The following is a 71,240-nucleotide window of genomic DNA, read 5'->3' as shown; positions in this document are numbered from 1 at the left end:
GGGCGTGGCCAGGGTGCGGCCCGCGCGGCCCACCCGTGTGGTGGCCCCCTGGCTCTCCTCCGACTCTCCTTCGGTGTTCTGGATGCTTCCGGGAAAAATAGGATGTTTGGCGTTGATTTCGTCCAATTCCGAGAATATTGCCCGAACAGCCTTTCTGGAACCAAAAACAGCAGAAAACAGGAACTGGCACTGTGGCATCTTGTTAATAGGTTAGTTCCGGAAAACGCATGAAATCATCATAAAGTGCGAGCAAAACATGTAAGTATTGTCATAAAACAAGCATGGAACATCAGAAATTATGGATACGTTGGAGACGTATCACTGCTCAAAGAAATTATGCTACTACTGAAAAAGAATTGTTAGCTGTAGTCTTTGCTTGTGATAAGTTTAGATCTTATATTGTTGATTCAAAAGTTACTATACATACTGATCATGCTGCAATTAGATACCTTATGCAAAAGAAAGATGCTAAGCCAAGGCTTATTAGATGGGTACTTCTGTTGCAAGAATTTGATTTACATATTGTAGATAGGAAAGGTGCTGATAATCCTGTTGCTGATAATTTGTCTAGATTGGAAAATATTGCTTATGATCCTGTTCCTGTTAATGATAGTTTTCCGAATGAACAATTGGCTGTAATAAAGGTGAGCTCGCGAGACAGTCCTTGGTATGCTGATTATGCTAACTTTATTGTTTCCAAGTACTTGCCTCCAACCTTTTTAGCCCAGCAAAGGAGGAAATTCTTTTATGACTTGAGGCATTATTTTTGGGATGACCCACACTTATATAAAGAAGGAGTGGATGGTATTCTGCGAAGATGCGTTCCCGAATATGAACAACAAGAGATATTGAGTAAATATCATGGTAGTGCTTATGGAGGACATCACGCCGGAGAAAGAACTGCGCAAAAGGTTCTACAATCAGGTTTTTATTGGCCAACTCTCTTCAAAGATGCAAGGAAGTTTATCTTATCCTGTGATGAATGCCAAAGGGTTGGTAATATCTCCAGACGCAATGAAATGCCTATGAATTATACTCTCGTTATTGAACCGTTTGATTGTTGGGGATTTGACTTCATGGGACCTTTTCCCTCTTCAGAAGGTAACACTCATATACTTGTTGCTGTTGATTATGTTACTAAATGGGTGGAAGCCATACCTACAAAAAGTGCTGATGGTGAGACTTCTTTAAGAATTCTTTTAGATATTATTTTTCCTAGATTTGGAGTTCCTAGATATATTATGACTGATGGAGGTTCTCATTTTATTCATGGTGGTTTTAGAAAAACTCTTGCTAAATATGGTATTAATTATAGAATTGCTTCCGCTTATCATCCTCAAACTAGTGGGCAAGTAGAACTATCAAATAGAGAAATTAAATCTATCTTGCAAAAGACTGTTAATAAAACTAGAAAGAATTGGGCTAGTAAATTGAAGGAAGCACTATGGGCTTATAGAACTGCTTATAAAAATCCCATGGGAATGTCACCTTATAAAATGGTTTATGGAAAAGCTTGTCATTTACCTTTAGAACTAGAGCACAAAGCTTATTGGGCTGTTAGAGAACTAAATAAAGATCCTAAACTAGCCGGTAAGAAGAGGTTGCTACAATTGAGTTCTCTAGATGAATGGAGAAGTGAAGCTTATGAAAATGCTGAACTCTTTAAAGAGAAAGTTAAAAAATCCTATTGTATCGGTCTCGTCTCAGATTCTTTTCAAGGAAATTACTCTCGAAATGGGAAGGACCATATGTTGTTGAGAAGGTGTATCATTCAGGAGCAATTAAAATTAGCTCTCTCCAAGGCAATGCCACGCAAGTGGTGAATGGACAAAGACTCAAGCATTATATCTCAGGTGATTCTTATAATGTAGATGTTGATGTTATTCGAGTGGAAACACCGGAGGCTTTCATCAAATGTCAAATTGACAGTCCACCAGAACTTGACTTTGAATAGGTAACAGTACTGGTAATATAAAGTTCGCAATTTACTTTTCGAACAATGTTTTGCTGTTTTTGGAAAATATGAAAAATTACGAGATCGAAACGGAGTGGAGGAGACGCACGAGGGCGTGCCCCCATAGGCCGGCGCGGCCAGGCCTTGGCCCGCGCCGCCCTATGAGCTGGCCGCCTCGTCGCCTCTTTCCGACTCTGGTTCGACCTGGTACTTTCCTTGTGCCGTAAAAATTCCTGCTATATAATCCCCCGGACCCCTGGAGGTTCGTATATCGTTTTCTCGACGTGTTTTGTTTCGAGCTGTTTCTGCCAGGATCTATTTTCAATCTAGGAGCACCATGGCCTCCAACAACAAGGGCAAGGGGCTTTCGGAGGAAGAAGTGAAGAGGGTGTCGTCAAAACAAGAGCAACAAGCCGTTGGGAGTAAGCAAATCTTGGTGGGATCTGTTGACACTCGACGTTCTTTTTCTCATAACTTGCAGGGAACCTTACCACCTGCTCTTAGCCTTGACTCTTTCCCTGTGTTGGAAGAAGCTCTACGGGCTACCGATGAATTTTGTGATCAATACCGTGCTCTAAGAAGAGAAGTGGAGATACTTCAGGAGGAGAATTACCGACTCCGTAGAATGCTGGAATATTACTCGATTCCCATCATAAAGCCGGCACCGCCAACTTCGGATAACAATGAATCTCTTCGAGTCCTAATGCAGAATTGCCAAACTGAGAAACTGAAGCTGAAGGAGATCTGTAAGAAGCGCGGGAGGAATTCATCACCACCATCGCCGAAGGAGTAATTCATCATCGGTATTGGCATCCCCTTGGTTTGTTCCAAGCTTGGGGGAGTGCCGCGGTATCACATCATCACTATCTTTTACTTTTTACTGTCAAGTAGTGTCATATCATGAGTAGGGAAGTTATCATATAAGATGGGTTGCAGTGTGGAAGTATCTCTCCTTTAGTTGGTTGTCTATGTATCCCTTGGTGTGAGTTATCGTTAGGGAATATTAATGAGAAGTCTTATCATTTACATATTGCACATCTTATTTTAGTTTGCAATCTCTATTATATGATTGATCTTGTTACTAGTATTGGTATCACTTTGGGAGCATTGAATAAATCTATTTGGTTTTGGCAAACTTAGCATTGGTCAATAGCAACAATACTTTGAGGTTTAAGTAAAAAAGAGAAATACATGTAGATATGTTGTTTCATTATCTTTCTTTCTTGTTAGCTCATAGCTTATTATTCTGAAGTTAAAATTGTTTGTGCTTACAAGGAAGATGCATGATTGTTTCCATCACATGTATATTTGTTTGTTTCCCTCGACTCTTATGCTTGCTAATTAACCTTGCTAGCCAAAGACCTGTACTGAGAGGGAATACTTCTCGTGCATTCAAACCTTAACCCAAACCTATGCCATTTGTGTCCACCATAACTACCTACAACATGGTATTTCCTGCCATTCCAAGTAAATACTTCGTGTGCTACCTTTAAATAATTCAAAATTTATCATCTCTTATTTGTGTCAATGTTTTATAGCTCATGAGGAAGTATGTGGTGTTTTATCTTTCAATCTTGTTGGGCAACTTTCACCAATGGACTAGTGGCTTCATCCGCTTATCCAATAATTTTGCAAAAAGAGCTGGCAATGGGATTCCCAGTCCCAAATTAATTAACCTAAATAGACACTCCTGCATGGTATGTGATTGTTGGACGGCACCCGAAGGATTCGGTTAGCCATGGCTTGAGAAAGCAAAGGAGGGGAGGAGTGTCATCATAATAAAACTAAAATAAAAAGGCACTCCTTCATGGTATGAGATTGTTGGCAGGCACCCGAGGATTCGGTTAGCCATGGTTTGTGAAAGCAAAGGTTGGAAGGAGTGCCAACCCAAAATAAAGCTTAATGGGAGCCGCTCTTCGAGAGTTTGTCTGGCAAGGGGGTTAGAGTACCCGCTACCAGTCGTTGACAACAACAAACACCTCTCAAAATGTTACTTTTACTCTCTTTATATGATTTCAAAACTGAAAAAGCTCTAGCACATGATTTAATCCCTGCTTCCCTCTGCGAAGGGCCTGTCTTTTACTTTATGTTGAGTCAGTACACCTATTTCCCTCCATCTCAAGCAAGCATTTGAGTTGTTGTGATCAAACCATTATATTGTGATTTGCTTCATCATGCCTTTTACTCTTCCTTGTTTAGTACAAGTTTTATCTGAATGAATATAGCTTTGAAAGTTATCAATGATTATGAGGAGATTATTATGATTGAGTATGCAAGTTGTGGCATATAAACTTTAACATGAGAGCGCTGCTCGATAGATAAGTATAACCTGTTAATTGTTCTCTGACCAAGAACGAAGTTTGCCATCACCAACTATGATTTCCTATGCACCTTTATTTGTGATTACCTTATACTTGTTCAAGTTGAATTATATGAGGAAGTTGTTTACTAGAATGTCTTGTGTGAATGAATATGATGCTTCTTGTCTGTATTTTATTTATCGACTCTTCACTCCATAAACATGTGGTCCTGTTTACCGAGTTCAGTTTTGCTTGGGGACAAGCGAAGTCTAAGCTTGGGGGGTTGATACGTCCAATTTGCATCACTATTTTATATCATAATTTGCTGTTATTCATTGATATATTTCATATTTGGAGATGATACTTATGTTATTTCATCTATTTTGCATGTTTCATGATTATGGGAGGATCACGCACCGGAGTCAGGATTCTGCTGAAAAAAGCGCCGTCAGAATGCAATATTTCGGAAGATCAACAATTGACGAAAGTTATATGAAAAATCCTATTTTCTCCAGAATATGACGAGAGCCAGAAGGAGGAGCCGAGGAGGGCCACCATGGGCCCCCCTCACAGGCCGGCGCGTGCCCTGCCCTGGCCGCGCCGCCTTGTGAGGAGGGGGCCCACAGCCCCCTCTGGCCTCCTCTCCTTCGCGTATTTCTTCGTCCCGAAAACCTAAGCTCAGGGGGGTAAGTCGCGAAGAGTCATAGCCGCCTCTACGGGGCGGAGAACACGAGAGAGAAAAGAGCTCTCCGGCAGGCTGAGATCCGTCGGGGAAATTCCCTCCCGGAGGGGGAAATCGACGCCATCGTCACCGTCATCGAGCTGGACATCATCTCCATCACCATCATCATCATCTCCATCATCATCACCGCCGTATCCACCGCTGCACATCATCACCGCTGTAACAATTTGGGTTTGATCTTGATTGTTTGATAGGGGAAACTCTCCCGGTGTTGATTTCTACTTGTTATTGATGCTATTGAGTGAAACCATTGAACCAAGGTTTATGTTCAGATTGTTATTCATCATCATATCACCTCTGATCATGTTCCATATGATGTCTCGTGAGTAGTTTGTTTAGTTCTTGAGGACATGGGTGAAGTCTAAATGTTAGTAGTGAAGTATGGTTGAGTAATATTCAATGTTATGATATTTAAGTTGTGGTGTTATTCTTATAGTGGTGTCGTGTGAACGTCGACTACACGACACTTCACCATTATGGGCCTAGGGGAATGCATCTTGTACTCGTTTGCCAATTGCGGGGTTGCCGGAGTGACATAAACCTGAACCCCCGTTGGTATATCGATGCAGGAGGGATAGCAGGATCTCAGAGTTTAAGGCTGTGGTTATATTTATCTTAATTACTTTCTTGTAGTTGCGGATGCTTGCAAGGGGTATAATCACAAGTATGTATTAGTCCTAGGAAGGGTGGTACATTAGCATAGGTTCACCCACACAACACTTATCAAAACAATGAAGATTAATTAGCCGTATGTAGCGAAAGCACTAGACTAAAATCCCGTGTGTCCTCGAGAACGTTTGGTCATTATAAGTAAAAAAACCGGCTTGTCCTTTGTGCTAAAAAGGATTGGGCCACTCGCTGCAATTATTACTCTCGCACTTTACTTACTCGTACTTTATTCATCTGTTACATCAAAACCCCCTGAATACTTGTCTGTGAGCATTTACAGTGAATCCTTCATCAAAACTGCTTGTCAACACCTTCTGCTCCTCGTTGGGATCGACATTCTTACTTATCGAAGATACTACGATACACCCCCTATACTTGTGGGTCATCAGGGGATTCTCTAATTTACGTACCCCACAGAAAAAACTTTAATGCATGTGCAAATCATGGTCGTGACGGGGGGGGGGGGGGGGGGTTGTCATGTTTTCAAGGAGGTAAGCATGTGGTAACAATTTGGGATCTTCACATCGCCCCCATCATTATCCTTCGTGCCGAGTTTCCTTCTACGTCTCCGTATTCGACCGGCCACCGCTGCCCATAGAGTTGGGCAAAGTTTTCCCTCGTCATTTTCTCACAAACAAAGACACCGAGAGAACCGCCCACTTGAGCCAATGTATGTCGAGGAGGAAGAAGGGAAGCTCATGGTGATCTAGGAAGAATCTACTTTGATGCCATATGAGAAGGTTTTGGATACGGTACCCCTTAGGGCAGGCGTGGTGTCATACATACATTTGACAGAGTTACAATAATGAGACAACCAATGCATACTCCCTTCATTCCAAATTAATTGACCAAATTTCGCCTAGATACATATGTAGGTTGACGCGTTTTAGTGTGCCTATGTAGATCAAGTTGAGTTAATTAATTTAGAACCGATGTCATGTCTCTATGGAAAAAGAAGAAGTGATGGAAGAAGCGATCGAAAAAGAACCGCCACAGATGGATGTCGGGGCGGATTCCAAGATGCCCTTCGCAGAGCGTCACGAAGTTTGAGAGGAGGAGATAAGAGTTGGGACAAATGTTATGTGGTTGGAGGCCATATGTGTTGAGGACGGAGAGGAAGAACTCGGAGCAGGGAAGGTGTAGCGACCTCACCTTTTAAGGTGCCGATCTCTGTGTGTATCTGTGCTAGTCCCTGGATCAATCGCTAGCACACACAGTACAAGATGTAATACCAAGATACAAAAGTCTTTATTACATCGTATGATCCAGTGATTACATAAAGATTTACAAATTGCATAGCACAATGCTAGCGTATCATCAGAGTTCTACAACGAATAAACTTAGACATCATGGAGTCCTTCGTCTTCATGTGCCACAGGCGAGCATGTTGAGGATAGACTCGTAACCCTAATCATCGTGTCTTACTCGTCTATCAAAATATCTGCAACAGGTAAAGTTACAGCCAAAAACATTTGGTCAATACTTTGAATGTATTGGCAAGATGACACTTTGGTGGACACAAATGGCGCCTAATATCTACATGCATATTTGGCTGGTGGAGTTTATGCTCATTTGCAGAAAGCCAATTTTTCCCTATCTTTTGCAAATAGTTTTTCATCATCTCATTATATTTTATCACACAAAACCCTTTGTTCACCCACCAAATTTTAAATTAGGAAATTGGGATGAGGAGATTCTCGATCAGTTTCAAAGTCTTGATGCTCAGAATTGTCCGTAACCGGGGACACGGCTAAGTACTTAGTTTGACACTCTCGAGAGGTTTGTGTACTTTACCCACAAGACTCGGCTATTCCTTCATCCATACTACTTAGGTGTGGCATGGAAGATAGAAAGACGAGACAAGACTTTTCAGAAACAATCCCTCAGACCAGCACGAACGCGCTCCGTCCTACAACACTACCACCCTCTCGTTCGCCCGGGCTGAGTTCTTGCAACTTAGTTGGTCAAGGCAGAGCCCATATTGCCATGTGGCTACACTAGAAGCTTCTAAACATTGAACGTCTCCAATCTCTTTGTTCCTGGGCGGCAATCCCCACCTATGTCTGCACTCCGCTGACTGATCTTACCAATCCGCCCAGGTGGTTCATTAACTTAGTTGTTTTTCACCACACCAAAACATAAATTTTCCAACACACACACACACACATGTATCATGAGATCCCTCCCACGTATCTATTCAGCATGACTAAGCATTCTACACTTACGTTGTTTCTTCTAACAGGAAAAACAGGGGTACCCTAAATAGGACAAAGAAAAGCATAGAACCTACTCATGCATACTACTGAAAGAAAATAAATACTACATGCATAGTAAAACATTGGGACATTTATGAATTGGTGTGTCACTTGCCTTTGCTTGGTAGTAGATGAATGTTCACTTCTCTCAACAAAAAAAAAACGCTTAGCTCTCCGTACAAGCTATAAAATAAAGGTAACACAACATAAACATACACTCTAAACAATAGAATCAAGCAAAGCAAACAAATGTGAAGGTTTGTTATTCATTTTAGGTATCGCATGTCTCTATGTCAGTAACGGTATGGTACGAGGCTGGCTTGCAAAGATATAAATTTGATAGATTGAATGGATAGAGTCAAATACTTAGAAATGGATCATCTAAAATATGAGAAAGAATTTATAGGCTACAAAAGCATGAATAATTGGGACATGTGTGATCTTGATCTTGGAACATGAAAAGAATATAGAAATAGTTTTGGTAGATGGGTATGGTCATAAGGATCACTTTGGCAAAATGAAATATGCCCAAAAGAATTATAAAATTTAAGTATAACAAAAATACTCGATATCCCTCATTTGAGATTCGAATATTTTACATTTGTCAAACTTGAAACTAAGGAGTGCCTTGGGTTCTATATTTCCTAACGATTCCAGGGATATCAAATGTATCGAATTTCGCTAGGTGGAAAATCAAGATTTTTTTTTTACAAGTTCGCACCATTTTGTGTTCAAAGTGACCAACAAGCAGATATTGGATAGGCTGTATTTGAAACGAATGTACATGGAAACGACATCAAAGAAAAGAATAGGCTAAGATATTAGGTGCATCAGATTTGCAGGATCGGTGTAGCAAACCAGTTAAGATATTAATCTTAGGAAACTAAGAGTCGTGTCCGGCTAAGAACTTCTGTGCACGTATGAATCTAGGCATAGTAGAGAGGGGATGTGTTTCTTTTTGAAGTGTACGAGTTCAACTTGATGGTGGAATATATTCAGGCATATTAATTGTATTGCATAGATCGATCATGCATACTATATAGTACATGTGAGTCCAATCGTTTCAGCTAACAGGCAGTTTCAGCTAACAAAAGTATACCTATTGGTTCAGCTAACACAACGGAATGGGATCAACAATACAAGTAAAGGATGTACACGTGAGAATGACTATACCATTGATCGATTCAGATGTCCGGGACGGCAGCAGTACCACAAAAATCGTTGGAAGCTTCAAAGAAGTGGCTGTCGGAGTCAAGGAAGTAGCAGAAAATGAAGTGTGCGTTGTGGTGAGTTTATGGGTGCAGGTCCTTGACGATGCTCCTTGCAGCGTCGTCGTACGGACAATCGAAAGTCAGCCTCGGTCGTCGTCGTGGAAGATCGTCCGGCTGCGAATCGAGCGAAAGGAATGCATAAGAATATGCATATGGTCTACAGAAAATTTAAGACGGAAGAAACAGGGCCTGAGTCCCTTGGCATCCGGCGAAAACAGCGACGCCATCGCTGTGGCTGGCGGAGCAACGGCGACGCGACCAACCTCTACTATATGATGCAAAACCATGTCCGGAAGGTACTATTTCACGAGCACAGACTCATGGTAGAGAGAATCTACGAGATGAACACCAAAGACGTCGGAATCTGGCGATGAACTCGATTTTTGTGGCTAAGAATGGCATGGCCGATATCGGTTGTACAGAGCTCATCTGCAGAAAGCGTACGAACAAAAGTGAAGGAGAGAGACTAGGAACACACGGTGGACATCTTCATCTGCATTAGTATGGACCGAGGAGGGAGATCGAAGGGTGTATGTCAACGGATGGCATTGAGGGCGCCGGTTTCGTTTGTGCAATTAAGATAATAAAATGGAGAAATAATTCACTGAATGTGGTGGCTATTCAATTTGGAGTAACTTTTGTATTGAAGTCAAGAGAAAACGGCCATACAATTGATTGGGAAATCGAAGATGGAGAGGAGATGCCATGACTGCAATGTATAGCCTACGTGCTCATGCGAGCGTGAGGAGGAAGATGAGCGGGTCGCTCGTATAGTCGTATGGGCTGATTCGGTCGCTAGGCTTAGATGGGCCGTGTTGGGTCGTTTTTCTTTTTAATATTTTTTTCCTTTTCTATTTCTATTTTCAATTAGTTATCTTTACTATTAAATTGCAATAGGTGACCGCCTGGTGTCACAATATATTCTAGGGCTTGAGACGTACGAAAAGGGAACCAAAAGGAAACGGTGATGGATATCTGATACGGTATTCCAATTGTAATGGCAATGGTGGGAATTTTTTTTACTTTAATCTAATGGTTATAGATTTCTAGCCTATCAAACATTGATTCTGTTTTCTTGCCTGAAAACCACCAGTACAGCATAGTTAAACTCCCGATTTGATTCAAAACTGTATCAAATCTTTTGGGAAAAACTTGCATACAGTATAAGTTCAAATCTAAAAACAAAATGAACACTTTGGCTTGCTTTAAATTTTTTAATTTTTTTTTAAATATGAACATAACCAAAAGGCTATAAGACACCTTTATGTATATTTTTCAAAATAGGATTTTATTTCCTAGCTAAAATCTTTTAAAATTCAAATACTTTTAAACAAAATATAGAGTATTGTTTACAATACTTTGAAACCAAACTGTTTATGAAATTATTATTTTAGAAAATTACTTTTAAATACTACTCGAATGTTTTATATCCTTGTAAATTTTAAACCAAAACAATCAAACAAACACTTGCTTTATTTTATTTTCACATTCCAAAATTTATAAAATTTTGGGATGTGACAGACTACCACCCTTAAAAGAATCTCGTCCCCGAGATTTGAAGAGGCTAGAAAGAAAATAGGTTTGGCATATGGCGAGGTGGGCTACCACCCTAAAAAAAAACTTTTGTAGCTAGTCTTAGGTTTTGGGTTTAGGCTAAGCTCATCTTGGGTATGTCGTGGCACATCCGAGGACATGACTTGACACCAGATCATCTTTTTGAAAACATCTATAGTTTCCGAGTTAATATACTATAGGTGGTTGTTTACTCACATAAAGTGAACAACATATCTCTTCAAAGTGACTTGAGTAGGCTTTTCCTCATGGTTGGGCTTCTAATCCATATAGGATGATTGTTAAACTACTTTTGGTACTAATGAGTCACTCTTTGGGTCAAACAGGAGACCAAGATGAGGGGACTTCACGACATCCTTCATCTTACTTCTTGTTGGTGTCTTCGACAACCTTATTCTACTCTTCAACTAGTGGTTGTATCTTCAATATCGTTGTAGTCCTACGCTTGGCAGCACTTTCCATACTATAAGGGTATAATATTTCTCCACCCTAAGGTTCAGGCTTATCAGCGACGTCTCTCTTGTAGGTATGTCTCTCTAGATTTACCATTCCTTGTAACAAGAGCAAACAATATGAGTAGTCGTCATGGGGGCCAATCCATGTCGCACCCAATCATTACCTTGTTTTCAGTTTGGTATATCTTGTATTCTAACTCTTGGTCAGCCTCACAAATTTGACAAAACTTCCATGTAATAATTGAATCAATGTTTCAATCCATTATTGAACTATTTTGAAAACGTTTCTATCGATCCTTAACTACGGTTTTGCGTATCTCACACTATATCCTTCTTCACCTTGATAGGAAACATCAGGGTTGGTTTCACTACTGTTGTCTTCATGGCAAGTTGCCGAGAAAACATTCTCTGCGTTGGGTATATATGAGAATAGATAGAAAGGTTCTAAAGAAGGTTCCTACCCAAAAATAGCAGACAAAGGCAATTCATCTTACAGACAGAAACTAACAAGGATCAAGCAACATGGTTCAAACACAAACAAACTAGTATGGTCATACCACAATTTGGTAAGATCATTACTTTCTTATGCTATCGTTGGTTCAATAAAAGAGAACTAATGGTGGTCTGATCTATTTTTGTTTTGGATGTTTCAAGTTTCTATTCTACTCCTTCCGTGTATCTTCGTATATTGTGTAGTCTGCATTGAAGTATTTCTTCAAGTTCTTCATTGGTCTTCTATAAAACCCATCTTGTTGAGTCAAAGAACATCACATGAATCATCACTCTTCATGCTTCAGGGACATGGTCATCATTTGTCTTTTCTTAATGGTTTTCAGGAGGTAGTCCATCTAAAGAAAAGAGGAAAACATTTTTGAAGAGGAGTAGATAAGAATACAAGAGGTTCAAAATCAAAACATCTCTTTAACTGAAATAGGATTAGACAAATTTTTCATCCTAGGGTCTTCCTATTTCTAATCCAAACCTAGGGTCACGAACCTATGGTCAACACAATGCTCTGATACCATCTGTAGCGACCTCACCTTTTAAGGTGCCGATCTCTGTGTGTATCTGTGCTAGTCCCTGGATCAATCGCTAGCACACACAGTACAAGATGTAATACCAAGATACAAAAGTCTTTATTACATCGTATGATCCAGTGATTACATAAAGATTTACAAATTGCATAGCACAATGCTAGCGTATCATCAGAGTTCTACAACGAATAAACTTAGACATCATGGAGTCCTTCGTCTTCATGTGCCACAGGCGAGCATGTTGAGGATAGACTCGTAACCCTAATCATCGTGTCTTACTCGTCTATCAAAATATCTGCAACAGGTAAAGTTACAGCCAAAAACATTTGGTCAATACTTTGAATGTATTGGCAAGATGACACTTTGGTGGACACAAATGGCGCCTAATATCTACATGCATATTTGGCTGGTGGAGTTTATGCTCATTTGCAGAAAGCCAATTTTTCCCTATCTTTTGCAAATAGTTTTTCATCATCTCATTATATTTTATCACACAAAACCCTTTGTTCACCCACCAAATTTTAAATTAGGAAATTGGGATGAGGAGATTCTCGATCAGTTTCAAAGTCTTGATGCTCAGAATTGTCCGTAACCGGGGACACGGCTAAGTACTTAGTTTTGACACTCTCGAGAGGTTTGTGTACTTTACCCACAAGACTCGGCTATTCCTTCATCCATACTACTTAGGTGTGGCATGGAAGATAGAAAGACGAGACAAGACTTTTCAGAAACAATCCCTCAGACCAGCACGAACGCGCTCCGTCCTACAACACTACCACCCTCTGTTCGCCTGGCTGAGTTCTTGCAACTTAGTTGGTCAAGGCAGAGCCCATATTGCCATGTGGCTACACTAGAAGCTTCTAAACATTGAACGTCTCCAATCTCTTTGTTCCTGGGCGGCAATCCCCACCTATGTCTGCACTCCGCTGACTGATCTTACCAATCCGCCCAGGTGGTTCATTAACTTAGTTGTTTTTCACCACACCAAAACATAAATTTTCCAACACACACACACACATGTATCATGAGATCCCTCCCACGTATCTATTCAGCATGACTAAGCATTCTACACTTACGTTGTTTCTTCTAACAGGAAAAACAGGGGTACCCTAAATAGGACAAAGAAAAGCATAGAACCTACTCATGCATACTACTGAAAGAAAATAAATACTACATGCATAGTAAAACATTGGGACATTTATGAATTGGTGTGTCACTTGCCTTTGCTTGGTAGTAGATGAATGTTCACTTCTCTCAACAAAAAAAAAACGCTTAGCTCTCCGTACAAGCTATAAAATAAAGGTAACACAACATAAACATACACTCTAAACAATAGAATCAAGCAAAGCAAACAAATGTGAAGGTTTGTTATTCATTTTAGGTATCGCATGTCTCTATGTCAGTAACGGTATGGTACGAGGCTGGCTTGCAAAGATATAAATTTGATAGATTGAATGGATAGAGTCAAATACTTAGAAATAGATCATCTAAGATATGAGAAAGAATTTATAGGCTACAAAAGCATGAATAATTGGGACATGTGTGATCTTGGAACATGAAAAGAATATAGAAATAGTTTTGGTAGATGGGTATGGTCATAAGGATCACTTTGGCAAAATGAAATATGCCCAAAAGAATTATAAAATTTAAGTATAACAAAAATACTCGATATCCCTCATTTGAGATTCGAATATTTTACATTTGTCAAACTTGAAACTAAGGAGTGCCTTGGGTTCTATATTTCCTAACGATTCCAGGGATATCAAATGTATCGAATTTCGCTAGGTGGAAAATCAAGATTTTTTTTTTACAAGTTCGCACCATTTTCTGTTCAAAGTGACCAACAAGCAGATATTGGATAGGCTGTATTTGAAACGAATGTACATGGAAACGACATCAAAGAAAAGAATAGGCTAAGATATTAGGTGCATCAGATTTGCAGGATCGGTGTAGCAAACCAGTTAAGATATTAATCTTAGGAAACTAAGAGTCGTGTCCGGCTAAGAACTTCTGTGCACGTATGAATCTAGGCATAGTAGAGAGGGGATGTGTTTCTTTTTGAAGTGTACGAGTTCAACTTGATGGTGGAATATATTCAGGCATATTAATTGTATTGCATAGATCGATCATGCATACTATATAGTACATGTGAGTCCAATCGTTTCAGCTAACAGGCAGTTTCAGCTAACAAAAGTATACCTATTGGTTCAGCTAACACAACGGAATGGGATCAACAATACAAGTAAAGGATGTACACGTGAGAATGACTATACCATTGATCGATTCAGATGTCCGGGACGGCAGCAGTACCACAAAAATCGTTGGAAGCTTCAAAGAAGTGGCTGTCGGAGTCAAGGAAGTAGCAGAAAATGAAGTGTGCGTTGTGGTGAGTTTATGGGTGCAGGTCCTTGACGATGCTCCTTGCAGCGTCGTCGTACGGACAATCGAAAGTCAGCCTCGGTCGTCGTCGTGGAAGATCGTCCGGCTGCGAATCGAGCGAAAGGAATGCATAAGAATATGCATATGGTCTACAGAAAATTTAAGATGGAAGAAACAGGGCCTGAGTCCCTTGGCATCCGGCGAAAACAGCGACGCCATCGCTGTGGCTGGCGGAGCAACGGCGACGCGACCAACCTCTACTATATGATGCAAAACCATGTCCGGAAGGTACTATTTCACGAGCACAGACTCATGGTAGAGAGAATCTACGAGATGAACACCAAAGACGTCGGAATCTGGCGATGAACTCGATTTTTGTGGCTAAGAATGGCATGGCCGATATCGGTTGTACAGAGCTCATCTGCAGAAAGCGTACGAACAAAAGTGAAGGAGAGAGACTAGGAACACACGGTGGACATCTTCATCTGCATTAGTATGGACCGAGGAGGGAGATCGAAGGGTGTATGTCAACGGATGGCATTGAGGGCGCCGGTTTCGTTTGTGCAATTAAGATAATAAAATGGAGAAATAATTCACTGAATGTGGTGGCTATTCAATTTGGAGTAACTTTTGTATTGAAGTCAAGAGAAAACGGCCATACAATTGATTGGGAAATCGAAGATGGAGAGGAGATGCCATGACTGCAATGTATAGCCTACGTGCTCATGCGAGCGTGAGGAGGAAGATGAGCGGATCGCTCGTATAGTCGTATGGGCTGATTCGGTCGCTAGGCTTAGATGGGCCGTGTTGGGTCGTTTTTCTTTTTAATATTTTTTTCCTTTTCTATTTCTATTTTCAATTAGTTATCTTTACTATTAAATTGCAATAGGTGACCGCCTGGTGTCACAATATATTCTAGGGCTTGAGACGTACGAAAAGGGAACCAAAAGGAAACGGTGATGGATATCTGATACGGTATTCCAATTGTAATGGCAATGGTGGGAATTTTTTTTACTTTAATCTAATGGTTATAGATTTCTAGCCTATCAAACATTGATTCTGTTTTCTTGCCTGAAAACCACCAGTACAGCATAGTTAAACTCCCGATTTGATTCAAAACTGTATCAAATCTTTTGGGAAAAACTTGCATACAGTATAAGTTCAAATCTAAAAACAAAATGAACACTTTGGCTTGCTTTAAACTTTTTAATTTTTTTTTAAATATGAACATAACCAAAAGGCTATAAGACACCTTTATGTATATTTTTCAAAATAGGATTTTATTTCCTAGCTAAAATCTTTTAAAATTCAAATACTTTTAAACAAAATATAGAGTATTGTTTACAATACTTTGAAACCAAACTGTTTATGAAATTATTATTTTAGAAAATTACTTTTAAATACTACTCGAATGTTTTATATCCTTGTAAATTTTAAACCAAAACAATCAAACAAACACTTGCTTTATTTTATTTTCACATTCCAAAATTTATAAAATTTTGGGATGTGACAGAAGGGATAGGCCGCGCTCCACCCAAGCCTTGGTGAGGACACGTTCATCGGGTTGCGGCTTGGGGGTGATGGAGTCCTTCATAAAGCTACAGTCCGGAGCAATTAGGCCCTCCTTCTGGAAAGCCCTGAGCTCCGAATCAGTTACTTCACACGGCCACCATTGACCCTTTTCACCCTCACGATTCTGGGCTTTGGATCCCTTCTTTTGTTCCGCTTCCAGCACTTTTGCGGCCATCCTTGTTTGTCCTTCAAGCTCTTCTTGGATTTCCTGAAGGGTTGGGATCCGGCCTAAGGCGTTGCTGGAAGAGGCGGAGAAAGGTTGAGATAGCCTAGTATTGGAAATGTGCGGTGGTAGGAAAGCTAAAGGTTCCGGAAAACTTGGTTCCGGTGAGCTTGGTTCTGGATTACTCGGAGAACTACCAGTGCACTTAGGTGAATTAATGGACATATTTTCGGCTGCATGCATATGGTGAAATAGTTTGAGTAGCCGGAACTAAACTAGCTAAGCTAGGTCTTCTTCTACGGGTCCGGTGGACTTACCGGAAATGGCGTGGCGGTTCCCCGTTATGCCGGCGAGGTCGAGGTCGTCGGACTTGACGCGCAGAGCTCCGGCTGACCACGAATCAGCGGCGGATGAAGTTTCCCGAACAACCGTGTGTGGCTCGGTTCGAAGGAGGCTTTAGAGCGGCGGCGGATGAAGCTCTATGCGGAGAAGCTCGCAGGAGATGAGATCTGTGGGGCGGCGCTGTCTCGAGGTAGAAGATGAAGTGTGAATGCGGTGAAAAGAATGAAACTTACCAGACGCGAGGGGTATTTATAGGCCCTGCACGGAGATTCGTGAGTCGGATCCAACGGTGGGAATGGAACGGTCGCACCATTGGATGATCGCCACATGTCTTAGGTCAAAACGGTGAAATCGACGCAGTAGTAACCTAACTACTCACCACCAAAATTTCCGGCTGAAGATTCGCATCTACGAAAATTTAGCGCGGGAAAAGCGGAGGATTATGCGCGGTGCGGGCGGAAAATCTGCTAAGTTACCATTAGAGAAGAACGAATGATTTCCGGTTGATTGAAGTCGGAAACGAGGAAGTTTTGGAAGCTCTTTAAGATTATCTTCGGATCCGGACAAAGCTAGACGGAGGAATGATGAATCTCAGAGAACTTCGGGGGCTACTATTGTGGGTATACTTTATGGGTATATCAACGACGTGGTCTAGATCCGGCAAGCCCGGGTGGCCCACAGATGGTGATGGTGGCATATGGCCCATCGGGCGGTCCAGTTGCTGTTGATAGAAGATGGATGAAGTCCAGCCCAGGAACAGGAGCCGGATCTCAACCGACCTATGCGGAAGTCGGATCCGTGAAGGCCCATGAAGTATCCAGATCCACTACGGCAAGTAAGGAAAGGTGGATCCTTGACGTGCACGGCAATGTAATATTCCGTAGTTAGGCTTCTTGTATTCCGGCTAGGACTCTCCGTGTAAACCCTAGATCTGAGCGCCTTTATAAGCCGGATCCCGGGAGCCCTAGAGGCACAACCACAACTCATTGTAACAACATGAAAGTGCCCAGATAATTTCAGACAAGCAACAGTAGGCCCTGTCTTCGAGCAATTGTTCTGAAACTGGGTAAATCGCGTACCACCGTCCCGAGGACTCTCCGCCCAATGGCCCCTACTTCTTCTCCCCTCGTGAGGATCCCTCCTCCGAGGTACCGTTGAATAGGCAACGACAGGAACATCATAAAAAACTCGGCAGAAAATATATCTGACGAAAGAGCAATAGATGCATTTCTTGCGGGGATCCGAAGAAGAGACTTAATCGAGGATTTGGGTAGGTCCAACCCGAGAACATTAGCAAATCTCATGGAGATAGCGAATCGCTGGGCGGATGGCGAAGACGCTGTTCAAAATAAATAGCACAGGTCACCCGAGGAAGATCGCAACAGAAACAACAACCAAAATAGGAGACGATTCTCTCGTCAGTTCTCAGATTACGATGGTCCCAGCCAAGTGGTAGCTGGCTTCCGAGGAAACAGTGGAGGAAATCATCGGGACGATTATCAGAGAAGCAACGAGCAGCGCAATGATCATAGAGATGCGCCAAGCTCCAACAGGCAAAATAATCGACCAAGGTTCCAGAGGCCATACAATATATCACCGGAAGATCTTCTGAACGGGCCATGCCAGATGCACTTTTACCTCGATAGTGAAGGGAAAAGACAGTCAGGTCATCTTCAGAAGGACTACTGAACTTTCCAAGCTTTGCCCATTTAACTGGTACCTGATCTGTCAGATGAACCAGCCCCATTTACCATTATCCCTGCACAAAATATGAATGTTCTAGTTGAAGTGTTATGATAACTCGAAGAATTTATGGATTTACTTTGCAGCGGAGATTTTACTCGACTCTACGATTCAAGCAAAATCTCGGGGGCTACTGACATAGGCATCTCGAATGGGCCTGCCGAATAAAGTACCCGAGGACGACCCGAAGATTATGAAGTCCGGAAGCCCAACTAGGTGTCGATATGGAAAGTAGAGATAGATTAGGAACAAAAGACTTGTATCAATACGGGAAGGACTCAAATCAGTCTCCCGGACTTTGTAACTTGTACGATACGAAAACCTCGGCTCCACCTCCTATGTAAAGGGGAGCCGAGGGAGAAAGAAGGGATCGAATCATTGTTAAACACAAACCCTAGTTTTCGTAGTTGAGCACCTGTTTCGGCTGAACCTTCAAGATCTACTTTCCCTCTACTTTCCGCGAAACCCTAGTATACAACTTGTAGGCATTGACAAGTTAAACCCTTGTCAATTGGTGCCGTCTGTGGGAATTGGAGGCGACAAGGAGCTGATCTCGATGTCATCGTCAACATCGACAACATCTTCAGTAGCAAGCAACGCGATGGACGGAGGTAAACATGTCAAACCTGATCTCGTCGATTTTGTTCCTCACACTCCCGCCCGTTTGCATGCATACGACGATCTGGAGGAGTCGACAGAGATGACGTTCGGGAGATTCCACTTTCTCGTCGGGAAAGAAGGATCGCACCGTTTTTCGGCACCGATTTTTTCGGAGCCGTCAACGGCCGATTCCGACCTTTCGGAATCATCAACATCAATCATCGAGTTGGGCGATGATGAGTTTTCATCGTCAAGCTTCATCAAGCCCGCCATCGGTTGAGAACTCGCCGATATGTTCGGCAACATGTCTTTCAGGTCGTTCACGGACTCTGGTCTGAGAAGCGACTCGGAAAGCATCGACAACTTCGACTTCATCGACAGATCCACTTCTATTCGGGAGGTCTTCGCCGATCTATCATACGGTGAGTCAAGTCTGTGTGATCGGTGAGTCAAGTCACCCAGAAGAGGCGTCAGAGGCTTTCGATGATCTGGGCAATCCATACATCGATCCCGCTAATCTTACGCGAGGAACCAGAAACAAATACGTCGGCTCCACACCTCGCGAAAAAGTGCAGCTTTCGCAAGCATCTTGGGATAGAGCTGGAAGAGCCATGAATGGCACAGACCCTTTTCAGATGGGTTGGTTGAAAGAATAACCGCTTTGGATGAATAATATGGGTTTACTTAAATTCATATACATGGGAAAACTTCAAGATAGAATTGGCAAATCTTTCACTTTTAGCCCTGGCCATCATATGCTTTTTTTGTGAAGAAATGAAGGTAAAGCATCACTGACTTGGTGTTTACAAGGTTTGAGAGAAAGAAATTTTTGCACATTAGTGTGAAGGATAACCTTGATCCTGATTAATGAAAATCAACTCTTAGAAAGGATATTGGGACTTGTGAAAAAAATTAAGTATGATCTTTAACCTAATTGTTGCAGAGTTTTAAATCCTAACATAGTCTTTGACTCACATCAACATTTACATAAGACCATTCCATATCAAAGATGCTTGGGATTCAACCACATAGGCTTACACATTATTATAGTACGTATAATAATCCACGAACTAAAATGCATATTTATTTTTCATTGTTATCCTGAGTAATTAAGTTTCTTTAGTTGTTTTGCAAATGCGGGGCTGCAATGTTTGACAACCACGAAATCTCCTTTTTTGTCAACGACCACACGCTCAAGGATGGAACGTCGGGTGGGTCACCAGAAAACATATCTAAACACCAGTTTGGACTATAGATTTTCTATTTACTCTAAAATTAGAATTATAGTTAGATTTTGTTAGCACCAAATTGTAATTGTATACATTGTGTGTATCTGAACCTTACATGTGTATGTGAAGTGAAGACACACAAATCTATTGACGGTTGCTGCATCTCCCCATTAATCAAGATGAATTGGCAACCTTACAAAACGTGTACTTTCTGCACTACGAAAGAAATATTTGAGGCTAACATTTTCTTGATTAATCACCATGATATTTTTTTGGTTGAATCCCCTGGTTTATTTTATGCATTATATGCATGCAAGAAAAAAACTCTGACCTAGAAATATTCATTACCATTCTTAATAGATTTATGGTATGGCCAATATTAGTTCTATTTTTAATAACATTTTTAAAGACTAATCAATTAATTTATTTTCCTTGACCTTCATGCACTGTTAGTACATTAGTGTGAATGAGGAGGGTAGGGATATACATATATGAAAATCTCAACAAGCCTATTATCTGCCCCATGGACTTGGATATTCCTCATCAGTTGAGTAGAAATATTAGTTAACATGCTCCACAAAATTTCTACGAGATATATGAAGATATCATGAAATACGAGTGAACACACTCCCCAAAATATCTATAAGGTACATGCAGATATTATCCACATCTGTGAATGCCAGAAATGTGGACACCTTTTTTTTTTTTTGAGGTAAAACAGTGGGAAAGGATCCCACTGAAATGTGGACACCTTATTTCCTAGGATGGTACATCCCACATTTGTAGCCCATAATCACCCAGTTATGAAGTTGGTTACATGGTAGCCTAGATTTGACAGTTTTGTAAGATTGCATGTATTTGCCGGTTTAGCGCTGACGAAGATGAAGTAGAAAAAAATCAATCAAAGTTATTTTGCATTTGCATTTGTAGTTTAACAAGAAAGACATCTACACCGCTTGACGAACATAAATGAAGAAGAGCATACGAGATGAACACATGAAATGGAGGGACTTGTACACTAAATGAACATGTAACCGAACAGGAGATGTTGGTCTCCAACGGGACATCACCTGATCACCACTCAATGGTGCTTCCGGGAGATCGATGCAGACGAAACCAACCTCTCTTTAGAGTTTGGACCATGAAAAAGTTTGCGGGAATATTTTATATGTAAAACTTTTTAGTCAAATTTTGTCGAGCTTCGATAAAATACAATGGATAATTAACTCCTACAGAAAGGATTTTATCCAAAGAACGCGGCTAGTTCTCGATCGATCTAGAACGGTCATCTAATTTCATGTGCAATTCACGTGCAAGTGGGAAGAAAGATGTGCAATTGTGTATCCATGTGTAATTCTGCATGGAAACTTACTGAGCTCACCGATGAGTCCTGCGGGGCCGGAAGAGCATTGGCGATGATCCTCTCTTGCTTGATGTAGAGCATGGCCTCGGCCATGGTAGTCGGCAGCCTCACATGCGCATTGGCGTTCACCTGCATCTGAAAGGCAAGTGTGGCGGCCACCTGCTGCTTTTGCTTCAACTTCAAATTGGCACGCCGGCCTCGTCGCTTGGCGGCCTGGACGGACTTCTCCTCCCGCGACAATAGCTTTTTCGGCACCTTCGCCTTCTTATCGTCGTCGGCTGAGGTGGTGCGCTTTGAGCCTGCCATGGGAGTGGTCTCGTCAATGGCAGGTGTGATCGATGCGGCGGTTTCTCAGCTTGCAAGGCGGCGACGTTGTTCGTGGCTAGGTAGGGTCTTTGCCTCTACCTGAATAGGATTTTTGGAAGTGGCGGGAGTGGAAGTGGTTGTTGTGCCACTGGCAGGCAGGTCGTGTAGGGCTCACCGGAGGAAGCGCGCTAACTCCTCATCACTTCAAATATGACATCCATATTATAACACGCATTTCGATCCCATATTGTGTGTGGGTGTGGAGGAAGGGCTCAACCAAACGCATATGGATGTCATATTTGGATTCCTCTCATTTTTCTGATTGTTTTAGACATATTATTTGTCAAATTCCGATTTACAGATTTAAAGATATTAATTATTCCATATCAAATAGAAAAGACAAAAAAATAATACCATTTTATTGTTATTTGAATTCAAGATTAATATTATTTATTCATTGTTGTTTACATAATTAATTGTTTGAAATTCAAAAATAAAGAGGTGTTATGTCAAGCATAGGGTTAATATAATACATATGGTAGTATTGATAACAAGGTGTCATTTCTTTCATAGAAACTCGTCCGAAAGGACATATAAGTTAAACGTGCTAGATGGGTGACTAACTGGAAAATTTGACCACGAATGCAATATAACCTAAGATTAAGTGTACTTAAAATAAAAAATGTCCCCGTGAGAGATTAACAAGTCAAACACAATTTTTTAAAATGAATATCTTTTTTGAAAAATTGAAAAGAAAATCCTAAATCGATGGCACAGGAACCGACGGCCAGACTGTGCCCACGGTTAATCATACTTAAACTTTGAGTAACATTTAAAACTTAGCATAAATATATTCTTTTAAGAAATTTTCTATATTCTTTTAAGAAATTTTCTAGAGTAGAGTGTGTGAAGCAATTTCGTTGAAGAAGTACAGATACGTGTGAAGACGTCAACTAGAGTTGTACCCCCAGCGCTAATATGTGTTCGGTTGAGCTCAGAAATAAGTTGTATCATACGAGTCTTCCCCTACGACGAATACATCTCTGCACCGCTTTTCACATAATAACTAAAACTAGACAGCCCGACCACCAGGTTCAGAACCTTTATTGCAGTGGCGGAGCTTGCTTGAAGTTGCTCAAGGTTGTGTGTTCTAATTCACGTACCCCACAGAAAAAACTTTAATGCATGTGCAAATCATGGTCGTGACGGGGGGGGGGGGGGGGAGGAGGTAACCATGCGGTAACAATTTGGGATCTTCACATTGCCCCCATCATTATCCTTCGTGCCGAGTTTCCTTCTACGTCTCCGTATTCGACCGGCCACCGCTGCCCATAGAGTTGGGCAAAGTTTTCCCTCGTTATTTTCTCACAAACAAAGACACCGAGAGAACCGCCCACTTGAGCCAATGTATGTCGAGGAGGAAGAAGGGAAGCTCATGGTGATCGAGGAAGAATCCGCTCTGATGCCATATGAGAAGGTTTTGGATGCGGTACCCCTTAGGACTGGCGTGGTGTCATACATACATTTGACAGAGTTATAATAATGAGACAACCAATGCATACTCCCTTCATTCCAAATTAATTGACCAAATTTCGCCTAGTGTGTCTACATATGTAGATCAAGTTGAGTTAATTAATTTAGAACCGATGTCATGTCTCTATCGAAAAAAAGAGAACTGATGGAATACATCTTAACAACACCAAATGCTGACTCTGCCGGCATGGGCGGTCGCAGGGGGGGGGCCGGAGGGGCCGTGGCCCACCCAGAAATCCAGCCAATTTTTTAGGTACCCATGAAAAAAGCCGAATTAGCCCAGCACCAAGTCACGTAGACGAGCGATTCCCACAGCAGGCAGGCTCCCAGCTACCGACCGACGCCGCCTCGACCGGCGACCAACCGCCGCCGCCCCGACCGACCGCCGCCACCCCGGCACCGCGGCCGCACGCCGCAGGCCCGCCCTCGACTAGACTGCCTGCCTGGCCGGCCAGCGATCTCTGCCCTCACACAGCCCCGGCCGCTGCAGTAACCGCCGGCCGCCGCGCCGGTCTTCCCGCCGGCCGCCTCTCTCCCCGCGGCCCTGCTCTTCCCGCCGAGTTGCCGACGACCAGGTGACCTGCTGCCGTGCAGCCTCGCGCTCTCCTCTCTGCCTCTGTTATAAGTTATTTACTTATTCTTTCTGTTTGGTAAATTGCAAATGTATACATGACTCACTATGTATTGTGTAACAAAGAAAATTGCTAACTTGCTAATATTTAAATGTTTTAATTGTGTATAAATGAAGAGGGATAGCAAAATTGCGTTACTTTTTAGAAACAAGCATCAAAAACAAAGAAGATTGCATCAACACAGTTAGTCATACATGATGTAGAAATCGAAGATGGTGGGCTTGATTTCGATGACAAAGAGTATTTTCCGCAATGAGTCTAGTGGAAAACAAAGAGTATTTTCCATATTAAGTCTAGTGAAAAACAAGTTGAGAAATAGTATGGGTGATGAGCTCTTGACCATTGCTTAGTGACATTTATCGAGCCATGGGTATTCATTCATGTAAGTGATGATGCCATTGTTGAGACTTTCATTGCAATGCGAAACTGTAGATTGAAGAAATGATGTAATTTTCTAGTTATGATATATTCTACCATGTAAGACTTTTTTAATATTTTGAACTATTTAATCATGCACATTTGATTTTGATATATTTATTGAACTCCAATGTTTACAACAAATTTGTCTTCTATATAGTTCATTACTTCATTATGCACAGGTTTTTTCACATTTTGTGGGTGCGAAAAAAAAAAAAATTGCGGGGGGCCCCCCCCCCCCCCCCCCCTCCGATTCTTTCCTGCGTCCGCCACTTTCTGCCGGGGCTCTTGGATCGGGCACCGCGCGCTATCCGCTGTCGTAGGTAGGAAAAAGACGAAGGATGGATTGGGTTGGTGCGTGAGTGCGTGCGTGGTTGCCAGAATGCCAATGATCATCGTCACTACATGGCGCGCGAAAGCGAAATCCCACGACTGAAAACAGCAGCTGCGATATGATGCGGAGGCAGCTAGCAGAAAGGCACCTTCCGCCGCAATCCAGAGGGCCCTGTGCTAGTGATTCACTTCAGTTCACCGGCCAGTACGTGTACGTGCCCCTACCGATCGCCATCTCAAGCCACTTCCGGTGCAGTACACGCCGGCTTCGCGCCCCTTTCCTCGCTTCGCGATCTGGGCGCAGTGCAGTGCAGCCGTGCCGTGCTACCTGCCGCTCTAACGGTGGCCACCTACTCTGCTATATAACCAGCCACACGTTGGCTCCGGCCGAGGCATCCATTGCTCTCTAGTCTCTCCGATCACCACGTTCCCTACCTGAAACCGCATCTTCCCCTCTCCGGAGTAGCCACCGGCCGCCATGAGCTGCGGTGACGGCCAGAAGCCGACGATGGCGCCGGCGAGAGCCCACCCTCGCTACGTTCCCACGAGAGGTGCAGTGCTGAAGCGGATCGTCAGCGGAGTGCTCCGCGTCTTCCTCTCCCAGATGAACAGGCTGGTGCCGGAGAGCACCGTCAGCGGCCGCGTGAGCCCGGCGCCACCGGACATCCTGGCTGGCGATGGCCATGGCGGTGGCGCGGCGGAGCAGGGGAAGTAGGCGGTGGAGTCTGTATGTCCACCGTATCGATGGTGCTAGTTCCACGGCCCAACCTTTTATCCGGTCCGTCCATGAAGCATGCCATGTATCTTGTGATCTTGTCTGCAAGAGTTAGCCCCCGATCTGCTTTGATTGTGCTGCTGCTGCTGCTGCTGCTGCAGAGGTTGCACTAATGTAGCAGCTGATTAACAATAACACATCGCCTTAGTCTAATCGACTCATCTTCCTATTTCCTAACCAATTCACCTCTTCTGTTACACTCTTCCCCATTCTTTTTCTACAGCAAGATCTGCCCCCTTCTCGCACCAAGACAAAGTACAAACTCTTCAGGGGAAGGTTGAAAAGCTGCTACAAGCTTGACTCGAGGATCAATTAAGAGCCACAACATGTCTTGGCAAAAAAAAAAAAATCATAAATTTCAGAGCGAATTAAGCACTTCATATTGCGCCATGACAAGAAACAGGACTAGACCACCCAACACACGAATGTTATAACCTTCTCCCAATGCACTATCTATAAATATAAGCTGGAGTACCAAAGATTACATTCCACCTTGATTACGGCAATGTATGTTAAAAACCAGAAATAATAAAACATCCAAAAGGATCATCCTAAGCGTGTGAGTGCACAGAGAAACCTGCTGCAACCATCTGTGTTCGTTTGCAGCAAACGCTACCTATGGACCTCAGTATCTAGCTCAACTGGTGACTGCTTTCTGTCCCTGTTCGCCGCAGACCCCATCTTCATCATGGGCCCAGGACTGCACGCCAGTGGACTTCCAACAGTCAAGCAATTCTAACATATTCTGCTTGAACAACTACGCCTTAACTTTCTTGAACCTCTTTGGGAAGAGTTCAATTCCCTCGAGCCGAACTTCCTGGTGCATTTGTTCCCATATTGCTTCAAACTGGCTCTGATACTTACCCTGTATCCATGCATGAATCTCAGGATAAAGAAAATCTGGATCAGTACTCCATTTATGTCTCAATGCTGCCCGGCTGTCTATTAACTTTTCACCGTTCTTCATCCTGCTAAGGAGATCCCCAACTCTTCTTTGGCTGGCAGGCCCAAGGACAGCAGATGGCGACAAAGCCAGGAACTTTTGAACCACCCTTAGACATGGCAAAACATCCCCTTTCAGCAAAGCCCATGCAAATATCTGCAACCGACTGGTGGGGTCTTTGATGGGTAAACTGTGCAGCGGAAGCTGCCAATTATGTCGAGAAAAGATGGGACTAACATAGCAGTAGACCTGGTCACTCTTAGGCTCGTAGTAGGGTTTTGGATCCTCCAGTGGTGCTGAGAAGGTGCAGAGAGAACTGGCATATTTCAACAGCCATCCTGGCTTTGCACTGGTCACGCCATGCATGTATGATCTCTTTGTATTTAGTAGCTCCGAGTAAACTACATACTCTGGTGGAATTTGGGTAACAGAAGATGCTCGGTGGAGATATATTGTATCATCCAGGATGCAAGATTGATAACGTGCAGCTCGAACCTTTCGATCCTCTTTTGACAATCCAGAGAAAGTGTTAATCTTCTTTGCAACTCTATCGGCCCACCCAGCACATATTCCTTGCCCCAGAAGTTCCTCTTCATTCAGCATTGGTTTTTTGTCGGTTTCACTCCTCCAGGCCTGTTCAACATCCCCAGGACCTCCGAAATTCCAAGCAAATTCATCACAAGATTTGCTATGGTGGAATATTAATCGAAGAAGCTGCTTTCTCAATTTCGACATCTCTTCCATTGTTTTGAGGTGTAGGGAGTAATCTCTGCAGAATTCCACTGGGTTCCTTGAACACTCAAATGACCGCAAAGCATGAGCAATGGTTAAAGCATCACTACTAGGGATGGAAAAATCCTTCCGTGCCTCTTGAACCATGGCCTTGAGCTTCTTCTGTCTCTTTCTTTCATTCTGATCCTTATGTTCTGGATCAGAGCCATCCTGGTTTGATTCTCTACTAGTGTCTCCCTGAATGAGAAAAGGATTCACATAACTCAAAGCTGATGCAGCAGCAGTTGCGTATCCCAATATTAAGTTAGATCTAGTACAGCCTTGCTGACTCTTCAAAATTTTAATTATTGTCAGAAGAAGACGGGAATGCCGTGGGCTCATGGGGTATTGCGCCATAGCCTTTCCCATTGATGTAGGTATTCCTTCGCTGTCAAGTGCTTCTAATGTCTTCAAGCAACACTCAGCTTCAACCAAACTTTCCTTGTTAGGAGGCGTAGGGAAAGGAAAGTTTACAACCTGCAACAATCATATTTGCATGAAAAATAGGACAAAAGGTAACACATGAAAAAAGATGATTAAAAAAAGATAAATAGCTTTTAAGTGCATTACCTTATTTATTGTCATAAACTTGAGCATAAGCACAATGCCTTCAACTGGCATTTTCTTGATCTCTGGCTCAGAGAACTCAGGAAATAAATCATCTTTACCATATGCTGCACCTGAGTAGAGACGGTAACAGTGGCCAGGCCCAGTTCTTCCAGCTCTCCCAGCACGTTGGGATGCTGATGCCTTGCTTATCCACTGGACTTCATAACTTGCCATCCCCGTGGCATGATCATAGTTCTTAACCTTTTCTTTTCCAGTATCAACCACATATGTTATACCAGGAATCGTTAAAGAGGTTTCTGCAACATTAGTTGCCACAACAACTAATCTTTCTCCTTCGGGGATATCGTGAAACACTCTAAGCTGCTGCGAAGCTGGTAGCATTGCATACAGTGGTAAAACATGAAGCCTAGCACGTGAAACAGATTTAGGATCTGTACATTTACTGAAAGGAATAGAAGGATTTGACTTCTCCGCATTTGTCGCATTGCTCAATTCCTCAGCAGTTTCCGGTTCTCCTGATATTCCTGATATAGCTTTAAAGGACGCCTTCAGTACAGATGAACTCACAGCACCTTTCAAAGATGATAACACTGGTCCATCTTCTGCAGTTTCATGTGCAATGGAATCCTCATCATCACTGTCAGTCTCCATCTCACTCTCTGTTTCAGCATCAGAAGAATCGACGTTTAGCCCATCATCCATTTCATCTTCACCATATGAGGAAAACATGCCGTCTTGGTGCTCAGGTTCAGTTCTATCAATATCATATGCTTCAAAAATTTCCTTCTCATCTATTTCTGTTCTTGAACCATACTCATCTCCAACCCGTTCAGGCTTCTTACCAATTTGCCGCTTGGATGCTCTTTGCAGTTTTTTACATAAATAATCCACTTCTCGTTGTCCAGTTACAAATACAAGGATTCCACCTGGTGGTAGATTCTTGTGGATTGACAGAACCTTTTTATAAGCTTGTGACAAATAATCGTCATGTGTCTTCTTTGTGAAGTGAACTGTTACTGGAAATTGTCGTGCAGGTACCTCTACAGCGGGTGGAATCACATCAAACAATCTTCTGTTTGAAATAAAATCCTTTAATTGCAAGGTAGCACTCATCAGCACCACTTTCAGCGGACTAATCATATCTTCTGGCTTAATGTTCATCCCAGAGCGTATTGCTTTCTGTTGAGCTGCAATCGTATCCTTTGATATGCACAGAAGTTAGCCATGCCTGCACGTTTTTGCTTTCATTAAAATGAAAATGGGGCAAGCTCATGAGATCTAACCTTGCGAAGATTTATAATTCTAGAAAGCATCCCGATAAGTATATCTGTGTTCAAACTCCTTTCATGTGCCTCGTCCAAGATGATCACCGAATATTTTTTCAACAGAATGTCACCCTGCAAAAGATCAGTAAGCCATGTGGTAAGGAGTTTCAATCTTTGTTATGTCAGACACAGCTTCAATTAAAGATCACATAAGCATTTCAGAAGAGCAAATCACTTGATGTATAGATAAAATTTGTAAAAATTATACAATTACAGGTAGACAACTGACTGTGTAATGAAATACATATGGAAGACGACTAATCAAGAAACCGACTAAACCACTACAAGCAAGTTTAAACCTCACTAGAATTATTTATAAATTTGAGTCATCTACAGTTATGGCAGTAAAAAGTGTCAGATATACCACTTTGTTGCATTTCTGGTCATGGGTTCATCGTTTTTAGCACTGAGTTATCAGTTTATTACAACAAGAAACTTTAATGATTGAACAAAATAGACTGACAGGAGCAACCAGGAAAAGTACACAACCTGAACCTCTCGCAGCAAAATACCATCTGTCATAAACTTGATGGAACATTTACTTCCAACCTGTTTATCATGCCTAACTTGAAAACCAACCTCCTTTCCTAGCTTAAGTCCTAACTCATAAGACACCCGCTTGGATGTGGCAAGAACAGCAACACGCCGTGGTTGGGTGATACCAATCATCCCTTTTCTATCAGCTCGATTGCTTGTGCCAAAGCCGGCTTCGTATAAGAACTGCAAAACACAAGTAGTATAAAGAGCTATGAAAAAGTTGGCACCTACTTAACACAAGCAGATAGGATCAGAAGTACTAGTTTAAACCAATGTTTAAGAGACACCATGTGTGGGCAGGCTCACCTGAGGGACCTGAGTAGTTTTACCACAGCCTGTTTCTCCACACAGAATTACCACAGAATTTTCGTAGATAGCTTCCATTATTTCCTGCTCCATCATTATTATTGGGAGATCCCTCCTCGCCTTCTCAACCTCAGGTGGTCTTGACACAGGCACCACAATTGGAAGATTGAAGCACTCCTGTACAGAAGCTTCACTTTGTTGTGGCTCTTCATCCTAACAAAAGTATAATGGTTTAATTAACACAGAACATGGCACCAGCTTTCTGATTCTCTTCCACTTACTGAATAGCTAAATCTAGCGTGCTTTTAGATCAATTAGATATTAATGAGTCGAAAGTAGTAGAGATGTGGACCAGTATTACTTGCAAATCTATCTCTGCGGCAGAGCAATTTGGCACAGATGACTGAACTGTCTGATGTGCCAAAACTTCAGCATCATCATTAGTCTCAGTTTTTTGTTGCGGAATGCTCTGATGTACCGAAATGCCAGCATCATTTTTAGTCCCTTCAGTTTTTTGTTCCAGAATGCTCACGCCAAAACCCATCATAGGTTTCACTGAATCATTCTCATGATCCTTTCGTTCACTACCAGGATAATCATGTTTTGATGCCTTAATAAACTTCACTGGGGAAGCTTCTAGCACAGCTTCACTGTCTTCAGGAACACCTTTCCGATCACAGTTTTTCTTGAATAGCGAAAGTTCTTCAGGTACATCTAAACCAGCCTTGGAGAACTGCACAGCACGCCTACGTTTTTCTTTCATAGTCTCGGCCTGCAGTATAACAAAATACCATTAAGAAATAAGTTTGCAGTGAGATATAGTAACCAATCCAGGTGTTACAGATATATCTACTGTACCTGACCAATAGACCCCGTAGTGTGCAGCAGTGAATATACATCATCAGCAATCCTGTGCTCCCTATTGTGCAGGGCCAGTTTCATACACAGTTGTCAGAGGAAACCCAAAACCATCATAGAACATAACAAAATAAGACAAAAACATACTGCAAAATTTCGATGCTCTTTGCTTGCAATGCCTTCTTTTGCTTTTCTTCCTGGGAACAATTAGGCAGGCATCAATACTGATACGCACACTAAAGCTAACCAGCAACAAAAGAAGTTGTACTACTTGGCAAATGGCAAGGGTAGCGAGGCGCACCACCAATTTGTGCAGCTTCTTTAGCTGAGTCTTGCTCATCTTAGGGTCCTCCTTGCCCTTGTTTTTCTTGCCATCCTGGTAATGCTGCAGAGGTTACATGACGCCCACAATCTCATCCAGACATCGGTTGAGAAGAAAACCCAAGAAAGAGGGCCCAAATTTTTTTTTACATTACCTTGCCTTTCCCTTGCGCGTTGTTCTTCCTCTTGCAGGGCAAAATCAGGGCGTTGCTATCCCCCTCCATGCTCGAACTGCAATTGAAGCAAACGAACAGAAACCTCAGGTACATCACGTGATGGATACCAGGGTGGCGGTGCCAGGATTCGAACAATCCACATGCCCCAAAAAACAGAAAAAAATAGTACGGCTCGATTACACAATAATACTCAATGCCTAATGCCCAACGAAATACATGAAACATGGCAAAAACGGTAACAGTTTATCTGATCTCTTCGTTTATTTATTTATATGGATTGATAATAAAATACCCTTGCGCTTTGTTCTTCCTCTTGCAGGGCAAAATGAGAGCGTTGCTATCCTCCTCCATGCTCGAACTGCAATCGAAGCAAATGAACAGAAACCTCAGGTACATCAGGTGGTGGATACCAGGGTGGCGGTGCCAGGATTCGAGCAATCCAGATACCGAAAAATAATAACATTGCTGGAAAGTAACCATTCCAAAGCCAAAATAAATAAATAGCACGGATCGATTACACAATTATACTCAATGCCTAATGTCCAACAAAATAGATGAAACACGGCAAAAAGTTTATTTGATCTCTTGGTTTATTTCTATTGGACTGATAATAAAAATGCGTCTATTCAAGGCTTCAAGCTATATATATATAACTATAGGAATAGGAAATCGGAGAAAATCAGCAAGACATGAGACTCGTTGGGGATTGTGGAATCACCGTTGATAGCAGCCTAGCGACGATACGCTGGGGAACGCGTCGACGTGCTCGACCAGCAGTTAGCCGCGGTCACGCAGCGGCGGAAAGGAGGCGGCGGCGGCGGCGGCGGCGCGAACGAAGCTGAGCAATGGGACTGGCGGCGCCGGCGCGGCTCTGGCTAGCCGATTGAGGAAGACGAACTGAGCTGAGTTATTGGGCCGTTAAGTAGGCCTTTCTTCTTCTGGACTCAAAGCCCAACACGGCGCTTTCCCTAGTCTCTCTTGTGCTTTTGGTCTCTTCCGGTTCCGGTCGTCGAACCTCGAAACAGGCGACGACGGCACATGAACAGACATAAACACCCTTCAATACGTTGTCTTATACTCCGTACTATAGTGTTAACATCTGTAGGTTTCAATCAAACAAAAAAACGCTATAATTTCTCTGCAATATATGGAACATTCACAATCCCACTCAAATCCCCATGCCAATCTGAATAAACATTTCCTTGGAGCAGAGCACCAAACCAGAGGAACAAGACATAGTCCGCGAGGAATAGATAGGGGAGACCTTGCCTTACCTTGGGGCAGCAATGGAGAGCGGCGGATGGAGGGAGACGCGCCGCGCCGGAGCGGCCAGCTGCGACGGGGCGGAGCGGCTCTGGCGGCTGGCGCTCGGACAGGCTGCTCTGCCTCTCGTGACTTGAACCACCTGGACGAGGGCATATTCGTCTGTTTGTAATGTTATTATTATAAACCTAGTTTTTTTTTTACCTAATCAGCTTAATTACAGAGATAACAGCACTGGGGTGAAAGCAGAGGCGGGGGGGCTAAAAGAGAAGAAGAAAAAATCAATTCCCCCCGTCTCGTCCACTCGCCCAAGCCCCAGATCGCCGCCGCGCCCCGCCCGCCATGGCGGCCGGCCTCCTCGCGGCCGCCGCCGCCTGCGCCACCCTCCTCGTGTTCCTCGCCCCCGCCGTCTCAGGTCAGCCGGCCCTCTCTATCTCGCCAATCGCAAAACCCTCTCTCTTCTGAACAAAGTAAAAAAAATCCTCGCCTAATCGCTCTGTTTATCTCGAAATTACTTTTCGAGTTCAATCTACACGATCTCGCGCTTGCTTCGAACGTTCTGTTCTGCGGTACTAGCTTCTATGGCGAATCTGTCCCGTCTCGCTGCGACCTTGAGGTGAATCGAGTAGCGGACTAGTAGGCCTAGTTAGTTAGCTAGTTAGTTGTGTGCTCAAGCTCCTGCTGTGGATATCATCAGGCTTTGCTATTGCTACACCAGGTCCGTCTCAATTCTGGAATTGCTGCTATTGCTATACTAGGCTACAGCCACACCTAATCATATTTATAACAAGGAAACGTATTGTGAAGTGCAGTCGTTTCAGTTCAGCCAGCGTGAATTTCATGTCATTATTCTAATACTTGTGTCTGTACAATGTGATCATGTGCTGTTACGACAAGTGATTACTTATGAAACTAGCATGGTTGCTGCATAAGTGCTACATACTTCTCAGTCGTGCCATTTGCTTGAAATAAATAAATAAGTACCTGGGAACTCGATTTTAAAAAACTGTACGATTAGTTCTGGCTTCTCTATAGCTAGACTAGCTCTTTTAATTTTATTTTTCTCTCACTTGCTGTACTCTAGTCTCTATCAAGAGGTTCATGCTGCCTTTGTGTTTTTCCAGGAGATGGTGCCACACTGGAATCTGTTCCAGATCTTGTCAAGGCAATGTACGTAGACATTGAGAGCTTCCCTTGTGTCAGGCTGCTGAATCTTTCTGGTGAAATCGGCTGCTCCAGTGAGTATCTTGGTCTGCCCTTGTGCTGTAAGCAAAAACTAAGATGGCCGTCATGTTTTGTGACCATGAATCGACTTTTTTTTTGTAATTAGATCCTGGGCATGGCCAGATTATTGCACCGGTTGTAAGATTCAACAGCATTGACCAGCTGGTTCAACCGTCCGCAGTTCTTCTTCCCTTAGATCAGATGTCAGATTTCTTCCTGAGGTATAAGATCAGATTGCTGAAGTCTTGTATACAAATTTTAAATCATTGTATCTTTTGATGTTTGTTCATGGCAGTGAAAAAGAAGTTTGTTTCCATATCTCTCATCCTTGATGGGAAAACATAAATAAAAGTTGTTCCATAATATTTGTGGTTTTCTTTTAGAGCTGCATTGCCCTTGATGCGTTAAGGATGAGAACCTTTGGTAATTTGTATGTTATTGTTTAGGGTATCCAAGGATCCAGAACTTTACCATATGGTTGCTGGTGTACTGGTTGAGTCAAATGGTGTGCATAGCAACTTACTAGGTCAGTGTCAACATCTCCCTATTTTGTGGGTGTTCTCTATATGTTTTTGTTGCCTTTACTCCATAAGAAACATACTGTTTTTGACTGTGTAGAGCTGTCACCGGATAGAAAATTTCCACAAGAGGAGTTTGCACCATACTCAAATGTCAGCCATGATTGGAATTCCGCTGTAAGTTCTTTGTTTGACTCGAATGGTACCACCCCTTGAGAGTTAAACCATATTCTTTCCCTTTAATGTAAAATCTGGCACGATGCTTCAAGTATACCTCTGTTACCAATACAGTTTACCTTGTAGGGGTCAGGTATTATGTGGAACAGATATGCCTTTCCTGCTTTTCTACTTTCAGAAGAGAGCACACAAACTCTGCGGAAGGTATTCTGCCTGCTTTTATCTACAGTAGTTTATTTTGGTTCATTTTTTTATTGTAACATCACACTTGAAAATTACAAGCCTATATAATTGGTCATCGCTGTCAATTATAGATTGCGGACAAGAATGAAAAGTCTAACAATGGATATCAACCAAATGTGGCGGAATTTGACCTTGTTATGCAGGTTCGGCGTTTCTTATCATTTTTTCTTTACTTCTGTCAGCACATGTTTATTGATAGCAGCAGTATTGCCACTGATGCAATCAATCAATTGTATTCTTCTAATTGACATGAACTCCAGACAACAAAAGCTGAAACACATGACTCAGAGTCCTGCCTCAAAGCGCAGTCGTGCTTGCCCTTAGGAGGACAGAGGTTGGTACTTATTTCCTTGTATAGGCATTTTGCTATGATGTTCACAATATTATGCATAGAGTTCCAAGATAACCTCTGCCAATTGCTAATGTTATATCTACCGCATGCATTTTTTTTATCTATTTTCTGTGTCAACTTTTGATCCTCGTATTTGAAGGGCAGTGTCTGGGCTTCGTTACCAGCAATGAGCAATGCATCCATGAAGGATCAGAAACCAATTATAATGGTCGTTGCATCCCAGGACTCTGCATCGTTCTTTCGGGACCGTAGTCTGGGTGCTGATTCTCCCATATCAGTAAGTGTTAGACATACATGATTGTCTTCTTTGTATTGCTTATTTGCATTTCAAAACAATATCAACTTCTACACAGGGATTGATTGCTTTGCTCACTGCTGTTGATGCTCTTTCTCACCTTCATGATCTAAGCAAACTCAAGAAACAGGTACTCAACCATGGGAAATTGCTTAGTTAGTTGCTTCCATGTTTTCACCGGTACCCTGTAGTTCTTCACCTATTTATGTACCTTCTGTTATACTTATTGTGAATTTGCCTCCTCTGAATCTTTCTTTAAGTTCTTAGTTATGCATTGAAGCCTGAGATTCAGTATGTTTGACATCTGGTGTGGCACAATTTGTGGTGGCTGGTTCCTAAACCATCCTGGTTCTTGTTCCTGACATCATGCCATATATATTGCAGCTTGTGTTTGCTGCTTTTGATGGTGAAGCCTGGGGTTATCTTGGTAGCAGAAAGTTCTTACAGGAAATAGATGAAGGTGATGATTCCGTGAATGGCATTAACAGCTCAATGATTGAGCAGGTGAGTCCCAGATTGGATTGCATCTTCAAACTATAATATATGATTCTATACAGATGGAATTTTTCCTAGGAACATCCTTTTCACTCTTCATGCATGGGCCTTCTGCATATTTTTATCTATGGGCGATAATGAATTTTCATTTGTTTTGTTCGAGTTTACTGTATGACCTTGGTCTCTATGTGCTATACCTTTCTGTTATTAGACAAGTCCCCAACCTGTCATGCTTAATTTTTGTAACAAACAGTTCAAACATGATTCAGGTACTGGAGATTGGTTCTGTTGGCAAGGGCATAAGTCAAGGACATCCATTATTTTATGCACATTCTTCAAGGGTAACTATTCTCTGAATCACTGCATGGCGCAAATAAATATATTGCTACCATGGTGTTACTTTAGCTAGCCCATATTGTCCATAGAGATTATAACTTTTTTTTGCTCATTGTTCTTGACATTATGCAACCTGGTCGAATAAATTTATAGTAGTGTTGTGGTGGTAGGAACTCCACTTGTTGTAAGAAGTTTGATAAAAGGATACCTTTTTGTGATACATGGGAGTCACTAGGTTGTATAATACTTGAAAATTTTCAGAGTGAATATATCTCTAAAAATAATAAAATACTGTTTCATCTTGCTAATATCTTCTGCTTCTAACAGAATTCATCAATTTCAAAGAAGATGTTAGATGGACTCCAAAGTGGTAGTGATTCACTTGGTTCTGATAATGTTAAAGTAAAACCAGCAGCTACATCAAACCCTGGTGTACCACCATCTTCTTTAATGGCATTCATGAGAAAGGTATAATCATTGGCTTCTTCGGTAGTGAATTCAATGTGCTAATAGATCATGGTCTTAGTTACACTTATAGGTTTTACTCCCTCCGTCCCATGAAACATGTTGTTTCATGTTTCATGGGACGGAGGGAGTATTTAATTTTCCAAACTCTGATTTTTTCAAGATATTATCATTTAAGACTGTTGCCTCATGGTCTGTTTTCTGTTGACCCATGCGTGCAGAATACATCAACTTCTGGAGTTGTGTTAGAGGACTTTGATTCCCGATTTTCCAATAAATTTTATCACAGCTATTTGGATAACCCTGGTAAGTTGACCATTCACAAATGTGGCGATTTGTTTCACCGAAGGGCAGTTTTGAACTTGTGAACTGTTTTTTTCTGCAGCAAACATCAATTCTTCATCAATAGCAGCAGCTGCTGCTTTGGTTGCCAGATCATTGTACATTCTTGCTACTGCTGATATGCCTGTCGATCTCATGACACTGAACACTATAAGAGTGAATGTTACACTGGTAGAAGAACTGATTGGATGTCTACTGACCTGTGATCCCGGTCTTTCGTGTGGCATCACGAAGAGCTTCATTTCTACAAGCAGTTCATGTCCAAGTCATTATGTTGGTGTTTACCAGGATTCAGCTTCTAGCACGCAGTTTCCTTCACATGCAGATGATACCTCCCGGTTTATATGGAACTTCTTGGCAGACAGGACTGGTACTTTGGCAGGCAACATAAGCTCTTGCACTGGGAAGTGCAGCGATGAAAATGAAGTATGCGTAGGGGCAGAAGTCGAGGGTGGAGGCAGGTGTGTTGTATCAACAACCAGGTAAATTTCTTTAAAGGCACGCACATACCCCTTTTAAAATGTGGAGGTCAAATCATTTGCTGTTCAATATTCTTTAGGAGTTCATACATTCTCTGTTCAGTATTCTTTGCGGGTTGATCCATCAGCATTTAGCACTTTAGTGACCATTGAACTAAGGCATCTTCTACTATAATGTAGCTAGTTCTTGTGCATTATGTTCAACTGCTAGTGAAGAACAAGTCATGATACTCAGTCTGATTTTGTTTTATTTCTTATTTAGTTGGAGATCATTGCTGATTGCTATAATTCCCGTCACTTGTTAGGTATGTCCCTGCCTACTCCACCAGGCTGAAGTTTGAGGACAATGTCTGGCATGTTCTCCCAGCCAACTCGTCGGACCCTATGGGTGCTGCAGACCCTGTGTGGACCGAGAGCTACTGGAACACTATCAGTCTGAGGGTCTACGCGGTGCAGTCCATGACTTCTGACTGGCTCGTTCTTCTCGCTGGGCTCGTTGTGACCGCCGGCTCATACCTTGGGGTGATCGTTGGCAGAACGTATATATCGAAGATCACAAAGCGAGACTGAATATCAACACTTGGACTTGGCCCACTAGTTCTGGGGACCTTGTAATGTGTACCCTGATGCCAGTTTAGGAATCATACCATTTGACCCTGTAATAGGAATTTTGAGCCGTAAAGCATGAGTAGTTTGCCTAACATGAATTGAGGTGCCAAATTTGTGAATCACTGCAAGAGATCATATGGAGTTGTTCGGTCTCCCAGCTGATGAGGAGTCTAATGGATGTGTAAATCTTGATTGTGATGTAGACTTCAAGAGCATATGACCTGGGTGGATTGTCTTGGTATGTATGGATTTTCTTGGCTGTGCTCATCTTTGTTGGTAGATGCTTCTGGAAATGTACTTGGACCAAGTTAGGTGTGTGTACACTGGACAGGTGGATGACTGCTTGGTGCCCATTGCATGTGATGGGGAAGTGGATGAGTACTACTTGTACGCGTATCATCCTTCAGTTCTTGTTGTGCACGTCTGCCTTTGCGACTTTATGGACCTGTCCAATTATTGTACTTACCCCATTGATGAGATCATGAGATGGTTTACTTAAAACCAAATATCCCTTGTGTCCAGTTGTCCTTATCCGCCACCGACTAGCTGATTCGCCACGCGCAACATGTTTGCTGACGCTGCCTTTTCTTTACTTAATCAGGTTGCAAATCAAAATACATTTTCTGTATATATCGTATCAAGATGATGTTTATTGGTTAACAAACACTTTGTGCACAATTTTGTACTATGACTTACTGAATATGTATTTACTGGTGCAAGCTTCTTAAGAATCAAACTTTTAAGCAGCAAGTTGAGCAGTTTGTCTTCCTCTTGCATGCATGAAAGGGACGGCCGAACAAGATGGGAGATTCCGCTGTGTCCGCGAGGCGATTGCGCCAGCTCGGGACAACGAAGCGATTTAAGTTTTCGATACGGCGTGACGTGTCCACTAGAGAAAAATAATACTCCGGGCTCTTAATCAGGCTCACCAGCTAGATTAGTCACCGTTGAGAATCTTTGTTTGCTGGGCGTGCACATGCACAGTTAACATCGTTACTCCTTGACACGCTAAGGTTTCTACTTCCCGTTCAAACCGAACTACCTTTTCGGGATAAATGGTCAATGCCATGGCTATCCGGGTGACAAAAAATTACACAGCTTGTTAGGACATTTCTGTGTAAGTATTTTCAGCAAAAATCGTAACTGTCAGAAGAGATGCATCGGCCTCTAACTCCAGTTAACTTTCTGGGTGTTCAGTTGCTTTGATTGTGCGGCGCTATTTTTAATCATAGAAACGTACTTTCCTAATGACTTTCCCCATCGCATCGCATAGTCATCATCCCAGATTCAGATAACTCAGTGGAGCAGCTAACTTAGAAACTCGTTATAAAAAAGGTTTCTTTCTCCCTCACCCGCGATACTGCCCGCAGATTCTTATCGAGAGAGAAAAAAAAACACAGAGCGAGCGAGAAAGCAACAATGGAGTCGCTGACGCTGCGCGCATCGCCGTCGACCGCCTCGCCGCTGCTGCTCCGCCACCCGGGCCGGCGGGCGGCGTCGCGCGTCCGCGCCTCTGCCGCATCCAACGGCACCGGCGCCGGCGAGCCGGACCTGTCCGTGACCGTGAACGGGCTCAAGATGCCCAACCCGTTCGTGATCGGCTCGGGGCCGCCCGGCACCAACTACACCGTCATGAAGCGCGCCTTCGACGAGGGGTGGGGCGGCGTCATCGCCAAGACCGTAATTCTCTCGCCCCGTCTCCCTTTGATTTCGCTCTAATGTATGTGCCGTCATCGAGGCGCGCGCGCGCGGGGTAGAGGATATGATCTCTGTGCTGAGTCCGGTTCGGAGGAATCGCGTTCGATCACCTCGGAGGTGATGAGTCCGGTGGACACGCCGTTGCCATTTTGGCCGTATGATTCCGATTTGGGTTGGATATGGAGTGGGGGCCAGCTCAACCTACTGGAGAACCAGTAGATCGTAACCTCATCAGTTGGTGCCAGAAAGAAAAAGTGGGTGCTGCGCTTGCCTGGGGAAAAGTGAGCACTGGAACCGTCTTTGATCCACATTAGATTCATTACGTTGGGGATGGATCTTGTGATAGGTGCCTGAATGAGAATGGAGGTAGTAATATGACTCTGTAAAAAACGATTAGTTGCGCATCATAAAAGAGTTTGTTCTCACTAGTACATTTCTTCTTGTTTATCACGTTTTTCTACTGACTGAATCTCTGCTTCATTTTCTGACAAACCGCTGCTTTAAAAAATGTTGATCTGCTTTTGGAGTAAGGTTTCCCAACCTTTTCAGATGAAAATTTCATCCCCACTACTAAGCATGAGAAAAAAGCTTTAACTATTTGTCGGTTCCATCCCAATCATCATTCATTACTTTCACATTGCTGATCCCACTCTGCATTGGACCGACCGATGAAGTCATCAGTTTCACGAATAGCATGCAATGCATGTCTTTTGTGTTGTGTAACACCATAGTTAACTGTCGGTTTGAACTGTTACTGGTAGGTGTCCTTGGATGCTGGAAAGGTTATCAACGTAACTCCTCGCTACGCCCGACTCAGGGCAGACCCTAATGGATCTGCCAAGAGTCCTATTATTGGATGGCAGAATATTGAACTCATCAGTGATCGGCCTCTGGAGACAATGCTTAATGAGTTCAAGCAACTGAAGAAAGAATATCCTGATAGGATACTCATTGGCTCAATAATGGAGGAGTACAACAAAGCTGCATGGCATGAGCTCATTGAGCGCGTTGAGGAATCTGGAGTGGTAACACTTCATACATCTATTTTTCTGCATACCTGATCAAAGTTATGATACTGAAGTTGTACTGATCTGCTTTTCTGTTTACTTATTAGGACGCTCTTGAGATAAATTTCTCATGCCCACATGGCATGCCTGAGCGAAAGATGGGTGCCGCTGTTGGACAGGACTGTGGCTTGTTAGAGGAGGTTTCTGGTTGGATAAATGAGAAGGCCACTGTGCCTGTTTGGGCTAAGATGACTCCTAACATTACAGATATTACAGAGGTAACTTAGCAGTCACATATCTCTGTTTTATTTGTTATGGTAGAAAGAATTGATGAAGTCCTACATCAGTTATTATCCCTACCTAATTTTCACATGCTTCGTTTGCTCTCCACATTGATGCAAGTATATTGGGTGTAATAAAATTATATATTATGGATATAATATATTGGGGTGTAATAACATCTTATATTATGGGACATGGAGCAGCAATGAATTATTTCTGTAGTATAGTTTTCTAATGTTGCATTATTCTATATATTGTCCATGGCTTGTGTGGTACCATCTGGAACGTGGTGGGAGATTGTGGTGGGATTAGGCATGTGAATTCTGTTCTTAGTCTCAGTACCATGTTTAGCAAGACAGACAGAAATTGTGAGTGTCTGACTTGTATCTTGAAAGACATCCTAGGATGAGTCATGATGAAATGCTGGGGTACATCAGACTTTCAAAATGGTGGGAATTCGACCCTGGAACTCCATCCAATTGTACCTAGATTCTCATACCCATCAACCAACCAAGTGTTTTTATACTCTAATTTGATAAACGATCAGTAACTGCCAATGTGGAGATGTCGTACATTCATTGACCATAAAACTCATTTCTTGAGATCTAAGAATTTCACTGTTATTAAACAGTGAGTTCTGATCATGTTACATTGTCGAGATCAGATATATTAGTGCCTAACTAGCGATGATATTTCAGTCTAACATTGCTACCCAAGTTCTCCACGGTACCATATTTCATTCTCCTAGGCATCTCACAAAGCCCTACCATCGTAACTTGTGCTAACCACTGAAACATTACACAGTGGCATCTCTATTCATTTTGCATCCTGGAGCAAAGGCATATTTATATACGTAGATGAGATTATTACCATCAATTGCACTGCACATGACCCTGTGCCCATATTTATTTTTCAATGTTCTCTTTTTTGCCTCAACACCGTGCAGCCTTCAAGAATTGCTCTGAAATCAGGATGTGAAGGAGTTTCAGCTATCAACACAATTATGAGTGTGATGGGAATTGACCTCAAAACTTTGCGCCCAGAACCATGTGTGGAGGGGTTAGATTCAGTTCCTTTGGGTTATTTATTGGAGCATGTCTATTTACTGCTACTAATTTAAAATAATATACTGCTCCACAGGTATTCCACACCTGGGGGCTACTCTGCGAGAGCTGTGCACCCTATAGCACTTGCTAAAGTCATGCAGATAGCAAGGCTGATAAAAGCAGAATTTTCTGATGGACAGTCCCTCTCCGCCATTGGCGGTGTTGAAACTGGCAATGATGCTGCTGAGTTTATTCTGCTTGGTGCAGATACCGTACAGGTGAGATCTTGAACTTGATAGGCAGCAAGTAATGTGGCTCTAGTGTTCATAGTGTGCATCCGTATTTGTTCTGCTGGTATACTTCTTTTGGACGTAGCAGTATATATATTTGATGTTCAGTTATAATAGTAGATTCTTCTGAGACATCATTTTCAGTCAAGCAATGACTGATAAATAATTGAATATTCATCACAGGTATGTACAGGTGTAATGATGCATGGTTATCCCCTTGTCAAGAAGCTATGTGCAGAGTTGCAGGATTTTATGAGAGCGCACAACTTTTCATCTATTGATGAATTCCGGGGGTATGTCCGCTTCACTTTTTCTAAATTCTTTGTGGTTGATTTGGTGCTGGAAAGTGGAAACCATCTGGAAGAATTACCTTTTTTCAGTACTTATCAAGACATAACTTGACTATGGTGTGCTACCTTTAAATGTTTGTTTCTAACCTTCTAAGCAACATTTTGTTACTGCAACCTAGCAAGTGAGCTTTGGATACAGTAGATCATCATCCACATGACTACATGAAAACTCAGGAAGCTCCTTTACATTTTTTTTCCACATGTTACCATGTACTCCTTCCGGCTGATAATACAACTTCAACCAATATACTCACATATTGGTTTTAATAATAGCATCTTATATCGTGGGGTGAAGGGAGCATATTAGGTGTAATAACATCTCATATTATGGGACAGAGGGAGTACAAGACATGATTCATGAAGGACCATGCCCCTTGTTAATACAGGGAAAGAATTATTTTTATAAAAACAGAAAAATTACGTTTTGCGTAATTGGGGTGAAGATAATCATTGACAGCGAAGAAAGGCTTACAAAGTGTTAGCAATAATCATTGTTAGCTATTTGCCGTCAACCATAATTATGCCTTATATAGACTCTTCCCTGGCTGCTTAGCATGCCTGACCCTACCATGTGTGAATGGTATGGTTAAAATTGGTGTGCACCATTTGATGATTAATTCTTCATCAAGTTGCCTTTTTTTACTCTGCCTTGAGGAAGTTCCTCTGAAATCAAGCAAGTGATCTTTGGATGTAGTAGATCATCATCGACATGACTACATGAGAGCTCTCAGGAAGCTCCTTTACATTTTTTTCCCATATGTTACCATGTACTCCCTCCGTAATTATATAAGATGTTATTACAACCAATATACACATATGGGTTGTAATAACATCTTATATTATGGGATGGAGTACAAGACATGATTTGATGAAGGACCATCCCCTTGTTAATACAGGGAAAGAATTATTTTTATAAAAACAGAAAAAAAGATGTTTTGCGTAATTGTGGTGACAGTAATCATTAACAGGGAAGAAAGACTTACAAAGTGCTAGCAATTATCATTGTTAGCTATTGCCTTCAACTATAATTATGCATTGTATACTCTTCCCTAGAATGCTTAGCACGCATGGCCCTACCATGTGTGAACGGTATGGTTAAAATTGCTGTGCGCCAATTGATGACTAATTCTTCACCAAGTTGGCATTTTTTTTACTCTGCCTTGAGGAAGTTCCTCTAAAGTATAGTAGTTCAGTGCTAAAGTTACGCCGCACTAATAGAGAATGTCTGAGGTGCCTCCTTTCAAGTATACAGAATGATGTTCCCCCCTTCAGCCGATGTGATTGATTTTTCTCTGGGTTATCGCTCACGCTGGTGTTCTCATCTGTTTCAGGGCGTCTCTTCCATACTTCACCACGCACACCGACCTGGTACAGAGGCAGAAGGAGGCGATCAAGCAGCGGAAGGCCGTCAGGCTGGGGCTGCAGTCAGACAAGGACTGGACAGGCGACGGTTTCGTCAAGGAGACCGAGAGCATGGTCTCCAACTGATGCAACTCTGATCCCCACTCCACTCACAAAACACACCTTTTCCACCATACTCCCACTTGTGATTAAACCAGGACTCTGAAATGAAAAGTAAAAGAAACAGTTGGAACTTTTTCTCCATCTTATTCAATAAAGCGTACCAAATTCCTTCTCCCCGCGTTCACCTCTGTCGTGTGTATATTCAAGGCGTGATGAGCATGCAATCCCAGTCCGGTAGACCTTGGGTCTTCAGGCTGGACCAAGTCACGAGTTCATTCAGAGGTCAGTCTCAGGATCTCTGATTATGTGTGCAACTACTACCTGTCTACCAGACACATTATGTTTCCCGTGTCATGTGAACATGATCAGCAGCAATGAGCTTTGGAATATCTCAGCTTGACCTGACGGCAAGTCTGGAGACTTCAAGTCTAGCTCGGAGTCTCTGGAGTGTTTAAGTGAGGAAATGATGGCCTCAGCCTCGGTCAGGCTCAACAGTGCGGTTCTTCGCCAAATCTCTTCCGCGTCTGCTTCGTTGCTTTGCTGGTACTCATGGATCATCATAATGCGAGTGATGCTGCGTAGCATCACACGTCTTACGTGGAGAGCGACCTCAGCTGGGACACGGTTGAGTTCCAATTTCCAAAGCAAATAGGAGGCAGGTTCACACCCAAAATAGGGACAGGAGATGGACAGTGCCTGGTTTCAGTAAGTGCCGTTGCACTTGCACCTTGGCCCGCCCGACTTTGAATCTTCGGTACGTCCTTGGTGCAAAGCCATCGCTCCCGGCACATACTCCATGCGTGTCATGACGTATTCAAACATAATAAAATGTTTTCTTGCGCTCCTGCAAAAAAATGTTTTCTGGCAAGAAAAAATATTTTCGATTTAACAACAAATATAGACAACTTAAAACAACTATAATACGGAGTATCAAATAAAGAAGTGAGCTTAGCTCACTTGGTTAGGGAAGTAGATATACAACCTAGCCACCTAGGTTCAAGTCCCTAGGGACGCGAATTTAGGTTATTATTATTTAAAAATAAAACCACTGTATTCCTTTCAAAAAAACTATAATATCAAATACAACCTCCGTTTGTATTTTGATTAAGGGAATTTACTAAAACAAGATGGTAACAACTGCACCCATTGGAACAATATAATGACTACACTCCAGAGCAAGTTTAGACATTAAGAACATCTCCACTCCCTCCCCACCCCCCACCCCCACCCCCTACGGCGTGGGGGAGTCGCCATTTTTTGGCTCAATGGGGGTGGGGGCAACGGCGCGGAAGCGAGTTTGGGGACTAGCAACGCACCTAGCCGTTCTCCCTTACGCCCCGCTATGTGGCGCCTAGCCGGGGTTTTTTGTTGCTATAATTTGAGCAAAAAAATGCTACTAGAATTAATTACAAGTTCAACAAATAAATAACTTCAGCATAGTAAACAGATAGTATAAGATCAACAAAGCATACAAATACGTTAACAAGTTTGGGTCACACTAGCAAATAGGTAAATAAACTAGGTGGGACCTTTGCGGATCCACAAAAGCTCCACCAGATCATCTTGCAGTTGGTGATGAGTATTTGTGTCTCGAACTTTCTTGACACCCGGCGAGAAAAGTAGCAAAAAATGGTTGCACATCGTGATCAACATCCGCAATAGGACCCATCCGTTCATACGGTTCAGTATCAAACACTGCGAATCCCATTTGCTCTCAATGATCATGTTGTGCAATATCACACAAGGCAGTCATGACCTCCCACATTTGATCTTTCGACTATGCAAGAGCGGGGTACTAAACAATGGCAAATCGAGCTTGCAAGACATGATACGTCGCAAAAGTATCTATAATTTTTAATGATCCATGCTTGTTTTACATCAATTTGTATATGTTTTGTTTTCTGTTGTTTTGTATTTTATAAAAGTTTACAGGAAATATTCTCGGAATTAGACGAAACAAAATCCGAAATCAATATTTTACCGTAGCGAAGACGAAGTCCAGAAAAAAGTCGAAGAAACGCCACGGGGAGGCCAGAACATGCCTTGGCGCAGCCTGGACCCTGGCCGCGCCAAGGGGTGGTGTGGGCCACCCTGGCCTCCATCGACCTCGTCATTCCGCCTATTTATTCACGATCACGGAAAAAACCTAAACAGCAGAGTCATACTCCACGAAAAGTTCCATCGCCGCCGCCATCATATAGACAAGTTTTGGGGTCAGAAGTTCCTATTCCGGCACCCTGCCGGGACGGGGATTGACCCCTGGAGCCATCCCCATCGACTCCACCGTCTCCACTTCGACTCCATGATGGTTCGTGAGTAGTTCCCCCTGGACTACGGGTGCCTGTAGCTAGTTGGTACTCTCTCTCTCTCATGTACTTCAATACAATGATCACATGAGCTGCCTTACATGATGGAGATCCATATGATGTAATTGGTGTTGTGTGTTGTTGGGATCCGATAAATTGTGGAATTGTGATCATATTGTTCATCATATTATCATACTATTGTTATTTAAGATCTTGCATGCTCTCCGGTACTTGTAGTTACCATGATCAAGTAGTTGCATGTATCTCCAAGAGGGAGTATTTATGCTCGATAGTGGGTTCATGCCTCTAATTTTCTGGAAGAGTGACAATAAATTCTAAGATTGTAGATGTGTTGTTGCTACTAGGGAGAAAACAACAATGTTTTATCTAAGGATAATTCTATTGTTTACTTTACACACATTGCTTAATGCGATAATCTGTTGCTTGCAACTTAATAGTGAAAGGGTTCGGATGATAACCTGAAGGTGGATTATTAGTTATAGTCGTAGTTGGATTACGGTTTATGTATTATGTTGTAATGCCCAATTAAATACTACATTAAACTTTATCTTATCATAGCATGCATTATCATGCCCTCACAATTATCATTTGCCCAACTATAATTTGTTCACCCAACACATGTTATTTGTTTGGAGAGTTACCGCGTGTAGATAGCTGGGAACTCCGGTCCTTCTGTCATCATCATTGCTCTACAGTCAACTACGCACTGGAATATTTTCCGGTGTCATCTCCTCTATGTTACTGCTACTGCTGTTATATTACTATTGACATTGCTCTCGTATTACTGCTACTTTCACATCATCCATGTTACTAGTGCTTTTCCAGGTGCAGATGAATTGACAACTGCGTTGTTAAGCCTTATAAGTATTCTTTACCTCCCCTTGTGCCGAATCAATAAATTTGAGTTTTACTTTTCTCGAAGACTGTTGCGATCCCTATACTTGTGGGTCATCAAGACTATTTTTTAGCGCCTTTGCCGAGGAGGCATAGCTCTACTCATAAGTTCACTTGGGGAGTACACTTTACCCATCTCTTTGTTTTTTATTTTATTTTATTTTGTCTTGTCTAGTTTATTTGCGCTTAGTTTATTTCTATTTAGTTGTGTTTTGTTTAGTTTACTTTTGTCTTGTTTATTTTTGTCTTGTTTTATTTTTCTTATATACCCGAAAATCCATAAATTTGAAAAACCGAAAATCTAAAAAACTGTTGTTATGGAAGAACATGCTACCTCTATGGAACAATTTATAAAATATAGAGAATCATATAAGGGTAAAGTCATGAGAGGCGTGTTACAAAAGTTGAATCTAATTGCTAAAATTTTGCTTAAACGCCATGATATAAATTGTTGCTCTGAACAGGATACTAAACATCTAAAATTCCAATGTGGCTTTAGTAAAGAAGTTTTAATTGTGAACTATCATTGGAAAAAATATATTTATCTGGGGTTTGAAGAAGTAGAACAATTTGTCTTATTTATGGGAGCTTCTGAAATAGAATCATTCATGTCTAAAAATTATGAAACATGTGTTGCTTGTAAGAACCTTAAAGATATGGTCTCTTATATCCTTGATTATTGCATATAAAATTTTAGCAATAGTTGTTATATCATTGATTATAAAGAGAGACTCAGTCATGCACAAGAATGTATCCCCAATTTGCAGGAATCTGTGGAAGAAGAAATTGCTGAACCTGAAAGCTCATTAGATGAAAAAGATGAGGAGAGTGATGAACAAAACAAGGAAGAATGGATTAGCTACCCATGCCTACCTTCTAATGAGAGTAACTCTTTATCTCTTACATAATTTGATTGTCCCCCATGCTTACCAAAGGAAGATGAATGTTATGTTCCTGTGGATTCTCTTGAAATATTTACTATAAGTAAAACTCATGATAATAACTATGCTCATGTTATCTATGATAATCCATGCTATTTTTATAAATCTTATGATAATCCGTTATTTGTGCCTAACTTCAAAATGCATGGTACTAAAGAGTTTTGCTTAGAAAATGTTTATGATAAAGCTCTAGATGATGGTCCTACATTGGTTGATAATATTATTTATACTACTATTGAAAATGAGACTGGAGGGGTCTTGCCTTTATCTTAGATCCCCATACCTCTTGAGAATGATCAACCATCTTGTTACAAAATTGCTAAAAGTGGGTTTGAGTGTTTTAATCCCACTATTTTTGAGCTTGATAAAAATTATGTGTTTGAGGATCACGAAAAGCATGCTTTATGTGATAGTTATATTGTTCAGTTTATTCATGATGCTACTAAAAATTATTATGAGAGCGGAAAATATGGTTTTAGAAGTTTTTATGGTACTAAAACATCTCTCTATATGCTGAAAGTTTTGAAGTTACTCTTGTTTTATCTTCTTATGCTTGTCACTTTGTTCTTTGAAAATTTATTTGCATAGAAGATTCTATGCATAAGAAGTGGGTTAGACTTAAATATGTTTTGAATTTTCTTCTTGTTGCTCCTTTTCCTTCATTTTCTATTTTCATGAGAGCATTATTAAAACTATCAAGCCTAGCTAAAAGGTGTTAAAGAAAAGCGCCCATGGGAGACAACCCATTGTTTTATTTCTGTAATTTTTCTTTTGTTGAGTCTTGAAAGTTGTTACCTCTGTAACAACCTCCCCTTATCATTTTTATTTCGTTTTTTTTTGCCAAGAATAGTCTCTAATAGGAAGAAAGTAAGATTTGAGGAAGTTGCTGTCCTGAAAATAGATTCTATGATGTCACCAAAACATCGTATTCCCAGCCATAACGTAATTTTGATCTGCCAATTTTTTAGCACATGCCACAGGTTATTATCTATTTTTGTTAGTTTTGCACTTTTCGATTTGACCAACCGAGGATTTTTGAAAAAAAATGTTATTTACCTGTTGTTCTGCTTTGATAGATTTATATCACCATTTGCATTTGCTTCTTGATCTTTTTCTTATTTTTTGAGTTCTTTTGGGAGAAAGAGCTTTTGAAAAAAATTGCTACAATAGCTAAATGTTTTAATAGATGTTTAACTTATGTTAGAACTGAATCCAAGTGGATTTTTTATTTTGATTGCACTAATGTTGCTAATAAGAACTGTGTGAAGTTTTGTATGAAGGAAGTTTTCAAATGTAGGGAGAGAAGAATGATGTGATGAGATGAAGGATGGACAAAAGCTAAAGATTGGGGATGCCCATATCACCCCAATAAGTATCCAAGAGGTACAAGCGTCAAAGCTTGGGATGCCCAAGGCATCTCTTTCTTCATCGACAAAGTATCAGGTCATCTTTCAAGACACTATAGTTTTATTGCTTCATATATTATGTGTTGTTCTTGGAGCGTCTTTATTGTTTTTTTTAATTTTGTTTTGTTTTGTTTGCTGTAGCATATGGTTGGACCCCAACATATTTGTTTTGGAGAGAGACACGCTCCATTTTTATTGCATAGAACACTCTAGTTTTCACTCTTATTGTTCTGTGAGTGTTCTCTTTTGCTAGTACTGTATTTAGCTCTGGTTTTCCACTTGTATTTTGTTCAGAGCTTGTTGGTTTTCTTTAGTTGGGAATTATTAGCTCTCTGGTCCATATTAATTTTCATGTATGAGAGTTGTTTCAAATAAGTTGATTGGTGTTGGAGACGAGTAAAATGTTTCATGCTTATAGTGATGTAAAAGGAAGCTTGTCTAGATTGTGGCATAGACTTTGGCATGTCATGTTGGATGTTATTCTTGTCGTATGCTTAGTATTTACTGTTGTAGCATGACTTGTCTCAAATATCTGAGAGTGCATAATGTGCCATAGAAAGAATCATGTGTTGTTTCCATCATACAAAAGCATAATATTATGGTATTCTCCTTTGATGTTGTTATTGGGTCAACTTGGCACATGCTTACACCATGTTATGACTACAAACCAGTCACCTAAAGCCTCTATGATCATTTAATTTTTGACTTTTAATATCACTTTATGCTTTGCTTAATAATGTTTTGTCGCTATGCACGATTATGGTCATTATTGCTCTCTTAGTTGGTCACTTCCAGTCTTTTGCTAGCCTTCGCCTGTACTGAGTATGAGCTCTACTCGTGCATCCAACCACCAAAAACCAAAGTTGCCAATTGTGTCCACCATACCTACCTATATGTGGTATTTCACCGCCACTCCAAAGTGAATTGCTTGTGTGCTACATTTAAACCTTCGAAATTGTTACCTATATTGTATTTTGTTTTAGCTCATGAGGAAGTATTGAATGGTTTATTGTATTTTCATGACTTCACACCTTGACTAGCATGCATAATGTACTAAAGTCCTTAATATTGCAAAAAGAGCAAGGCAACTGAGTGCCCATCCCAAATAAAATATACAAATATACAAATAAACAAATAATGCTCTGCACATTCTGTACTGGAGAGATCCTACATAATGGTGTGCATTGGAGAAATACATGGGAGCTGCTCTTGAGGTCACTATATGAAAGGATGATAGATTGTTTGATGCCATTCGTTGACATAGACATACATACCTCTCAAAAATATATTTTCAACACTCCTATTGCATTTAAAATAAAAAGCTCTAGCACATGAGTAATTTGCTTCCCTCTGCGCAGGGCCTTTCTTTTACTTTTATGTTGAGTCTTCATCTTCTTGCTTTATGCAACACTAAGAGAGCATAGTTGTCATTCTGATCATAATGTGCATAGTCCCAAAATTTATTACTGATTGATTCATGATTATGATTATTGCTTGTTCTCAAATTATTTGTATCTAGTCACCCTCTAAACTTTAAAGGTGTCCCGATATTTATATTTTTCTACTTCATAAAGGACAAGCTGAATACCACTTTGCTATGTTTTCACTATGCCCATACACAAACTGTTGCTTTCAGTGCATTAGTATTCATGATTTTTTGTTTGAGTTACTTCTGTTGTTATAACATAGTTGCTAAACTCTATTGTTAGAATTATATCTATCATGCGTATGTTTAGAGTACTTTGATCCCAACTCACAATGCTTTTAAAATAACTTGATCAATATTGTGTTGACTTCATGTCACCTCAAAAATTATTTTTGTTATCACTTACCTACTCGAGGACGAGCAGGAGTTAAGCTTGGGGATGCTTGATGCGTCGCAAACGTATCTATAATTTTTGATGCTCCATGCTTGTTTTACAGCAATTTGTATATGTTTTGTTTACACTTCGTTGCACTTTTATACATTTTACGTCACTAACCTATTGGCAAGATGCCACAGTGCTAGTTCCCTGTTTTCTGCTGTTTGTATTTCAGAAAAATTGTACAGAAAATATTCTTGAAATTAGACGAAACAAAAGCCGAAGTCAATATTTTACCATAACAAAGACAGAGTCCAGAGAAGAGTCGAAGAAATGCCACAGGGCGGCTAGACCATGTCTTGGCGTGGCCTGGCCGCGCCAAGGGGTGGTGTGGGCCACCCTGGCTTGCACCGACCTCGCCCTTCCGCCTATGTATTCACGATCACGAAAAAAACCTAGACACCAGAGTCATATTCCACGAAAAGTTCCGTCGCCGCCGCCATCATCTAGACAAGTTTTGGGGGTCAGAAGTTCCTATTCCGGCATCCTGCCGGGACGGGGATTGACCCCCGGAGCAATCTCCATCGACTCCACCGCCTCCACTTCGACTCCATGATGGTTTGTGAGTAGTTCCCCCTGGACTACGGGTTCTCGCATGTAGCTAGTTGGTACTCTCTCTCCCATGTACTTCAATAATGATCTCATGAGCTGCCTTACATGATTGAGATCCATATGATGTAATTGGTGTTATGTTTGTTGGGATCCGATAAATTGTGGAATTATGATTAGATTGTTCATCATATCATCATACTACTGTTATTTAAGATCTTGCATGCTCTTCCGTACTTGTAGCTACCCTGATCAAGTAGTTGCATGTATCTCCAAGAGGGAGTATTTATGCTTGATAGTGGATTCATGCCTCTAGTTTTCTGGAAGAGTGACAATAACTTCTAAAATTGTAGATGTGTTTTTGCTACTAGGGAGAAAACAACAATGTTTTATCTAAGGATAATTCTATTGTTTACTTTACACACATTGCTTAATGCGATAATCTGTTGCTTGCAGCTTAATACTGGAAGGGGTTCGGATGATAACCTGAATGTGGATTATTAATCATAGACGCAGTTGGATTACTATCTATATATTACGTTGTAATGCCTAATTAAATACTACAGTAAACTTTATCTTATCATAGCATGTATTGTCATGCCCTCACAATTATCAATTGGCCAACTGTAATTTGTTCATCCAACACATGTTTTTTTTTTGGAAAGTTACCACTAGTGTAGATAGTTGGAAACTCCGGTCCTTCTGTCATCATCATTTTTCTACAGTCAACTACGCACTGGAATATTTTTCGGTGCCATCCCCTCTGTGTTACTACTACTGCTGTTGTGTTACTATTGTCATTGCTCTCATATCACTGCTGCATTCACATCATCCATGTTACTTGTGCTTTTTCAGGTGGAGCTGAATTGACAACTCCACTGTTAAGGCTTATAAGTATTCTTTACCTCCCCTTGTATCGAATCAATAAATTTGGGTTTTACTTTTCTCGAAGACGATTCCCTATACTTGTGGGTCATCAAGACAACAAAGGCCTACTCCACACTCTTTCTGAGAGCCTTTTGCTGCTGAGCACCATAGCCGTAGCCGCCGCGTCCGCCTTCCCCTTGTCTGTAGCCGTAGCAGATAGAGGATTTGCCGTGGGAGAAGTATTTATAGCGCAGATGGACGGAGCGGAAGGGGCGAATCAAATGAATGTTAGTGAATGCCATGCCAGCCAGACAACAACACTACGCCGCCATAGGCAATCAATCGCTAGTTACAAACGAACCCCAATGAAGAAGAACATGCAGAGGGAGCGCCGTCTCGTCGGAGGAAAAGAAGAAGACACGCGCAAAAGTCTGTTCCTCACATACGTCACGAATCGGGCTGTTTTTTGCCCATGTAACGACAAGATGCCCAGGACAATTTCAGCAGTAGCAGCCCTGTTATGTCATGAAGGCCGGGACGGAAGTAAGACGCGGTAAACGCTGATGAATCAGCCTCGATCGAGACATCGGGAAGATCTAGAGCGTTTGATGGCCAGATCCAACGGCTCAGAACGTCAAATCGTTGTGGAGGCTCCTAGGTAGGCAAATTATACCGTTAACTAATACATTCCTTGGTATGCAAATTGATAGTTCTTTCATGCCCAGTGCATGCAGCTAATGCTTCCAAACATTCCATGTAATCCTCTATCTACATTTTGTGCCAGGATCCTAGCTGTGTCTTCTGCATTGGGTGTGCGTAGTTAGTTTTTTCCAGACACTGCGATAATTTCTCTGCAGAACCTGTACGTGCAATCAATGGCGGTGGTTCCTATTCGTATGCTCTCCTATTCGTAGTTCCTATGTATCACTTAGTCATAATGATCATGATTCTAAACTCAATGTCAAGGGGCATCTAACTACTAAGATTGTGTCTCTTCCAAAGGTTAATATACACACTTGTATCTACTTAACTATCATAATATATGTTGTGTACAAGATCAATTTCTCTCCACCAATGCCACTCTTATTTTCATTGTCAATCACCAGTGACTTTAGAATGATCATTATAATCCTTCGATCATATTTTCTTAGGTTCAGTTTGGTTAATCAAAGTCCTTTGTGAAATCGTGGTTAATTTGGTTCTACTTCTATTCTATTAATAGGTCCATTCGACTAACAGAAGTACTCATTAAGCATTCCTACTGGTCATGATTTGGGTCACCCCTCTAACTTCTAGTTAACTTGGGATAGGTTTCACCCCTCTAACTTCTAGTTGGACTCTCTATCCTAGGATCAAGATATCACTAGACTTACTAAACTTCTTCTCTCAGAAGATTGTGATTGATAACCTTGACACAGAAAGATTTCAATGGATAATTGTTTAGAATGATCAAGGTTTGCTAACTCAAGATTTCGGTCATATACTTTGATGATTTACTTGATATTTGATAATTGTCAAGCACAAGTGATGATAGATAAGATGACTATGAAGATAAGATAGATGAGATAGAATAAGGTACGAATATAATTGATCTTGTTTTGGTGGATTGATCATGGGCTAAGGAATTATTTCGCGCATTAGTCAATTGAATGCTCGAGAAGATAAGTTAAGCATCAAAAGTTATTAATTGTTATTTAAGGTTTTGTTGTGTGTTGATTCAATTTTATTTACGAGCCTTTATTCTATCCTCCGACATAGAACTTTACCAAATATTATTTCAAAGTTTTAACACTCAGCTTGATGAACTAAACCTAAATCATCAGCTTTGGTGAAACACTTTGACAAGTTATATCAAAAAGTTTTAAGTTTTCCTGAATTTTACATGCATGAATGCAATGCACACATCTATTTTACTTTTATATTACACAGGAGCAGTATCCAACTGAGTGGCCACGATAGCTGGTGTAGAGGATTTTGGCCAATGTGGAGTTGACATATATGCGGGTCAGGGTATAGGAGGTGATGACCCACAAGTATAGGGGGTGTATCGTAGTACTTTCGATAAATAAGAGTGTCGAACCCAACGAGGAGCAGAAGGTGTTGACAAGCAGTTTCGACGAAGGATTCACTGTAAATTCTCACAAACAAGTATTCAGGGGATTTTGATATAGCAGATAAGTAAAGTACAAGTAAGTAAAGTGCGAGAGTAATAATTGCAGCGAGTGGCCCAATCCTTTTTAGCACAAAGGACAAGCCGGTTTGTTTACTTATAATGACCAAACGTTCTTGAGGACACACGGGAATTTAGTCTAGTGCTTTCGCTTCATATAGTTGATTAATCTTCATTGTTTTGGTAAGTTTTGTGTGGGTGAACCTATGCTAATGTACCGCCCTTCCTAGGACTAATACATACTTGTGATTATACCCCTTGCAAGCATCCGCAACTACAAGAAAGTAATTAAGATAAATCTAACCATAGCCTTAAACTCTGAGATCCTGCTATCCCTCCTGCATCGATATACCAACGGGGGTTCAGGTTGCTGTCACTCCGGTAACCCCACAATTAGCAAACGAATACAAGATGCATTCCCCTAGGCCCATAAAGGTGAAGTATCATGTAGTCGACGTTCACATGACATCACTAGAAGAATAACACCACAACTTAAATATCAAACCATTGAATATTACTCAACATAGTTCACTACTAACATTTAGACTTCACCCATGTCCTCAAGAACTAAACGAACTACTCACGAGACATCATATGGAACATGATCAGAGGTGATATGATGATGAATAACAATCTGAACATAAACCTTGGTTCAATGGTTTCACTCAATAGCATCAATAACGAGGAGTAATCAATACCGGGAGAGTTTCCCCTATCAAACAATCAAGATTCAACCCTAGATGTTACAGCGGTGACGAGGTGCATCGGTGGATATGACGGTGACGGTGGTGGAGACGATGGTGATGATGATCCCAATGAAGTCCAGCTCGATGGCGGTGACGATGGTGTTGATTTCCCCCTCCGGGAGGGAATTTCCCCGACGGATTTCAGCCTGCCGGAGAGCTCTTTTCTCTCTGGTGTTTTCCGCCCCGCAGAGGCGGCTGTGTCTCCTCGCGATTATGCCCATCACCTTAGGTTTTCGGGTAGATGAAGTACACGAAAGAGAGGAGGCCGAGAGGGGCTGTGGGCCCCCTCCCCGCAAGGCGGCGCGGCCAGGGCAGGGCCCGCGCTGGCCTATGGGGGGCCATGGCGGCCCTCCTCGGCTCCTCCTTTTGGCTGGCTCATTATTCTTGGAAAATAAGATCTTCGGTGTAATTTCCGTCAACTGTTGATCTCCAGAAATATTGCATTCTGACGGTGCTTTTTCCAGCAGAATCCTGACTCCGGTGGATGATTCTCCAATAATCATGAAACATGCAAAATAGATGAAATAACATAAGTATCACCTCTAAATATGAAATATATCAATGAATAACAGTAAATTATGATATAAAATAGTGATGCAAAATGGACGTATCAACTCCCCCCAAGCTTAGACTTCGCTTGTCCCCAAGCGAAACTGAACTCAGTAAACAAGACCACATTTTTATGGAGTGAAGAGTCGATAAATAAAATGCGGACAAGAAGCATCATATTAATTCACACAAGTCATTCTAGTGAACAACTTCCTCATATAATTCAACTTGAAACAAGTAGAAGGAAATCACAAATAAAGGTGCATAGGAAATCAAAATTTGTGATGGCAAACTTCGTTCTTGGTCAGAGAACAATTAACATATTGTACTTATCTGTCGAGCAGCGCTCTTATATTAAAGCTTATAGCAAAACTTGCATACTCAATCATAATAATCACCTCATAATGATTGATAACCTTCAAAGCTATATTCATTCAGATAAAACTTGTACTAAACTAGGAAGAGTAAAAGGCATGGTTAAGTAGATCACAATATAAATGGTTTGATCACAACAACTCAATTGCTTGCTTAAGATAGAGGGAAATGGGTTTACTGACTCAACATAAAGTAAAAGATAGGCCCTTCGCAGAGGGAAGCAGGGATTAAATCATGTGCTAGAGCTTTTTCAGTTTTGAAATCATATAGAGAGCATAAAAGTAAAGTTTGAGAGGTGTTTGTTGTTGTCAACGAATGGTAGTGGGTACTCTAACCCCCTTGCCAAACAGACTTCCAAAGAGCGGCTCCCATGAAAGACGTTATCTCTACCAGCAAGGTAGATCATCCATCTTCTCTTTTGTTTACACATGTACTTTAGTTTATTTTAGGATGACACTCCTCCCAACCTTTGCTTTCTCAAGCCATGGCTAACCGAATCCTCAGGTGCCTTACAACATTTCACATACCAAGGAGGAGTGTCTATTGCAAAATTAAGTTGCTTACTGATGAATCGAGGCAAAACATGTGAAGAGAATTAATGAAAGTTAATTAATTGGGGCTGGCAACCCCGTTGCCAACTCTTTTTGCAAAATTATAGGATAAGTGGATGAAGCCACTAGTTCATTGGTGAAAGTCTGCCCAACAAGATTGAAAGATAAAACACCACATACTTCCTCATGAGCTATAAAACATTAACACAAATAAGAGGTAATAACTTTTGAATTGTTTAAAGGTAGCACACGAAGTATTTACTTGGAATGGCAGGGAAATACCACATAGTAGGTAGTTATGGTGGACACTAATGGCATAGGTTTGGGTTAAAGGTTCAGATGCACGAGAAGCATTCCCTCTCAGTACAGGTCTTTGGCTAGCAAGGTTGATTAGCAAGCATAAGAGTTGAGGGAAACATACAAATATACATGTGATAGAAACAATCATGCATCTTCCTCATAAGCACAAACAATTTTAACTTCAGAATACTAAGCTAAGAGCTAACAAGAAAGAAAGATAATGAAATAACATATCTACATGTATTTCCTCTTTTCTACTTAAACTCAAAGTGTTGTTGCTATTGACCAATGCTAAGTTTGCCAAAACCAAATAGATTTACTCAATGCTCCCAAAGTGATACCAATACTAACAACAAGATCAATCATATAATAGAGATTGCAAACTAAAGTAAGATGTGCAATATGTAAATGATAGAACTTCTCATTAATATTCCATAACGATAACTCACACCAAGGGATACATAGCAACTAAAAGAGAGATACTTCCATACTGCAACCCATCTTATATAATAACTTCCCTACTCATGATATGACACTACTTGATAGTAAAAAGGTAAAAGATAGTGATGATGTGATACCGTGGCACCCCCCCCAAGCTTGGAACAACCCAAGGGGGTGCCAATACCAATGATGAATTACTCCTTCGGCTGTGGTGGTGATGAATTCTTGATAAGCTTCTTAACAAGCTCCTTTAGCTCATCGATCTCGTACATGAGGTTGCGGATCATCTCCGAATTGTGCTCGACGCGGTTAAGAAGTATGTCCGACGGCGAGTCCCAACTCTTAGAGTTGTTTCCCCACTCTTCAGCTTCAGGCTTCATCCTTTCTGCAGTGTTAGAATGATCTATATCACAACTGCTAGGCAATATTGCCTTGGGAATCCTTTCAATTTGACTATTATAAATTAGAGTGTGGAAGGGGTTGTAGGTGCCTGGAGGAGATGTCCTTGGAGCTAAGAAGTGACGTGGAACTTTTCCCCCGGTGCTAATTCTTGCGCTCTTCTTGGAACTGAAAGGATTTTCCACCACCCCGATGCTTGCGACGGTGGCACGCGGGTATGCACGCGAGTTTTCCTCCACTTCTTCTTCATCTTCTTCCTTGACACTCTCATCCGCTTCTTTCCACTCGGGATCTTGAAACTCTTCCTCTCAAAGCCCCTTGCCCTTGTTGTTGGAGACCATGGTGCTTCTAGATCAAAAACAGATCCTGGCAGAAAACAGCTCGAAGCAAAACATGACGAGAAAACGATATACGAACCTCCAAGGGGTCCGGGGGATTATATAGCAGGAATTTTCACGACAGAAGGAAAGTACCAGGTCGAACCAGAGTCGGAGAGGGACACCGAGGGGCCGTCCTCATAGGGCGGCGCGAACAGGATCATAAGCAATATTTTCCAATCTAGACAAATTATCAGCAACATGATTATCAACACCTTTTCTATCTATAATATGTAAATCAAATTCTTGCAAAAGAAGCACCCATCTAATAAGCCTTGGCTTAGCATCTTTCTTTTCCATAAGGTACCTAATTGCAGCATGATCAGTATGAATTGTGACTTTTGAATCAACAATATAGGATCTAAACTTGTCACAAGCAAAGACTACAGCTAATAACTCTTTTTCAGTTGTAGCATAATATCTTCGAGCAGCATCAAGAGTTTTACTAGCATAATGAATAACATTCAATTTTTATCTACTCGCTGTCCAAGAACAACGCCTATAGCAAAATCACTAGCATCACACATAATTTCAAAAGGTAAGTTCCAATCCGGAGGTTCAACCACAGGAGCAGTTGTTAAGGCTTTCTTTAGAGTTTCAAAAGCTTCCTTACAATCATCATCAAAAACAAAAGGTACATCTTTTTTAAGAAGATTAGTAAGAGGCTTTGAAATCTTGGAGAAATCTTTAATAAATCTCCTATAAAACCCAGCATGACCAAGAACACTATGAATACCTTTAACATCCCTAGGATAGGGCATCTTCTCAATTGCTTCAACTTTAGCTCTATCAACTTCAATACCTCTCTCGGAAATTTTATGTCCCAATACAATTCCTTCATTAACCATAAAGTGGCATTTCTCCCAATTAAGAACAAGGTTAGTTTCTTCACATCTCTGCAAAACTTTATCAAGGTTTCGCAAGCAATTATCAAAAGAATTCCCATAGACAGAAAAATCATCCATGAATACCTCTACAATATTCTCACAAAAGCCATGAAAAATAGCAGACATGCATCTTTGAAAAGTAGCAGGAGCGTTACATAAACCAAAAGGCATACTTCTATAAGCATAAGTTCCATAGGGACAAGTGAAAGTAGTTTTCTCTTGATCTTTAGTTTTAACAGCAATTTGTGAAAACCCAGAATAACCATCAAGAAAGCAAAAATGAGTATTTTTAGACAACCTTTCTAACATTTGATCAATAAAAGGTAAAGGGTAATGATCTTTCTTAGTAACTTTATTAACTTTTCGATAATCAATGCACATTCTATACCCTACAACTACTCTTTGAGGGATGAGCTCATCATTATCATTAGGCACAACAGTTATTCCTCCTTTCTTAGGAACACAATGCACAGGACTAACCCATCTACTATCAGCAAAAGGATATATAATACCAGCTTCAAGAAGTTTTAATACCTCATTCCTTACCACATCCTTCATCTTAGGAATTAGACGACGCTGATGTTCAACAACAGGCTTTGCATCATCTTCCATGTTGATAGCATGTTGGCAAATAGAGGGAGAAATCCCCTTCAAGTCATCAAGAGTGTAGCCAATAGCTCCTCGGTGTTTCTTCAATATTTCCAATAACCTTTCTTCCTCAAAATCTGAAAGCTTTAGAACTAATAATAATATGATATCTTTTCTTATCATCAATATGAGCATACTTAAGATTATCAGGCAACGGTTTTAAATCCAAAACAGGATCTTCCTTTGGTGGTGGTGTTGTACCTAGATCTTCAACCGGTAAGTCATGTTTAAGAATAGGTTGACGAAGGAAAATTTCATCAAGCTCATTCCTTTCTTCCCTAAAGACTTCACTCTCACTATCCTCCAAATGTTGATGCAAAGGATTATTAGGAGCAAGAGCAATAGACGCACACTGTTCAACTCTAAAATCATTATTAGACAAATCAGCTTTATAAGGAGTTTTGGCAAATTTAGAGAAATTAAACTCATAAGATTCACCAGCAAATTTAGTCACAATTTTCTCCTTCTTGCAATCTATAACAGCTCCACAATTATTTAGAAAAGGTCTACCAAAAATAATAGGACAAGACTTACTAGCAGCAGAACAAAGTACCAAAAAGTCAGCAGGATATTTAATCTTACCACATAGAACTTCCACATCTCGAACAATACCAATAGGAGAGATAGTTTCTCTATTGGCTAGCCGAATAACCACATCAATATCTTCAAGTTCACAAGAACCAATTTCATGCATGATTTCCGTGTAAAGCTCATAAGGAATGACACTAATGCTTGCACCAATGTCGCATAAACCATAATAACAATGATCACCAATTCTAACAGAGAGCATAGGAACACTGGCTTTCTTAGACTTATTAGGATGCGAAACAATATTAGAAGCATCTTCACAGAAAATAATATGACCATCTTCTACATTTTCAGTCACAAGATCTTTAACTATTGCAATGGCAGGTTCAACCTTTATTTGCTCTTCAGGTTCTATAATTTTCTTTACACTTTTATTAACCGCAATAGTTATAACAGAATACTCCTTCATTTTAGCAGGGAAAGGAATTTTTTCAATATAAGCTTCAGGAAGAATATGATCAACAGTTTCAATTACAACACATTTATTTATAGATAAATCAATTTTATCTTTGTACGGTTCATGATACTTATCAAAATTCTTCCTAGGCAATTCAAAATAAGAGGCAAAAGCTTTATAAAAATTTGCAACAACTTGAGGGTCAAGACCATAAGTAGCACTCATATTACGAAATTTATCAGTATCCATAAAAATTTCAATGCATTTATAATCATAATTTATACCTGACTCTCTATCTTTGTTGTTCTCCCATCCTTCAGTATTCTCCTGAATCCGATCAAGAAGGTCCCTTTTAAACACTTCTTTGTTGCGTGTAAATGATCCAGAACAAGTAGTATCCAGCAAGGTTTTATCTTGAAAAGAAAGTCTTGCATAGAAATTATCAATGATGATATTACCAGGAAGCTCATGAATGGGGCATTTGAGCATTAAAGACTTCAATCTCCCCCATGCTTGGGCAATACTCTCTCCATCATGAGGCTAGAAATTATATATGCGGTTCCGGTCTTTGTGAATTTCACTTGGAGGATAGAATTTAGAATAAAATAGAGGCACAATATCCTTCCAATCAAGACAATCCCCATTCTTCAGTAATTTATACCAATGCGCTGCTTTACCAGACAGCGATATAGAGAATAGTTTCTTCCTAACTTCATCCATAGCAATACCTGCACATTTGAATAACCCGCATAATTCATGTAAAAACAGTAAATGATCTCCAGGATGGACAGTTCCATCCCTTTCATAGCGGTTATCCACAACACGTTCAATAATTTTCATAGGTATTTTGTATGGAACCTCTTTCTCACCTGGCGCCTCATCCACTACCTTTGCAGTAGTAGTAGATTTTCCAAATAGGAATTCAAGAGAAGATCTCTCCATAATGAATTATAGCAGCAGGAAGAAATAAAATCAGCACGTACAGTAAAGATTTCCCTTACCAATTCCACTTACCAACAGCGCTTCACTCCCCGGCAACGGCGCCAAAAAATAGTCTTGATGACCCACAAGTATAGGGGGTGTATCGTAGTACTTTCGATAAATAAGAGTGTCGAACCCAACGAGGAGCAGAAGGTGTTGACAAGCAGTTTCGATGAAGGATTCACTGTAAATGCTCACAAACAAGTATTCAGGGGGTTTTGATATAGCAGATAAGTAAAGTACAAGTAAGTTAAGTGCGAGAGTAATAATTGCAGCGAGTGGCCCAATCCTTTTTAGCACAAAGGACAAGCCGGTTTGTTTACTTATAATGACCAAACGTTCTTGAGGATACACGGGAATTTAGTCTAGTGCTTTCGCTTCATATAGTTGATTAATCTTCATTGTTTTGATAGGTGTTGTGTGGGTGAACCTATGCTAATGTACCGCCCTTCCTAGGACTAATACATACTTGTGATTATACCCCTTGCAAGCATCCGCAACTACAAGAAAGTAATTAAGATAAATCTAACCACAACCTTAAACTCTGAGATCCTGCTATCCCTCCTGCATCGATATACCAACGGGGGTTCAGGTTGATGTTACTCCGGCAACCCCACAATTAGCAAACGAATACAAGATGCATTCCCCTAGGCCCATAAAGGTGAAGTATCATGTAGTCGACGTTCACATGACACCACTAGAAGAATAACACCACAACTTAAATATCAAACCATTGAATATTACTCAACATAGTTCACTACTAACATTTAGACTTCACCCATGTCCTCAAGAACTAAACGAACTACTCACGAGACATCATATGGAACATGATCAGAGGTGATATGATGATGAATAACAATCTGAACATAAACCTTGGTTCAATGGTTTCACTCAATAGCATCAATAACGAGGAGTAATCAATACCCGGAGAGTTTCCCCTATCAAACAATCAAGATTCAACCCTAGATGTTACAACGGTGATGAGGTGCAGCGGTGGATATGACGGTGATGGTGGTGGAGACGATGGTGATGATGATCCCAATGAAGTCCAGCTCGATGGCGGTGACGATGGCGTCGATTTCCCCCTCCGGGAGGGAATTTCCCCGGCGGATTTCAGCCTGCCGGAGAGCTCTTTTCTCTCTGGTGTTTTCCGCCCCGCAGAGGCGGCTGTGTCTCCTCGCGATTATGCCCAGCACCTTAGGTTTTCGGGTAGATGAAGTACGCGAAAGAGAGGAGGCCGAGAGGGGCTGTGGGCCCCCTCCCCACAAGGCGGCGTGGCCAGGGCAGGGCCCGCGCCGGCCTATGGGGGGGGCCATGGCGGCCCTCCTCGGCTCCTCCTTTTGGCCGCCTCATTATTCTGGGAAAATAAGATCTTCGGTGTAATTTCCGTCAATTGTTGATCTCCAGAAATATTGCATTCTGACGGTGCTTTTTCCAGCAGAATCCTGACTCCGGTGGATGATTCTCCAATAATCATGAAACATGCAAAATAGATGAAATGACATAAGTATCACCTCTAAATATGAAATATATCAATGAATAACAGTAAATTATGATATAAAATAGTGATGCAAAATGGACGTATCAGGAGGCATAGTGGATGGGAGGTGGGAGACATGATACTATCTATGATAGGTGAACTAGAAAAAAAAGAGTCGACCAAGAGACCAACATAGAGAAAGAAATCCAATCTGGAGATTGGAAAAAGGACTCTATAGGCCAGCCGTATCACTTGATCGGCAGATGAACCCTGCTATAGTTCGCGCGACCCTTGAAGGAGATCATGAAAGTTGACGTGTTAGGTTATTAAGCAATTTTTGAGTGAGTTTAATTACCGAAATCACCATGACAAAAGCACTACCAAACTTAAGACATGCAGATAAGCAATCACATTTAACAGATCACCAAGTAGAACAACTACTAGTGCTAAGAGTGAGAAGGGAAGCACATACATTGGGCCTCGGAAGGCAACCACCGTAGCATCTCTATGTTTGATGTCGCTCATGTTGTACATGAGGTCGTCGAATCCGCATAGCCTAGAAAGGAAGCAATAAGTCCGCGGGGATGAAGTAGGCTAGAGATGAAGAACTCGAACAACAGCGAACAGTTACACCGAGACGCTCCCTAAAAACCTTATCGCTCGTATCCGGGTGCAAGATCTCAATAGATAGGATTTCAGAGGCATCCCAGACGGTCGGGCACACAGTGCTAGGATGGGAAGACCGATGGACGGTGCAACAAAAGGAATTCACAGTGAAGGAGGCAGAGTGGAGAGTGGTCGGTCACTCCGACCCGTTGCGTCTGCCCTTGGTATAGCGTGAGATGCCTGGCCGGCCGAACTGATAAGCGGCGGAGGAAGACTCTCGAAGGGTACGTTTCAAGCATGCACACATGTGTTGACACTTACACATCCAGCCGGTGCACCAAGCAAAAAAGTAGACTTCCAGAAAACCTGTTTTGAACTTGAATTCGAGTCACAAACGCGACTTGCGTGCGAGGAGGACGACAGAGGAGGATTGTGCATGAACTACTTATCTTCTCACTCATTTGGTGGGAGGAGAAGAGCGCACCTTATAAACCACTCCAACTCTTCCTAACTAGCAATGTGAGACCAAACTTTAGTCCCCAAAAATATCCCTAAGCTTCCACCATATAGATGAGCCTTGAGATTTCAGGAATTGTGGGTTATATATGCTGCAGCCAATCTACATCCAACATAACCTCCCCCAAGCTGTGCGGAAGCATATTTGGCGACTAGGTCAAGGTTCTTTTAGCTCTAATATCATGCGAACAAATGTTTAGCCTAATGCATTGGATGATATTATTGGATAGAGGTACAATGGAGGGATCAACTTGAAGTACCCAACAAGCAGCAAATCCTATCTTTTCATAACCGAATATACGATAGTCTAACACTCATATAGTGGCTAGGGTTTCTTGCCCCGTGTATTTACAATCTACATCAATCAAATATTTAAGGTTAAGATTTTGATCCACAGTGGGCATAGGGACTTCCTTTTATTTCTGTATGTGTGGATCAAATTTGGATTTAAAATTTAGTGTTTCATATACATATTTCATGCTCTGAAGAAAAGAAAACCAACATTCCGGTCAACCTGTCCTTAAACCCCCAACAGAAGAACTTGGTTAGTTCCAACTATCACTATCATGGCACATCCAAGTGTACATGTCCTGATCATGCCCATTTGTGTTTCCACATATAAAACAAACTACTGATCTCTCCTGATTCAAACCTCAAGAACCAAGCTCGTTCCAAGTAAAATAAGAGAGAGTGGATCATTCTCGTTTGATTGGAGAGAGAAAGTGACATATCTTAGTTAGTTTCACACCAAAGAACAAACTCATTGATATCCCTGTAGCTGCTAAACAACTGTGTCCCTTCAGACTTGAGTTTCTGGACAACTTCCTGGCAGAAGCAATGGGAGAGGCCATATATATAGTCAACTAGCTAGCCAGCCGGCTAGCGATAAGTCATGGCTGGGAGCGTAGGAGAGCAGCCATAGAGGCTAGAAGCGAAGACCTGCCGGTGGATCGACATCGATGGCCGTGGCGGCGGCGGAGAAGGCGGTGCGTTGCCTCGGGCTCGGCTTCGACATGACGTGCGACCTGAGGCTCAAGTTCTGCAAGGACTCCGGCGGCAGCGTGGTGGCCAGGAGCTCCGGCGAGACGGCGCCTGTGTCCGTGCCAGGGGTCGGCGTGGTCCGCGACATGCCCGCCGACGTCAAGTGCGGCAAGGGCGACCGCGTCCGGTTCAAGTCCGACGCGCTCGAGTTCAACAAGGTAAGCATATAGATAGCATTCTGCGTGACCTGCTTGTTGTAGCGATCGATATTGTTCAGTCGTTTGTTCCATCTGCGCTTCCTCTTAGTGGTGTTAACCAAGTAGTGTGCAAGAAATTGGAGGAGAACGAAACGCAATGAATTCAAGTAAGAACATGGCGTTTAGATTACCTGTTCTGATCGAACATAACCACGGGTTATACTGTTTAGATATTAAGCTAGTATCTGAAACTTCGTACAAACTGTGTGTTGCTGATTAAGTACAAGAAATTGGGGCAAAATCAAAAGCCATGAACCTAGTCAGAAAAGGTTAAGTTAGTTTCTTGCTTCAGACAAGATAAGCCAAAGCTATTAATCTACTATGCATGGCTGTCTGAACCTCATCAAGGGATCTACCGTTTCGGAAGTTGTCTGAAACCTTGGCTAAATTCCCCATTACGGGAATGGAGAAGCTTCGTGAGCAACTCAGGTCTGGGAAGTTGTCCGAGCTGGGAAAGCGCAACGCGTCTGCGGTTGGTGTGAACGGCTGCTACTGCTAGGTACCAGTACCAGTAGAGCTACATCCCTCGTTTAAATTTTCAGACGTTGACCGCCTCCCCGCGGCCCTACGTGATTCCCACGAACTGAACCAATAATCGAAGATATCTTCAAACATTTCCGGGAGTTAACATATTTGTCCGTATTTTGGTGCACTGTCGGTGTCAAATACTCTACGTTTCCACGGAGCGAAAATCAATTAGGCAGAACAAGATTCGGTAGATTTGATCAGCGTGGTCCCTGTTCTGTCCTTGCATTATCCATTATAAACTTCTTTGAAAACCCAAGTCAAATTCCCTGCAAAAAACAATGGCACCCCGTATGAAGTATAAACTACATCGCCGCGAATCATAACAGCCCGTCGTTTGACTTTCACAATGCATAGATAAGCTTAATTAATGTGTACTCCCTCCATTCCGAAATATAAGTGTCATAGATTTATCTAGATTCACATTTATCTACACACTAAAACATGTTTAAGACAAATTTGGGACATTTATTTTAGGATGAAAGGTAAACCAGTAAACTGAAAAACATTAAAAAAATCAATCAAACGCAATATTTGGAGCAAGAAAACTACTGCTAGTACTGAAGAAACTGAATGCACCAGCCAATGAGAGCAGCTGCTTGTTTTCTTGTGCAGATGTCGGAGGTGTTCAACCAGCGGAGCTCGGTGGAAGGGAAAATCCCGTCGGGGCAGTTCAACGCGTGCTTCGACCTGGACAGCGGCTCCTGGGCGCAGGACGCGTCGTCCACGAAATGCCTGGCCATGGACGGCTACTTCATCTCCCTCTTCGACCTCCGCCTCGACCGCCGCCAGCTCGCCCTCGCCGGACACGTCCTCGACGACGTCCCCGCCGCGTGGGACCCCGCCGCCATCGCGAGGTACCTTTTCAGTGCTTGCAGCCTGCGCGTACGTACGTACGACTTGGACCCGTTCAGAGCAGTTCGGATGTCCATACTGCTACTGCCGACTATAATAAGAACAGCAATGCGTTAGCACTTCTCAACTTCTAAGAGATTCTGTTCTATCAGTACGTATTTTATTGCCACGACACCTTTCTCCATGTCCTATTTTTTCTTCGCCCCGTCCGTAATTGTTGAACGTACAAGTGGTACTCCGAGCTCTGAACATGCCGCCATTGACAAACCGGAGGGTGACACATGCAGCAGAGCTGCTTTGGTTTGTATTGTCAGGCAGAGCCGTAGTTTTCAGACACTGAACTGACACCGACAGCACACATTTGACGCCGCCGTGTGTGAGAAACCGGCAGATGAACGCCACTGACTTGTGCATGCACGCAGCTTCATCGAGAAGTACGGGACGCATGTGATCGTGGGGCTGAGCATGGGCGGGCAGGACGTGGTGTACGTGAGGCAGGACGCGTCGTCACCGCTGTCGCCGTCGGAGATCAGGGGGCACCTCGACAAGCTCGGCGACCAGCTCTTCAGCGGCGCCTGCGCCGTGCCGCCTCCCCACAGCAAGTCCAAATCGAAGCTCAAGGTTTAACTCCTCAATTAACTACGTACTAGCTCACCATTAACTCCATGGATCGAAATGTCAAGGAGATCGTGGTCGACGTGCTCTGACCTCTGACTGGTGGCGTGCAGATGCCGGAGGCGTTCAACGTGTTCGACGCGCAGGTGGCGCAGCAGCGGCTGCAAGGGATCACAACCCTCGTCTCATCCAAGGAGGTAACCAATTGATCAATTGACAGGTGATCTCATGGTTAGCTGTGATGGCCGGAGTAGTAAGAATTTTTACTCAGTTTTCGTTATCCGGTGGATGCAGGGAGTGACGGTGATCTACTCGAAGCGCGGAGGGAACACGATGGTGAGCAGCCACTCGGAGTGGCTCCTCACGGTGCCGGCGGCGCCCGACGTGATCAACGTCAAGCTCGTGCCCATTACCTCCCTGCTCCGTGGCGTCGCCGGCACCGGGTTCCTCTCCCACGCAATCAACCTCTACCTCAGATGTCAGTCCCCATACCATACATGTCAACTCCCTTTGTCTAATGTCTAAGCATAATTGATAATTAAAACCATAATTGATAGTAGTTAAAGCCTGTGTTGACTGTTGAGTCCAGTGTAGAAAATTTCTTTCGAGTGCTGGTACAAGCAAGTGACGAGTGATCTGCCGAATGATTGTTACAGATAAGCCTCCCGTGGCTGACCTGCGCTACTTCCTGGATTTCCAGCATCACAGAATGTGGGCCCCCGTGCTCGGCGAGCTGCCACTCGGCCCATGCTCCAACCGACAGGGCTCCAGCCCGTCCCTGCATTTCAGCCTGCTTGGCTCCAAGCTCTATGTCAGCTCCAGTCAGGTATTTCAGAATTCAGAGGCCTTCTCAACCACTCGATTTCTTTTAAATAGATCTGAGTTTTTTTTTTTTGGCGAATTAAGAGCATCAGAGATTTGTGGAAACCCGAAGTGTATCCGGGCTACATGTAGCCCCTTTTATCTTTCTTTTTGAAACTCCAAAACTTTTGGTTTCAAAGTTTCAAGAAGTTCTGAAAATGTAGCTGAACGTAGACAATGTCGTACTCCATAGGCGTGTAAATTTTCAGAACGAAATACATTGTATTTTTTGCCCTCGGTAAAAATGAAAAATCAAGATGCCAAAGTACTGCTCATTACTCTTCACTTATGCCAAAAGTCTAGATTTGTCATTTTTGTTGAGCCTAAAATACAACATATTTTGTTCTAAAAATTTATAACCTACATATTGTCTTTAAACTTTTGAATTTGAGTTCTCAATACGGTCTCCATATGGCCTGAGCTAAAAAAAACCATTCTACTGAGATTTATGCATAGGAAAAGTTGTGAGTGTAGGCGGCGCCTTTTTTTTTATCACGCCTGGATGATACTTGGCTGTTTTGGTCTATGTTTCATTATCTCTCTGGTAACGAAATTCGATCCAAGTCCCTTCTTGGAGCGCTTGGGAAAAAGAAAAAGTTGTGAGTGAACACGTGTGCTCACCGGTCACCGCTCACCCACACTTTGTTTTACCTTTTCTTTATATCTCTCAAACTATATAATATATGGATTTAAAACTTAGCAAGTAACTACTACCTCTGTCCCAAGGAATAAGGTGCACGCGTCTTCCAAGATGAACTTTGACCATAAAATTTGGGCAACAAAATCTTGATTATATTATATGTAATTAGTATCGTTGGATTCGTATTGAAAAATACTTTCTAATGATACCAATTTCATACAAATAATCGTTATATATTTGAAGCAATTCTTGATCAAACAAAAAAAACGTAAAACGAGGGCGCCTTATTCCTTGAATCGGAGGGAGTATAACGTAACAATTAGAATGTGCGAAAAAATAGTTCAGATTTTTTGTGCCATTTATAATTTTAATTAAATTATTTAAAGTTCAAAAGAAATTCTTTAAATATATATATTTCAGATTTGTATGGTGTGAGAGATACAAAAGAACATATCTAAGAGGAAAAAAAGTCTATCGTAGATCTTGAGTCCACTTTCGCATGCATATAGTCGAGTGACTAAATGTACAAATGTAAATGCAGGTGACTGTGCCGATGTTGCCGCTCACGGGGATGAGGCTGCACCTCGAGGGCAAGAAAAACAACCGGTAAACAAGCTTTGCTTACTATCGACAATCCTCCAAGAATTCGAGATTATCGTGACTAACACAGTGACTACATCATGTGTGCATCAGGCTAGGCATCCACGTGGAGCACCTGTCGGCCACCCCTACGTTCATCGCCGCCGTCCAGCGATCCAGCAACAGGCCGCCGTCGTGGCGAGGCTCCGAGACGGTCTCCGACGACGACCACCGATACTACGAACCGGTGCTGTGGCGGATGTACGCGCACGTATGCACCGCGCCCGTCAAGTACGACCGCCGGTGGCACCAGTCCGAGCACCGCCGTGCCGCCACGGCCGCCGCAGCGTACATCGTCACCGGCGCGCAGCTGCACGTCAAGGCGCACGACTCCACCACCGTGTTGCACCTTAGGCTGCTCTACTCCGAGGTCCCCGGCTACGCCGTCGTGCAGTCCAGGTGGACGCGCAGCACCGCGAGGACGTCGGGCAAGTCGTCCAGCTTCTTGTCCATGCCATTCTCTGGGTCTTCTTCGTCGTCGGGCTCAGGCAGCGGTGGCGTCAAGGAGGGGCGAAAGCAGCCAGGTCCGCCGCCGGTGGTGCTCAACATAAACTCCGGCCTGTTCGTCGGCGCGCCGCCCGTGCCCGTGGGTGCGCAGAAGCTACTTAAGTTCGTGGACACGTCGCAGG

The 71,240-nt window shown here is 41.9% G+C and overlaps 4 protein-coding genes across 5 annotated transcripts in view; 3 read left to right on the top strand and 1 right to left on the bottom strand.

Annotated features, from left to right (window-relative positions):
* Positions 1-26,065: 26,065 nt before the first annotated feature.
* Positions 26,066-32,841, bottom strand: LOC127306198 (ATP-dependent RNA helicase DEAH13). Of its 2 annotated transcripts, none has more exons than XM_051336819.2 (13): positions 32,721-32,841; positions 32,165-32,545; positions 31,739-31,804; positions 31,426-31,501; positions 31,251-31,334; positions 31,097-31,146; positions 30,950-31,010; positions 30,453-30,863; positions 30,092-30,304; positions 29,738-29,968; positions 29,207-29,320; positions 27,924-29,123; positions 26,066-27,830 (listed from the first exon to the last, which is right to left on the bottom strand). In XM_051336819.2, exons 3-13 carry the CDS (start codon positions 31,795-31,797, stop codon positions 26,397-26,399), a joined length of 3,933 nt encoding a protein of 1,310 aa, XP_051192779.1. In that variant the 5' UTR covers positions 31,798-31,804; positions 32,165-32,545; positions 32,721-32,841; the 3' UTR covers positions 26,066-26,396. The 2 variants fall into 2 exon arrangements, with proteins under 2 accessions (XP_051192779.1, XP_051192783.1); XM_051336823.2 differs by having other exon boundaries at positions 31,251-31,325.
* A 115-nt stretch (positions 32,842-32,956) lies between these two features.
* On the top strand, positions 32,957-38,709 carry LOC127306199 (nicastrin). The gene is made up of 16 exons (XM_051336824.2): positions 32,957-33,124; positions 33,834-33,947; positions 34,040-34,154; positions 34,380-34,459; positions 34,552-34,628; positions 34,755-34,832; positions 34,943-35,014; positions 35,132-35,205; positions 35,368-35,500; positions 35,577-35,648; positions 35,903-36,022; positions 36,283-36,354; positions 36,677-36,817; positions 37,036-37,120; positions 37,200-37,638; positions 37,941-38,709. Exons 1-16 carry the CDS (start codon positions 33,052-33,054, stop codon positions 38,203-38,205), a joined length of 2,010 nt encoding a protein of 669 aa, XP_051192784.1. The 5' UTR covers positions 32,957-33,051; the 3' UTR covers positions 38,206-38,709.
* An 855-nt stretch (positions 38,710-39,564) lies between these two features.
* On the top strand, positions 39,565-44,554 carry LOC127306200 (dihydropyrimidine dehydrogenase (NADP(+)), chloroplastic). The gene is made up of 7 exons (XM_051336825.1): positions 39,565-39,924; positions 40,704-40,967; positions 41,057-41,227; positions 42,178-42,290; positions 42,372-42,555; positions 42,751-42,860; positions 44,249-44,554. Exons 1-7 carry the CDS (start codon positions 39,664-39,666, stop codon positions 44,403-44,405), a joined length of 1,260 nt encoding a protein of 419 aa, XP_051192785.1. The 5' UTR covers positions 39,565-39,663; the 3' UTR covers positions 44,406-44,554.
* A 21,367-nt stretch (positions 44,555-65,921) lies between these two features.
* The window catches only part of LOC127306202 (MACPF domain-containing protein At1g14780), a 5,742-nt gene continuing 423 nt past the window's right edge, over positions 65,922-71,240 (top strand). The window contains exons 1-8 of the mRNA XM_051336828.2: positions 65,922-66,437; positions 67,617-67,858; positions 68,279-68,477; positions 68,585-68,668; positions 68,766-68,949; positions 69,128-69,297; positions 70,514-70,578; positions 70,666-71,240. The exon at positions 70,666-71,240 is cut by the window's right edge and continues 423 nt beyond it. Coding sequence (XP_051192788.1) covers positions 66,198-66,437; positions 67,617-67,858; positions 68,279-68,477; positions 68,585-68,668; positions 68,766-68,949; positions 69,128-69,297; positions 70,514-70,578; positions 70,666-71,240 — 1,759 coding nt within the window. The 5' untranslated portion in view covers positions 65,922-66,197. The remainder of the gene's footprint in view (positions 66,438-67,616; positions 67,859-68,278; positions 68,478-68,584; positions 68,669-68,765; positions 68,950-69,127; positions 69,298-70,513; positions 70,579-70,665) is intronic.

Source organism: Lolium perenne, chromosome 6 (assembly GCF_019359855.2).
Source record: "Lolium perenne isolate Kyuss_39 chromosome 6, Kyuss_2.0, whole genome shotgun sequence".
NCBI lineage: Eukaryota > Viridiplantae > Streptophyta > Magnoliopsida > Poales > Poaceae > Lolium > Lolium perenne.
This window is presented reverse-complemented; position numbering and strand designations above follow the sequence as displayed.

What these genes read in the sequence shown, in the direction of transcription:
- LOC127306198 (XM_051336819.2), bottom strand. Translation starts at nt 31,797, where the DNA reads ATGGAGGAGGATAGCAACGCTCTCATTTTGCCCTGCAAGAGGAAGAAC. An exon ending in CTACGGGGTCTATTGGTCAG is followed by an intron (nt 30,864 to 30,949) that starts GTACAGTAGATA and finishes GTTATACTGCAG; the next exon opens with GCCGAGACTATGAAAGAAAA. An exon ending in CCGCAGAGATAGATTTGCAA is followed by an intron (nt 30,305 to 30,452) that starts GTAATACTGGTC and finishes TACTTTTGTTAG; the next exon opens with GATGAAGAGCCACAACAAAG.
- LOC127306199 (XM_051336824.2), top strand. Translation starts at nt 33,052, where the DNA reads ATGGCGGCCGGCCTCCTCGCGGCCGCCGCCGCCTGCGCCACCCTCCTC. An exon ending in GCCATGATTGGAATTCCGCT is followed by an intron (nt 34,629 to 34,754) that starts GTAAGTTCTTTG and finishes TTTACCTTGTAG; the next exon opens with GGGTCAGGTATTATGTGGAA. An exon ending in TTGCCCTTAGGAGGACAGAG is followed by an intron (nt 35,206 to 35,367) that starts GTTGGTACTTAT and finishes TTTGAAGGGCAG; the next exon opens with TGTCTGGGCTTCGTTACCAG.
- LOC127306200 (XM_051336825.1), top strand. Translation starts at nt 39,664, where the DNA reads ATGGAGTCGCTGACGCTGCGCGCATCGCCGTCGACCGCCTCGCCGCTG. An exon ending in GCGTTGAGGAATCTGGAGTG is followed by an intron (nt 40,968 to 41,056) that starts GTAACACTTCAT and finishes TTTACTTATTAG; the next exon opens with GACGCTCTTGAGATAAATTT. An exon ending in ACATTACAGATATTACAGAG is followed by an intron (nt 41,228 to 42,177) that starts GTAACTTAGCAG and finishes AACACCGTGCAG; the next exon opens with CCTTCAAGAATTGCTCTGAA.